Source organism: Cataglyphis hispanica, chromosome 4 (genome assembly GCF_021464435.1).
Source record: "Cataglyphis hispanica isolate Lineage 1 chromosome 4, ULB_Chis1_1.0, whole genome shotgun sequence".
In the NCBI taxonomy this organism is placed as follows: Eukaryota; Metazoa; Arthropoda; class Insecta; order Hymenoptera; family Formicidae; genus Cataglyphis; species Cataglyphis hispanica.
This window is the reverse complement of record NC_065957.1, coordinates 3,791,512-3,863,600: the sequence shown is the minus strand read 5'-3', so window position 1 is coordinate 3,863,600 and position 72,089 is coordinate 3,791,512. Positions and strand designations below refer to the sequence as shown.

General features: G+C 40.7%; 1 protein-coding gene across 1 annotated transcript; it reads right to left on the bottom strand.

Annotated features, from left to right (window-relative positions):
• Nucleotides 1-38,970: 38,970 nt before the first annotated feature.
• On the bottom strand, nucleotides 38,971-71,838 carry LOC126849318 (RNA-binding protein MEX3B). The gene is made up of 2 exons (XM_050591039.1): nucleotides 70,462-71,838; nucleotides 38,971-41,134 (listed from the first exon to the last, which is right to left on the bottom strand). The coding sequence occupies exons 1-2, from the start codon at nucleotides 70,754-70,756 to the stop codon at nucleotides 40,146-40,148; spliced, it is 1,284 nt and encodes a 427-aa protein (XP_050446996.1). The 5' UTR covers nucleotides 70,757-71,838; the 3' UTR covers nucleotides 38,971-40,145.
• Nucleotides 71,839-72,089: the final 251 nt, after the last annotated feature.

Below are 72,089 nucleotides of genomic sequence, written 5' to 3'. Positions count from 1 at the left end.
TCTGGCGGGAACCGCCTCGCTCGAGAAATTACGCCATCCGTCTTTGTGGGACCGCGATAAGAGAAAGAGAAAAAGGAAAGAGAGAAAATAGACGCGGTATTGCCGGAAAGGAATTACCGCCGATTATCGCCGTCGACGCGAGAGAAATCGGCTAGAAATATCGTCGACTTCCCTCCCGATGAAAAGATAATAAGCTGCGAAGAAGACCTCATCTCGTCGGCCGTAGATCCAATGCGACATTTCCGGATTCCGGGCCGCCAATTAGAAGCCAAGCATTTACATTAGATTTACGATAGATAATGAAATTAACATGTAGCGCCATGAGATTTCATCTTCATGACATGTTAAAGAGATTTTTCTATATTTCGAGATGTTTTTAAAATTAATATCAAAATATGTTTTCAAGACAATCTTTCTCGGGAAGACAATCTTTAATGGGATTTATTTTTCAACCGTTCATTTTAATATTCCGGTTTGTCAGAATTCGGACATCTTCATCATCTAAATGGGTCGAGCAATTTTCTTTATAATTTAGATATTTCAGACTTGTATTTCAGTTCTAGTAAATCTCTCGTCACAAATTCCTACATGAATTATAAAATATGACTTTTGTCATAAGAAATTCGCGAAAAATGTCAGCTTACAAGACAAATAATATTTCTTTTCAAAGAACAAAAACAATTCTTAAAATAATTTAAACAGATTAGCAAAAATCAGTCAATTCAATCAATTAATAAAATGTTCGGTCAATCGCAACTTAAATCGCAAACACGAACAAAATTTTATTTTTCCCGACTTTGACAAATTCCGAAGATGATTGGTTCAGTAGCAAGCGTTCGTCTAAATATTTTCCAAGCACTATGCGGAAAAATAGGTGCACGGAAAAATTCCTCGTTCTTGGAGGAGAATCGCGACGGGTTCCGTTCGCAGGTACGATATCCCGTTGCGTTTTCCTCCACGTTCACAAGATATATCGGAACGTTTAAGGAGAGAAGAGGACGGAAATAACGAGAGAAGAAATGAAAAAGAGAGAAAGAGAATAGAAAGAGAGAGAGAGAGAGAAATACATTCGGAAACAAGAGAAAGAAGAAAAGATAGAAAGAGAAGGGGAGAAACAAGAGAAACAGGGGTGTACGTCGTTATTTCGCGGTGGATGCTGCGGGATCAATAGCGTGAAGAGCCGAAAGAGTGAGTGAGACGGAGAGAGATCGACGCGGAAGAGGGGAGTTCGGCTGAAAGGGAAGTGCAGTGGGGGAGGAAGAAGGAGAAAGGGAGAGAAAGGAAAACAGGAATAGCGACGAGGTGGCGGAAAAGGGATAGAACGGCTAAGGGAGGAAGAAAGATAGGGAATAAAGGGTGACTCCCTAGTTTCCAGCACCTTTATCGCTTTCTCTCTCGTTTTATCTCTTTTCGCTCCTCTCCCCCCCCCCTCCTCTCTCATTCTCTCTTTCTCTCACGCCGTGCTTCTCAACACTTCTTCTCATCGATTATACCTGTCTCCCTTGGTTTCTCTTGTCATCTCATTCTATTCGTCTACCCGCTACCCTTACCACCCTTACAACCCCAGGAGTCGATGCATCCAGGGTCGTTGCTACCGGCAGCGAACGATCCAATCTTCCAGGCATTCTCTCTTCGTCTCTTCTCCTTCCTCATTTATTCTACCTGTCTCTATTCTCTTTTCCTCTACCATTATTTTTCCCCTCTTTATATATATATATATATATATATATATATATATATATATATATGCACATATCTTTCTGTCCCCCTCTCTCTTTCACTCACATGCTCGATCTATGTTTTTGCCTGCACGCTCAATGTATACACGCATCGGCATCGATGCGCAGTTGGCGTATGTGGTATACAGGTGCAGTCATCGGACACGCCAGTATGAGTGAATGTACATTTTTTTCTCTCTCGTAAACACGACTATCTGTGCGCATATATGTTTACGTGCACGAGCGTATCGTTCGCCTGCATCGCCACGCCAAAAGAAACACGACCTGCGCCGGTGGACGTCTGACCATCTTGCAATCGCGTGCCCGCGTCGACTTTTCAAGGACGAGCCTTATTTTTTCGCGGCGCCTTATTTTTTTCGCGAGCCACGCCGATTTGACGCTGTCAATTTTCGCGTCAAAATCGACGCGTATCCTCATGTCGCATACGAACGCATTGACGAATTATTTCATTTATTCTCATTTCAAATAATTCTCCGTCCTTTTCAACTTATAGAGAAAATTCATTTTTTAAATAAATTCTTAATTAAGAGTAATAACAGAGATTGTGGGCAAAATTGTATTCTTTTCAGTGATAAAAAAAAATTGACTTCTATTTTGTTTTATAAAATAAATAAAGGAAAAAATGCTTGTTGATCTTCATCACTTTTTTCTTTACGCTTCATTAAGCCGCGCATAATCTATAAGCGGATATTATATACGAAAGTGAAGTTTTTAGAGACAGGATCGACTTCTCGAGAGATTCTCGAACTCGCTATCCACAAGACTCTATAGCCGGGGGGCCGATCGGAATTCCCGTAGCAGCGGCGAGTCCATATATCGCAAGCGCCAAACAACAAGAAGCCCACAATTTCGCTGCTGCGGGTACCGTTTTCCTCCCGTTCCCTTTGTATAATGATTCCATCCGAAGTGAAAAGAGTCCATCTCGCAAAATATGAAGTTTAAAATTTATTTCGCTCGCAGGGACGGGACGATGAACCGACCGACTACACTCGGATTCACTAACGTATCGTCAAGGCAGTAGATAGCAATTAGTGTAAACCTGATTTTAACTTCATATAAAAAAAAAATTTATTTTTTTACACACATATACATATATATACTGTAAAGTAAAGGAGAGATTTAACTCTTTAATTAATTCAGGATTCATTAGGTACCTCTAAAAGGTAGCACTTAAGTCATCTATTACACTTTAAACATCAAGTAAGTCGATGCACGCACTATGATTTACTCGCTCGCGGTGAAATAATTATTGCGACCACACCCGATCGCGCGCCGGCTAGTGTGATTTTCTCAACGTCAAGGCCCGAGCTTCCCGGCACTTTGCTCACTACACAAGTGATAATAATTATTATATTATTGCCGTTATAGAACGTTATCAAGCGTTCTCCCTCTTGTGACAGAACTGAGAGAAGCGCGGCGCCGCAATTCGCGGAATGCAATCCGAGGAGATGACGGAAAATGGATCCATGGCTGCGCATTTCTGCCGGGATGTACGTTTTTACTCACACACGTAGCACGCGAGCTGTCCTTCGACCATCACGTATTCTCGTAAATTGAGAATACGTGCTCGCCGCGGTTAAGTTATTAAGTATTGGAATTAGACGATAAATAATTGCATTTGTAAGATCGATAATAAAACATGGCTGAAAGACAAATAAGCTTTGCTTCGAGAGAATTTTTATCCGATCCGATTTAACAGTTAATGTTGGAAATTACGAGATCATAAAGAGAGGTAGTCTCCGATCAAATTTTCGCTAAGTGAAATTTCGATTGCGTACAAATAAATAATGGAGCACTATCTCGATATTATCCTGAATACGGCCCACGGTGGTGCGTTTAGATACACCTACGGTGGGCACGCGTGTCATGAATATTTAATTTCATTATACGCATCTACACGAAAGCCCCTGGCTCGGCGTACAGCCCACGGTGCGAAGAAATTACGCACGAGCAACGTTGCGTATCAGCAAAGGCGCATCTCCTTCTTCTCGGAGCGTATAACGAGAACGTTTGCTCCCATATATTTTCCTCCTCGGTATTTATCGTGAGAGTACATTAGATAGCAAAGAGTACATTTTTTTAGGCAAATTGTACTTAATCCTATCTATTTTTATTCTCAGCTATCAGTAGTTACGTGAGAAAAAGTTTATATAAAAATATTATATAAATTCCTTACATTCTAATTTTGAAAATCTCAATTGAATTTAATGTATAAATTAATATAATCACACATGAATAGTATAAATGTAATTTAATATACAGAATTTTTAAATAGCAGATTATATTTAGAGTAATAGTTTTCTCGAAACTTAATTAAATGGTATGTGGTTAAATTTTATTATACATATAAAAATTCTTATAAAATCTAAATCGCTCAATTAAGTAATATATATAAAATTTATTATTATTATTATTATAACAAGAGATATTTCATCAGTAGTAATTTCTGTTCAGAGATAGCAATTATATTACTAAAAAATGGCATACTCATGATTACAGTCGTAAAAATCAAATGTATTAACATAGCGATTTTATTTCCATCCTCATATTATAATATAAAATTTATATTTATAATGGTTTCAGCAAAAACGTTTTTATAATTTTTTTCTTTTCATTAATGTTACTATTTTATATAATATAGAAAAAGTTGTTATAAAAAAATATTAATATCAACGAAAATATTTTTTGTTTAAAATGTCATAAAAAATTATATAAATATAAAGCTTGAATATGTGGTCTTACATAGGTATCTAGATAGATAGTACGTATCCGATCAAAGCGCGCACGAAGAAGAGACGCTCCCTCGCGTGAGTTTTTTTTTTTTTTATTTCTCTTTCTCGGCAGAAAGTATAGGACGACGCAGTCCGGACGAGAGCAAGCCGGAGAAAAAACGAGGGGAATGCAACATCGGCCGGCAAAAATTTCCATCCGTCTAAGTGCATGCTTAATCGTGTACCGCGTTTCGATGAGCGCGCACAAGCATGCGTGACGTATGCATGAGAGATCCGTCGTCATATTCGCTCTGCAAAAGGATAACAAAAGTGCCGGACACTCATCTCGTCCGATGTCGGTGCAAGTGAATGCGCCAGCAGTGCAGTGGCGATAGAAGGATGCACTCTTGAAAACCGGCGGGCGTACTGCGACGTTAATAACGCGTGAGCGTAAAAAGTGCCCGAGATATTCGATTTATTTCATGGCAAAGTATAGATTTCCTTAAACATGCCTATCTGCATTCTACTCCGTATCGAATAAAAAATATGATATAGTTATGTTATAAAAAAAATTAAATAATATTTATCAGTGTTACTTATATACATAACCGATCATGATTTAAGGAATGACTTCGTAGAAATACTGATGAAAGATGAGAGGAAATTAATACGAGATCATGCTCCCGACAATCGTCAAATATTTTTACTGACGAAAAATAAAAAGAAGCGGAAAAACATAAATTAGCATTCATTAAAAAATGAAGAGCCGTACCTCGACGCTCGGCAGTGGCTCGTCGAATCCGCCAATACGCGCGTCTGGATTCGCGTATCGATTTCATCCCCTTGAAAACGGAGGCAGGCGACATGACGCGTTATGTACGCGTACATATTTAGCATGCACAACTATTGTGTACTGACGTGCGTGCGCGCGCGTACGTGTATAAATCAATGAACTTTGTACGGACAATTCAAAGAAGGAACGATCAAAATGGAAATGCACACGCGCACGCATCGGTGATCATCGTGAATTCGCGAGATCGATAAAAACTTGGCGTTCGTAAAGCCGCCGTAGAGGCCCGGGGGACTGTAAATTAAAAAGTTTCCAGTTTTCGGGACAAAATTGAAAATTCTAAAAGCGTCGAAGCTAAAAGGAGAGAGGAGAGAGAGGATGCTTTTCGACAGTGATTCGAAACGATTGGTTTTGCGGTCCGCGCATATTCAACAGATCTAACGGAATAGAAAATTTGGTCAATCGATCGGAACCCTATGGCGGATTATATTGAAAAGCAGAAGGGCTGTCTCAATGCCTATTACATTGATGTCGGTCTCGAATTCATCGCGTTCCTGATGAACTCCATGTCGCGTGATATCGACCGAAATTAATGCCGCGACGTGGTCAGCGCATAATCGAGAGAAAGAGGTAGACAGAAGAGAGAGAGAGAGAGAGAAGAAATTAATTAAAACGTTTTAATCGACTAATGAGACTAGTTATTGGTGTAATATTTAATTGGATTTGATCGTTAATTCATGCATTTTTGCATTTTCTATTAATAACCCCAGTCGGCATTGCGTCGCTTACGCAGAAAAAAAAAATCGCGAGCCATATTTTAACCGCGATATTAAGTCACTTCGCATACATCTCGTATACAGCCTAATGAAATATTCCGCCTTTCGTTTTACCAACATGCGCTATAACTAATAAATTATATGTAACTTTAGAACCTCCGACAACAAAATTACGATTATCATCATCCGGGGCGGTAAGTACACGTGCATTATTTCGTTCGACGGAACTCGGCCGTGTTTACGAGGCAGCTTGCCATCTCCTTCTCTTCCTGCTTCTTCTTCCCCTTATTATTTTTCGATCCGTGTTCGTCTTTCTCTTCGCGACCGATTCATGCAGCGTAAACTCAAGAAACTCGTGCGTGAGAGAGGATTAAGAGGGGATCGACCAGCGACGTCAGCCAGGTGGTGCACCCGAATTATACCACCCGCCCGCTCGCTCACGTACCTGCCGTCGAAATGCATCGTGACACTACGTACATATACGTGCAGAGTGCATTCGTACTCGTATGCTCGTAATGTGCGAGTGAGAAACAGCAACAACAGCTCGCCTGCCCGACCCGTCGTCCCAGGTGGGAGGCAGCTGTTAGACGGCAAGACACCTGCCCTGCCCTTCCTCGTTGATCGTTCGGTCGACCCGTTTCGAGAGGAGTTTACCGCCATCGCCGCCTATCTCTTTCTCCTCTTCGCCCTACGTTGAAGATGGAAGACGCGTCATGCGCGTTATTGCGATGGTCATCGTCTTCTATGCGGGCGCCCATCTACGCCCAACTACGCAAATGCGGTATTTCTCTCCTGTACCATCCATCTTTCATTATTAATGCGTTAGTTCGGACGCGATATCGTATGCAATTACACGTGGCTGGTCAACGTGGCAGCCACCAGTGTTTCTGCAGGATCGAGCGTTCTGACAATAGCAATATTTGTCTGTTTTGTGTATATGTACAAGATATTTTAATCGTACATACACAAAAAAACAATTATGCTACGTATATTACAAATGTTCAAGCGCAGTTATTATCAGTAGCATTTCATTTCGAAATATTATTTAAAAAAGGAATAAATTTCTGAAAAATTATTAAAAAGAGATAACAGAATTCATTGGCATGAAATTGTTTTCATTGCGCAAGTATCATTGCATCATTGAAAAAGTAATCTATGTATACAGGAAATATAATAATTAAGATAATATATAATTTATCCCTTTATGGCGATAATTCGATTTTTTAACTTAAATTAAACAATACAATAAAGAAAATAATTACCTGCTCTTCTCTCTGTCCGTTCGCTTGAAAAAAATAGCGATTTCGTGAAAGGGAGAAAGCGCAGAAAGCCACGCTCTGCTACGTTCTCTTCCTGCGCGAGACTCAATTTTACCGGGTCGCGATAAAAAAATTCATTACGCGACGCGGATATGTCGTTTCGTATGACATATCCTTTGGTCACTGTTCCCCCTTTTTCCCGCTCCCCCTCCCTCCCTACTGCGACGTGTACCATCTCTTTCAGTTCCACCAGCGATTCCACGTGTCACGGATGCCGGACTATATGAACGAGCACGCGCCACCACCTGCTCCTTATTATCCCTACCGCGCGCGCTGCACAAGAGACACCCCACAACCCTCGATGGTGCGCTCGCTTGCTCGGCTGGCCGACCTATGTTATTTTCTTCGGCGCCTTTGCTGTCGCTGCGGGATAAAAGAGGCGCCGAGTGAAATCCTTCACGGAATTTTCTCGCTCTCCACAAGCTTATATATCTCAGACAGAAAGAAAAATTATTGTGAATGATTTATGTATACATACGCGCAAAGCATTCCGAGTTCTCTGAATAAGTCTGAGAGAGAGAGAGAGAGAGAGAAAGTAACAGTTAAAATAAAACTTAGTTAAAGAGATAATTATATGCATATCAGTATATGTAAATATGCATACGCATATTTATAAAAGTCTACTTAAAGTATAAAATATATTTCCATTTTTTTTCCTTCTTCTAATAATTTATTTCTTACAGCTATGTCCTCTTATATATATATATATATATATATATATATATATATATATATATATATATATATATATATATATATCTTTCTACCCAAGCGCATTGTCGCAAAGGGGTTAAGCGCACGGTATTATATGCGACATCTATTAATTTTCACTGTCCTTGTCGACCGGCACATTTGTATCTGGGAGCCGGCATTGCTGCCTGAAATATTTAACAGTCTAGTCTTGGACGAGAACGAGAAGGGCGTTGCGATGGCCGAGGGTTAGAAATATATAAGGGGTAGTGCCGATACGTGTTTCACGAACGGTGAGAGACCTTGGAAGAATGACAGTGTTTGAAGGAAACTCGGCGTATATTCTCCTTCCCTCTCGCGCTCTTCCTCACAATTTCTTACATGCAGCCTTTAATTTGCATACACAAATAGTCATGGCATTGTTAATTAATTTAACTATTCGCAAATGCGAACAATGAAAATGAAAAGAAAAGAAGTAATAATATACGTAGCGCATAGTGTAATATCGTTTCATAATTAAATATTTTAAATATCAAATATATAATGTAATGTGTGCAAAGAGAAAATGTTGCTACGAGAGTTTCTATCAGTTTAGCTCTGATGATGAAAGGAAAAAAGTCGCCGGTCGACGGCGGATAATATTACGGAAAAAGGGCGGCGATCCCCAGGATGCGGGGGAAGCAAGTACAAGGGATGCTAGCGAATGCCTGGATGCTGATACCGAGACCCATGATGGCACCCTGTTTCATCTAGCAACATCTCTTTTCTTTCCTCGTTTCTCTCTCTCTCTTGTCTTTTTCTATCCTTTGTCTCTCATTCCGACGCATAATATCGACGACTTCTACACCGCGAATTTCCGTCTCGCATACGACGATCGTATACTATTTGTGTTACATGATATTTGCGAGTAGCGTAGATTTTCGAAAAAGAAAAATTCAAACATATAATTAAAACAATCAGTAAATGACGCAAATTATTATAATACTGACAGGGATAAATATTACGGATCTAAACTATGAGAAATTTGTTTAAAAGGTCGAAAATAAAAATCTAGAAAATTTCCTTTCTCAATGAATTTAGAATAAATCGTGTAACTATCGATCTTCTCCTAAACTTCTTAATGAAACGAATCGTGGCAACCAAAACTAAAGTGGAAGTTTCTATTTTATGACTAATATTTATATTACGAAAAGTAAAAGGCACTTCTGCGTATTCAGCATCCTTAAAAGAAGATGCCGATCCAGCCCTTAAGCTCAGCGGCGAATCCTTAACGAAGGCAACCGAAAGAAAAGAGGGAAAAGATTTCGTCGCGTGTACGCAATTAATTATGAAAACGAGGCGAAGAGTGACGATTATCCCGGACGGAAGTCCGCGTTAAAAAAGTCGTATCTGCAATTAGCATTCCCTTCAGCGCCCGTCTCTCGCCAATCAGATCCCGCGTGTGCGTGTACGCGTTAATTAATCCCAAATACACCTGAACTGCCAACGTCGAAGAGGAAGGGAATAAAGGGAGGAGGGAATGGGCGAAATAATTCACGAGGCCCCGCTGCAGAGGGTCGAAACGACGTCGCGTCCTCTCTCTCCTCTCGGCCTCTCCACGCTCTCTATTACCACCCCTCGCCATCCGTTCTCTTCGTATCTCGTTGGTGCTCCCTCTCCGTGGACGGCCGTGATATTTACGAGCAAATCGTCCGGTCGTTCGCATAGAAATTACTAGTAATTCACTAATCGATATTGCAAGTTGATACAAAGTAAGAGAAGGCCCTGAAAGAATTCGCTGCAAATGGTAACGATCAGATGGAGATAATCAAAACTTTATTTATTATTTTATTCATTTACAATTGAATGTAATCAGTTTCTGCGAAATAGTTTCAAATTATTGTACGCCGCCTTCAATTCTTGATATTTTAATCTTGCTTTAGATCTACAATTTCGAGAAAATTCAAAATAAAAATCTATTTATAATTTGATGCGCCATATTCTAATGTATGTACGCATTCTGATATGTATTTTGCACATATGTGTTTATATTTTACATCTTCACCCGTAGAAATATTTTCTGACGACGACAAAATTAAAAATAAAGCTCTGTCCTAAATTTTATTTCGCCAATTATGTATCATCTAAAGTCAACTTTGGTGTCCGTATTTTAATATTTCAAATTTCTACTATATATACAATTTTATATTTTATATTCTTTATGTTTATTATCTAGATTTATTTTATGTTAATTAGATATATTTCACATAAAAATGCCTCTATTATTATCTAATCGAATTTTCAGAATATAGATAGCAAAAAACACGTTATTCCGGAGAGCGTCCCTTAAAAGGCCTCTCCCCATTTACGAATCAAAATTGCCACTCTCGCGTAATCAACTCTGTACCTGAGCAATTTTAGCCCCGCAGGGCCCATGGCGTAGAGCGAGGCACCTCAGCCACCCTTTCCCCATATCCCGCCGGAACGACTGCGGTTCTCAGTGCGGATCCGCAAAATGGAGCGGCCACCCTCTTTTCAACGTGTGCCGCGCCGGAGGGAAAGAGACGCGAAAAATAGAGAGGGCTAAAACGGATGCTAGAGGTAGTAGGCGAATGAATCGTCGCCGAATGAATGAGAGAAAGAGGCGGAAGAAGAGAAAGACAGTTATAAGCCAAAGTTTTTCGAGATAAACAAGACAAAATCGAAAATGGCGGCGTCATCGCCTTCAAGAAAATCTGTACATAAATAGATTGTTGAATTTGAATGATGCCTTGGACAAAATGATCTCTACTAATCCCAGAAACAATCAAATCTGGATTATGGTATAGGTCATATTTTCCTCGTTTTTTTTTTCTGTAATAGAGAGAAGGAAAGAAAAGAAGGGAAATGAAACAAGGGTGTTGTACGAAAATTTGCGCGCTTCAAGGGTCCTCTTACTCGACGTGTATTGCTTGCACGAGTGCACGTACAAGCTGCGATCGATCGACGTAGATTCTTTAAGGGACAAGTGGAATTAATCGGTAGATTACACGAGGGAATAAACTTTTTTCGCAAGATGGCACATCTTCATTTCCCTGCTTTGTGTCCTCGATTTTCTCAAAATTGTCGAGTCGAGTTCTCTCTTCCTCGTTTCCGGAATTCTCCGGCCGGCATGGGGATCGCGCTTAGCGTAAAACCGGGACCTCCACCCTTGTAGACGGGGCACGGCAGTGTGCAGTGCCAGGGACAGAACCGAAGAGGTGGATGAACCGGGCGGCAGAGTCTGCAGAGTCGCGCATACATATACGCGGCGTGCATGCGGTAGATGTGTGGGGCGCGTAGAAGCCGCAGGCGGGAATTGGCGTGGTTGCAGAATTAAGAGATAGAGAGAGAGAGAGAGAAAGGAGAGAAAGAGAAAAAATGAAAAGCGAGAAAGAATGTTTCTGCAAAAGGGTAAGAGAAAGAATCGCCAATGTGCAGATGAACGAGGATAGAATTAAATATATGTACATGGATATGTGTAAGAGAAAAAGAGAGAGAGAGAGAGAGAGAGAGAGGGAGGGAGAGAAGAGCGAATGGAAAGAGAATTGCGAGAGAGCCAAAGGGGGTGTGAGAGAACGGCTGGGTTTCCTGGGTTCGTCGTCATGACGACGAAACCTCTGCTGCCAGACCAGACAGAGATTCGCGCCGACGGGAACGCATACACAACCGCACACCGGGAGAGGGAGAGACGGAAAGATGCAGAAGGAAGGAAAAAGTCGGGGGGTACGAACGCGCGCAGACGGAGAGAGAGACGGCGCGGCGGAGAGAACGAAACGCAGATCCGTCTCCCTCTCGAAAGCTACCCCCACAGTTCCTTCAATCGTCCCGTCCTTCCTCCCTTCCTCTCTCTCTCTCCATCACCCCAAATCGTTCCGCAACCCCCGCTGTCTGGCCGTCGTTTGTTGCACCGAGCAAGCCGGGCCAGCGATTCTCAACCCAGCTGGGAAATGAACCGGCGTATCGAGTGCTTCGACCCCTTGTCAACTGAGTTTGTTGCACCCCTGTCAGTGATTCTCCACCGCGAGTCGCTCGTAGAATCGCGTGCTTTTAGCACTTCGTGAAATGTAACTGTCTGATTTTACTGAATCAACATTCTCATAGTAATACTTGGATCAAAACAAGCACATTTCTAAACACTAATTTTCATAAGATAAAAATAAAATTGTCTAAAAAATTAAAATGTTGCATTAGATAAATGTCATAACAAGAAATATTTAATATATATAAAAGATACTTAATATATACATAAGATACTTAAACGTAAAAGGCAGACTTCTCTTGGGGAAAGATGTAGAAGATCAATAATGAAAGACAAACACGTTAAATGTGATATTATTTATTAATATAATGTATTTTATATATAATATATATACATATATAGGTGTAAGTGTATGTATGTATATATATATTTTCATATTTATTTTTATATATATATATATTTCATATATTTATATATATATATATATATATATATATATATATATATATATATATGTATAATTCATCCATTTTTATTTAATTTATCCTCTTTCATATCATTAAATATATATATGTGAAACCCTGATAGATTGGGATTAACCGCGTTATTTCCCTTTCTCTCTTCCTTTCTCTCCCTTATCATTCGCATATGTATAGCATATCTGATGTTCGTTAGGATGCACACAATACACATATCGAGTGCCGAATATTTTGCGTACGTATTATGCTTAAGCTCATCGCGCATCCCTGCTGCCCATTCGGTATCATATACATATCTCTATTTCTCTCTCTCTCTCTCTCTTTTACATGCATACGTACAATCACGCACACGTACTTTTGCTTAAATAACAATTTTTCTTTAGCGACGGTATACGGTCCAACGACTAACCGTCTCCTGGAACACGTTTGACTCGACGTATCGTCTCTCGAGAATGCGATGCCGATGCAAATCCGATGCGAATAGCGCGAGTTACGAGGCAGGGATGTAATCTCGAGTAAGCGGGGAAGCGAAAAAAAGAAGCAAACGCGCATAGCATGCACGATGACGTGTTTCCTATGCGCCTGGCTGGCGGAATCGAAAGTCGAGAAAGGTAAGCGTTTCAAATCGGCTCGACGCGGCCGACGATGACGCGTCGATATAACGCGAGATAATTATTCAGATTAATTCAAGCGTACTTTTTCTCGGCGCATAATCCCGGCTTTGATCATCCTTTTCTATAGGCGTAGAGGGAGACCACCACCAACCACCCTTTGACGGAAGAGGGGGATGGTCGCCTCTAACGAGTACGAGAGGACTCCCGCGGAAGTGATCGATAGAAGGGCACTGACGCTTTTACCGGTCCTGACCTGCCCCTACACTCGCACGATTCGCGCAGCACGTCATTCTCTGCGGACAGGCCCGGATTAAGAAAATCCGCGGCGTCGGATCTTTCGCGCATTTCCTATCGCGTTTGAGCGATTTGCTTCCTTCTTTCTTTTCCTTTTTTCCTTGAACGCCGAGAAAGAAACGGCCGTCATCGCGTACTTATCGCGCAATGATTGGCACAAATCTTTTTTCTCTCTCTCTCTCATTTTACAAAAGATGAAGATCTAAACGTTTTGCTAAGAATGCGTGCTAGAAAATAAAACCGCTCTCTTACTGCCAATTCCAACTTGCATTCATCGCGGTGTAAATTTTCCTATCGGTTCTCTACTTCCGGCTCTCAATCGCGATTCAAGAAAGACACTAATCTAGGCCTGTCGCAAACTCACACACACGTTTGAACCGCTCGAGGTCATGATAAAAAAAAATCGTGCGGCGCGTACGCTCGCGTGAGTGGATCACGGATTGCTCCCTCCAGTCGAGATGTCTTATACAATGGTGATAATATTGCAAAAATAGATTTCTCGTGAATATAAACTCGCGATGTGAAAACCGGCCCGATTCTTGTTCAGTTCACCGTGTCCATTCTCCTCCCTTCCCTCGAGCGGCGAGATACTTGTGTGCGGAGACGCACGTTTATGTTCGAGGACGAAACTCTTATAGCCCTTACTAAGAAAACACGTTTAACCGCCTAAAACACATTTGCGGTACAGTCTTTAACAGCTTTACAGACAAACAGACAGACAGACAGGCAGACGAACAAACAGACAGATATATAAAACACCGAAGGAATACGAGAATGCGATCCGGACCGAGAGGAGATGTTCGGCTGATAGTCGAAGATACGCGTCATGAGAGAATACATTCATTTTATTCAACGGCTATCTTATTCGTCGAACGCGATGAAAGATCATCGTCACAAAAAGAAAATATTTTTGAGCATTTTTTTTTTTATTCAAACCGAACACGAGTCACGATGGATATCCGAGAGCAGAGCGATCGGGTTGAACGTCCGGACGAACACGTATATTCGACGTAGGCAATCTCTCCTCTCGATTCGACGATCCGCTAACGCTCGTTACGCATATGCATTATTGACAATGACGACGACACAACAACGACGACGCTGACGAAATCCTGACCCGCGCAATGCGCGCTCGTACTCGACAGGATAGATGCATTGAAGGACTCGCGGTAAAGTGCACTCGCATCTGGACGAGACGTGCATCGTTGGCTGCTCGTTGGCTGCCACGTGTCGGCGGCGTTCAAAGGTCACGGCACGTGCCCATCGGATAGTCAATATTATCATCATCGCTCCGCAGCCGTCGCAATCGCAGTCGCAGTCGCGTCGCCGGTACATCGATACACTTCGGGATGAGAAATTCGGATGAGCGCTTAAGATTGATTTAAAAAAAAAAAAAAAAAAAGAAAAAGGAACGGAACGTACCCGAACGGAACCAAATGTATATAATAAGGGATTCTCATATTCGAGCATCCCCGAGAAGAGAGAAAATTTTTCTCTCTTCTCGGCTTTCTCTTTTTTTCTCCAAAAACATTTTAGCAGGACGTCAAGTCTGTCAAATTTTACAGGATCAAATTGATTTGAAGAGGGAAACGAGACGTACGAGATAGTCTCGAAATTAAAAGGAATCCTCCTTTTACGCGCTCTTTTAGACTCTTTATAAATTTTATACAACGTATTATTTATATACAACATTTATAAAATGGCTATAAAGACAGGCATTTGTTTTATATATCTATTATTAATTTTATGAGATTTTTCAACATTTTGTACGAAAGAGATTTAGTTATTTTTTTTTTTTTCCTTTTTTATAATACTGTATATTTGCATTTGGACTTGTTTTCTTGTACCGACAGTAGTCTCGTTTCTCTCTCTAAGTCAAAGATTTTATTGCACGGTAATAAACACGCTCGTAGAAATTCGCGAAGCGAATCGATTTTCGCGTTAAATGCGATCATAACGCAGTCCAGATACTAACTCGGTACCGAGGGTACGTCCGTTCGCCGCGATTCGTACGATTAGCCGCACGCGCCGAAGTATGTATATCAGTCGATCGCAGAACTGAGAGAAACAGATTATCGCTGAGAGCGATATATACGAGCGATCTCGTCGAAAATATTCGCACGCTACGATACAAATGCGCGATAAAACATCGATACGCAAATATCGAGGATTTTCCAAGATGAGGATAGAGAATGCGAGGGCGGAGAGAGGATATTGCTGAATTCACGATACAGCATTCTTCCTAATTATTGAGTATCAGAGATGAGAAGCATTCGCGTTAATAAGGATCGAGGAGGATCGTTTGAGTGAATGAATTAGATGCAATCATTCGAGAAGGGATAGAATTTGGAAGAACCATGTTCTTCTCTCGTGACGTGTTCATATTTCTCTCTCTCTTTCTCTCTCTCTCTCTCACTCTCTTATTACGATATCAAAATTTGATAAAAATATCCAGTCATCGGTGACATTTTCTCCTTTTTTTTTTTTTAGTAATTTAATCTCGTTGCCCTTAAAACACGAACATCAATTTAGTTCGTGAGAATGATTATCAGTCTACATTTTGGCTGCGTGCCTTCGCTAAAAGCCGGGGAAGCGCTCTCTTTTTTCTCCAAGCTCTTTATTACACACATATGGCGCAAAGATATTTGTCGGCAAAACGATATCCTTCGTTCCTTCCCATGCAGTGCGAAAACAGCAGACTTTACGCACGTTCTCTCTCTCTCTCTCTCTCTTTCTCTCTCTCCACACTTATCCCTCTACATAGAGATTAATATATTAGCTTATTGGGATATTTATAATTATCATTTATGCACACACATCGAATACACTTGTGTATTTTTTTTTTTTTTTTTTTTTTTTTTTTTTTTTTTTTTTTTTTTTTTTTTTTTTTTTTTTAACTTATAAATCCATTTCTCTCACACGTACGATTAACATCCTGAGCGTGTGCGTCTTCGGTCTTTCTTCCCTCGTTTTTGAGCATGACAAATCGCGCGTTGCGTGATTTAGGATACATTTTTTTTTTTCAGTTGCCTCTCGTTAACATTAAAAAGAGTTTGGCACCGATTTTTCTGTGATGTTTATTCTTCTCCAATCTTTTTCTCGATTCTCCCACGCGGCTCTTTCATCTCTTCCTGTATCTTTCTTTCTTTCGATCATCGCCAATTCTTATTCAGCGCGCTTTTCATTATCCTTTAAACTCCTTCGCTCTTCCCTTGAATTCCTGATTGAAAGAGCCGGGAGAAACCGAAAGAGAATGAATCTGATATAAAAAGGAAGTGAAAACTCGCGATTGAGCACCCTCGGCTAATCGGGAGAGTTGGCGCTCGGCGGTGCTCAAGCTCGAATTAATCGATATAGGTCTGAGCAATAGTTTATAGACAATTCTTTTTCCAAAGTTTGTATCTCTTAAACTCCGTTTCGTCAACGCAATCCGAGGATCACGACGAGTCGCACGCACGTTTCGGCGAGTTTATCGTACCAAAAGGTAATACTTGAAATTGTATACTCAAAATTTGCCGATTTTAGATGAGCCCTTCCGCTTATGGAATGTCCGGCGCGCGTGTCGAGAATATCCCAACCGATACCAGGGATTCGATTAATATGCTCTTAAGTGATAGTGTCCCGATTAAAGTGATTAACGAATGAATGACGAATTGAAATATACGGGGGCGATTATAACGCGAGGATGGAAGGCGGGGAAACCGAAAAGGGAATTCGTCGACTAAGATCTACCTACTAGGCCAGCGGAGATCTCGATCTTCGGCCGTTCAGGAACTGACACTCAATTCAAAAAAATATATATATATGTATATATTAGATTATCGTGTATATATAACATATTTCTAGAGTCGCGTATATAATATGTATATGTATATATTTAACGGGGTGGAACGAACAAATTGGGGGGAGGGTCGGCGCGGGACCTCACGAGAGTGATTTCTCCATACAACTTTCTCATTGATTTTCGCGCATTCTCTCTCTCTCTCGCTTCCTCTACTCTGCTCTAGTTCTATCTGTCGTCGCGCTCGCCGAGTTATTTCCGCTGTCGTCGCGACGCCGAGAAATCGGATTTTCCACGACGTGCGTCGCATTTCGCGTGTGTATATTTTCAAAATGCGCATCGATACTCCATTCTCAGATCTCTCTCATAACTTGCGAGAACTCGCTCTCGTCTTATCGCGGACCCGCTAAGAAATATCATCGAAAACTAGATATATAATCTGTTCCTCTTTTTTTCTTTTCTTTTTTCTTTTAAATATCATTAATTTCATAAAGTCTCTCTCTCTTATATCATTTCCCTTCCTCCTTTTGTCCGTACTCACATTACGTAGATAGTCTTTTGCGTTAACATTCTATTATTAATCTTTAGAGAAATATACGTATATAATATTTTTTAATTGCGCGTGTCGTCGTTCGGTATTTCGCAATATTCTTTCTCTTAATTTTTTTTTTTTTTACGTACTAGAGTTTCTCGCTCTCTTCCCGATCTCGCATTTCACGCATTAGGAAAATTGACTCAAACACTTGGAAAAGATCTTTCAATGAGATTTCCGTATAATATGCGTATGCTGATATATAAGGATTGGACAATACATGAAAGACCGAAAACGAATAATGATAAAACAAACGCTGCGAAATGATATTAAAATGAATATGCCAATGAAAAAGTTGTAAAGTATTATACCATTATAAAGTTCAAATTGATTTAATTGATATATAAAATATACATAAATCAAACGAAAAAGTATGAATTTATGGCAATCGATTGAGAGAAATAGATTGCGTCGATTAATCAGCGTAATAAACAAAAAGAAAATAATTTCACACACCGTATTGTAGAAGATAATATATATTTTCTTTTCAATATATATATATATATATATATATATATATATATATATGTATGTATATATCCTACATATACATAAAGCAATATATAAATATATCATCGATATATGACACAATTGTTCAAATTATAACACACATATGTTATTACAGGCAGGATATGCAACTTTATGCAATTCTTTAATTCTGAAGTACCTCTATTAAAGACTCTTAAATCTCTTGCAAATCTCTCGACCACTAAGAAATTTTACAAAATATCCATTGCCATGTTCGCCCTATGGCATATCTCATAAATATATATGTATGTAATATATATATAATATACATATATACGTTACATATTCTCTTTAATATACAATTTCCGACAAATTATAAAAATATTGCAACGATATATCATAGTTTTTACTCCAGTCTATATATCGCATTATACATGCAAAGGAGGAAGCTTGAAACGATGTTGTGTAAAAAATGGATTTCGCCAAATAATGGGCAATCTATTTTTCCGTCTCTCTCTCTCTCTCCCCCTCTCTCTCTTTCAGATGCGACTTTTTCGTATCATAAGCGCTGCGTTTGACTTTTTATCACCAAAACGTTTGAAGAAATGAAATGTCTCCAGAAGAAAAGTATTAAAGTAGGTATTAAAATTGAATTTATATAAACGCAGCAAATGAACACGGTAGCAAAAGCGATTTGATATCCTTATCTGATTCAGAATCACGGTTGAACTTTGATCTCTGTGAGAGGATTTTAAATAATCCTTCTCCGCACTATGTGCAGAGAGGGAAATCAAACGCACAATATTTATAATGTTTCGAAAAATTGATGATTAAGACAATGAATTTATTGCGTGAAATTTTTAACAATTCAAAGAATGAGAATTAAAAAAGAATATTTAAAGACTCTCAATCTGTTACATTGATCATTGTTGCCTACAAAAAGCGTAAAAAAGGAAGAAGCGACGAATGCAGAAAATAGGAGAAACGCTCGATAAAAGAGATTAAATTTTTCGCTGATGCGAGGAAAAGGGAGAGAGTAAGAGAAAGAAAAAAGGATGTGAAGGGATAGCGAGAAAGAAGAAGATACGAGAAATTCCACGCGCTATCGCCATCGAGCGAGCGATAATTACGTACGTATCACTCACTCTCATAAAAGGGATCAATTTTCTTCTTTTTGTCCTTCTCATTCACACGCCTCGCGTACCTCTTAAATAGCTTCATTTACTTTATTGCTTTGTAATTCCGTATTGAAGACGCACCGGCTTTATCTAGGAGAGCCGAGAGAAAACATAGTACAGATTATGACGGGGTATCTTCAGGACGGGTAATTGGGAGAATCGGGGAAGTAATGATTACGGACGTCTGGGACATTGAGGGATATTCACACGGGGAAGATATCGTTAGATAATAACTAGTAGACAATGACATCACATAACATACGTAAAAATTATATAGATTATTAGTGTATTAAATATTATTATAGTATATATTTGTTTATATTATATATATATTTATTTATTTTTGCCATACGTGTTATAGCTATATTTCTGTATGCTAATATAAATGTATGTATGTAGTAACTCCGTGTGTATATGTCTGTGTGTAATACATATGTGTTGAATGCATGTGCTCGATGTACGTGAGTAGTGGGTCGCGTGAGTGTGCACGCACGCATTGTGTCTCTCTCTCTCTCCCTTTCTTTCTCTTTCAATCTTTTTTTTTTTTTTAGGCCTTAATCACTCATTGTGCAGAGTACGCGGAAACGCAAGTGGAGTGGTGTTCTCGTGATAAAATCCTCGAGAGATTGTGCACCACATCCACTTGCGCGCGCGTCGAAACTCTAGCACTGGGAATATCTGCGGCGCGGCGAGATAGATAAGATGTATTGACCGAAACGTCGATTTTGCCATCGTCCACATTGCAACAATGACAAACGATGATCGAATCGTCGTGATGCCGAAAATTTCGCAAATACTTTCGCCGCGAGACGTTTCGCGAAAATTCCCGCCCGCTACCGTTAACACGTGCAACGCATACGTCAATAACGGTGCCCTCAGGCATTCATTAAATCATCGATACCTTAATTGGATCCGCTCCGAATCCACGCGCCGACTGGCTATCGGCAATCATGATTTTCCGTCCGTCTACTCGGTATTTGAGGATCAATGCTGCAAATGTAACTTCATCCCTTTCGCCTTTCAGTCTCTCCTCGCCTCTCATCCCTTTTTCTTTCCCTGCCCCTTTTGCATTTTCCTTCCGCGTTTCATTCTCCCAACAAATCACTGAACGAATCACCATTAACACTGAATTATTATTATTTATCCTTATATCGTCTGACGTTGTATTCTATAGTGTCTTTACAAAAATATATATATCATTATTTCAGCGCACTTTGGCTATTGAAAACCTATCGTTAAATAATACTTCTTCGACATTGGTCCGGACGCGTCAAATGATTCGAACGATGCCAACGAATTGTCCCGCTAGTGTGAGAACAGAGCTTTTCTTTTCTTTCATTTCTTTTCTTTTTTTTTTTTTTTCTCTTTGAGAGAGCACACGCAAAACTGTATTTAAGTTATTCTGCTTTTATAGGACGCGCTTCCTTACTGCCGATGGCGTGCCTTCGCGGATCGATGTTACGTTATACAGTTATACGCGACCTGGAAGGATCTTGGGATTCTGCGGCGCGAAATTTCGCAAATCCCGGTGACCGCGAGATGAACGGGAAGGGGCCGGGTATACACGCAATGTTATTTGGTTCGACACAACGCGGCGCGGAAACGGTGATTGCACCGTCAAATATATTTACGAAGTGTTGTCGCACTGTGTATGCAGACTAATAGTGTACCTACTTTCTGTTTGTGTTGTATCTCTCCTGCGGTCTTTTTTTCGTTTTCTTACATTACGGGTAATCAGTCAGAAAGCTATGCAGTATCGTAAAGTATGTTATTTTATATATATATATATTTATATATTTATATGCGTATAAATAAATATATATGTACAGGATAACGTTAAATATGTATACAAGATGCTCCGGTTTCTACCACTTGTTTTCGTTCTGAATACTTTGAGCAACTTGAAATAAATTTTCATTTAATAAAAATATCAGAGAATACTATGATTTTCATATAAATCTGAGTTTTTTTTTCACGAATTAAACGTTCAAAATATGGAAAAACAATAAAATTTATATTTCTGCTTAATTTTAGATAAATTTTATTTTATTTTTTCTTAAGAATGAACAAATTGAAAAAAAATAATAGAATATTATTAAAATAATTTGTGAAAAAATAATGTTCAGTGTAATTGTCGAAAAAAATTCAATTTCAAATTTGTCAAAGGATTCTCAAAAGAAAAAAAAGCGAGAAGCCTGGGACACGCATCTTGCATATGTATAATATATAATATATAGTATATGTGTGTATGTATGTATGAATATATATAATTTATCTGCATAAAATATTCCACTGCGTTTTTAGCCATTATTATTTTAGGCAATCTCAAACGCGAAATGAATGAGTGACTAAAAGATGATCAAGATTTATGAAGTTGGAATGTCGATTCTTATTATTTTACCTCGCGATTATCTTATTCCTGCTCTTTATTTTCGCGTCACTCTCTCCCTTTTTTCTCATCTTACACCCACCTGCACATACACACACATACATATACATGCACACATACATACACATTGCGATGAAGACAGTATACACAACACGATCGACAATGAGATATCTTCCAGTGGCTCTATAGTCGACTATGAAATATAATAGATTTATAGTTACATCCTTTTTTTTCTTCCTCTATACGAGGCTCTCGCCTCTGCGTGTGACTATTGTGTGTCGCATTCGATTCTTGCCAATTTAACATTCTCACACGCGTTCAGCCGCATTTAAGTAACTAGGCTATAGGAGCATTGGGCAGTATGTGATTTCTTTTTCTTCCATCGCGTATATTTCTTTAGTTATCGCTTAATGGTGCGTTTGAAGGACGCCGAAGTCGACCGTCGTAGCCGTATAGTTATCGTAGCATATCTCTCTCTCTCTCTCTCTCTCTCTCTCCCTCTCTTTACGTTTATATTTTCATCCTTTCTTATTCCTTTAAGATGTCGACGAAAACGTCAAATGAGATACGAAAAATTCAATTCGATCGTTTGGGAGGATATTTATTGCGCATTTGTTTGTACTCGGATATCTTCTCCCAGTCCGTACAAAGACGGTGATTATGCTCTCTCATGTTTGGATGATCGGCTTGTTTACAATGTGTGTTGTCGTTCCTGAAATGTTATCAGGTTCATCGATACTAATCATATCTTTTATAGTATTTTCTCAAAAAATTTTGTCAATGCTACGATGCCAGTCGACCATATTAGAGAAAGACGTCCCGCAATAGTATCGTATTAATTAAAAATCTATGGTGTCCCGTCTTACTTGTCGCCGTTAAAGGCTAACATACTACATTGATATAAATATATATGTATATATACGATGTTTATGGTACCTGTATTTTTTTACGCCAAAACTAGGATTTATTTAACTAGAGTACAGAGAGCTTATATACGTTAAGGATGTTATATACGAGCGAATCGATGTTTGTATAATTCGTATTTGGAGTCTTAAGGGGATCGGAAGGGGGAAGGGAGGTAATTAAATCGCGGTGGGCTTGTGGAGAGTCTTAAGTTTTACATGACATGGTTGTGGGGAAGGAGCCGAGGCGTGGATAATAATATCAATCTGTAATAGCATCGTAATACAACCTGCAAATACGATACGCCGATCTCATCGATACAATAATTATATATAATCATCCATTATTACAATATATATATATATATATATATTATTTTTATGTATCATACACAGAGCGCATAAGTATATAATATTTATCGTCATATATATATATTTAGATTTAAATATCATTTTAAACTTTTATAACGTTTCATAGATCGAAAAATAAATATAAAAATAAACCGGGCATTTAGGTATTAATATTTTGTATCAATAAATTTTTTTTTCTTTTCCAGTTTCTCCTCCACCGTCCTCTCATTCGTCGCACAATTCATATTTTTTTTCTTTCTTTTTATATTCTCTCTCGTCCTCCAGCGATCTCCGCTCCGTTCGTATTCTCGATCTTCGGCGTAAGAGCGAGACAATGGTCGGCGTGCTCCAGAAACTATCGTTAAAAAAAAATTCTCGAACAATTTCCAACATTTTGTCTCAAATATATGTACTATTTTGTGCGTTATCGCATTCATAAAACGTATCTCTGTAATATTGAGTAAAATAAAAATCCATTCTTATCTCTCTTTCTTTCTATTTGTGCTATTGTTCAGATTCCCATCTTGAGCTGCTTCTCACGAGCTTATTGCAATTAATTGTACGTATCGGATACTTCACAATTGTAACTCAAGCGATATCTCTCCCAAGATTGTAGAAAGTCTTGTCGAATTCGTGGCACGCCGGCCGTTTTCGAAATGATTGAACGCTAATCATGGCGCATAATCGCAATTTCATCACTCAGCAGCATTATCGTTCATCTTTATTTATCGAGACGTCTTAACGCCGAAAATCGTGTTCTTCATTGAGCCCCAACACGAATCGTGCATCCAAATATATATCAGCCATATGCGCACCAGTTTTATTTTAATTACGTTAGATAAGATATCTCTTCTTTTTTTTTTTTTTTGTTTGAGCATTTCGCAACGCGCACGAAAAAGTACAAAATTAATTATTCTTTATTATTATTCATCCAAGTGTTTCATCTTTCTCTTTCATTCTCTCTCCGATTTTTGTTTGGTTTAATAATATCGTTTTTCCTATTTTTGTGCTTCCGCGTGTGCTAGCCGTTATGCGGCTATTTTTTCTCTATACATTTCTCTCCGTTTCTTTCTTCTTCTCTCTCTCCTTTGCTAAATATTTTTATCAATACTCGTACACACCCCTGTACTCTTATTCATATATATTATTTTGAATTATCGCGTGATGCAATCGCAGTTTGCAAAACCGCGATCGCACTCCTTAAGACTTTACGTGACATTTCTTCAATGTCTAGTTTTATGCGTGAATATATATATATATATATATATATATATTTATATATATGCATATTTAATTATATATATATATATATATATATATATATATATATATATATACCATGTGTATACGCATGTGTACGAGTATGTATATATGTATGTATGCATGTACATTTTTATAGTCGACAGATACAGTTATAATATGCATAGATATATAAGGAATAAATTTTCATTTTTCGTCTTCTCATCGAAACGTGTCATATAGATAAAATGCTCTACCCCACCTAAGAATTGTTATCATAATAAAATAGAAAAAACCCCCATTCTTACCAGAGAGGTTATAGCTCTATATGCTATAATAATATATATAATATGTGTATCATATATATATTATATAATATATAAATATCTATACAATACGCGCCTTAGAATGCACATACATCATATGTGTGTATATATATAAATTATATATATTATAATTTATATATATATATATGTATATATAATCGTCCTTATAGTCCTAATTTTTTCGCACCTTTCAGATATTTCTGGCCGCACTGCCATTTTTTCTATTCGTCTTTTATCTTTTATTTTTTTTTGGCTCTAAAATCACGCGCGATTGTTCTACACGAATGAAATGAATTGTGTATTCGGGAAAACTAAGATATATTTTATGTAATAATGTTCGTAAATATATGTATATATCGTCCATTTACAACTAAACGAGGGAAGCCTCTATTCCATCTATCGCTTTCCACAATGTCCTTCTCTCGTGCAAAATAAATCAGTATAGTGACGCAATTGCTACTTCTAAACTCGATTAATTTAACAAAAGTCTTTTTCTTATTACATAATAAATTAACTTTCTAATTAGTATAGAATATCCATTTCATTTTTCGTTTTATAACAGTCTTAATTATAGAAAATACAGATTGATTGAGACGCAATATGTATTGCAATACGATGAGCATGGCATAAAAACGTTTGTACATATCATTATTGATAATCGCATTATTATGATACGCTTGCAAATACGTTACTTCCTATCATATCACACACATAACAACTGAGAATCACTGGCGACAAATATCTATTATCGAACGTCGTATACATACGACACGCCTCACCCTTAAAATGCATTCGAAATACATTATAGTATTCCCAGCCGTCTACGCAATCTATTAGTCTTGTGTCAAAGTAAAAAGGGATTTAAAATTCATGCAAATATAGAATAAGAAATATCGACAACTTGTCTAAAAAACTATCAAAGTCTATCCAACTAACTCCCGTACGTCATGAAAATAAAAAAAAACAAGAAAACAATCAACTGGCTGTTTATATTCACAATATAGATTCATGTTCACATAATATTGCCGTTTAAAACGTATTCATCGACATACAAAGACTTATTGTAAGAAATGCGACGATCGTAAAATTAAGTCGGAGAAGGAAACCGAAGAAACCGGAAGCGATAAAAGTATCCGGCATTGCACAATATCCGCCTTTTATGTTGATAAAATAATAGCGGGTTCGAAAGCATCAAGATCAGCAGAGCGGTGTCGTCGCGTGTTTATTCCGTATGAGTCGTCGAGATAATCAATAATATAAGCGAATAGCGGCGGTGCCGAGCCAGCTGCAACCGTCGTGCGACCGTTACGGCTGTCTCTCTCCGGCAATGAGATCACAAAATATTTTGATCAAGGTTGAGACCCCCTGATGGCAAGTCGTAAGGGGATGGACGGGCAGGGCGTCGCCGCGTCTCCGCGACCCCTACGAGCTATCGACCGAGAAAGGAGAGAGAAAGAGTGTCGGAGGGGCGACGCAGTGCAGACAGAGAGAGAGAGAGAGAGAGAGAGAGAGAGAGAGAAATAGACTAAAATAAGAAAATGGAAAGAGACAGAAGAACGGTGTGAAAGCACCATCAAATAAAAAAAAAAAATTGACAGATGCGTGAAACACTTCGAAAATTTTACGCACGAGATATGCTCGGAAGAAAGCAAAAGTTTCGTGTTATTCATTTTCTAGCTTTATCCAGCGGAACACTGGATTTTCTTTTCGCCCCATAAGTCCCTAAGCCACTGTTGTCAAAATGCTTTATTCATCCTTTTTCCATCCCAAAAAACTTTCAAAAGAAAAGTAAGGATATCGATCGACAAAGATCCCTCACAAGAGCATCATGGAATATTCAAAGTTGTTCTCGAATATCGCGTCCCGTCTCCGCGGAATCGAAGACAAGCTTTCTCCTCGGCGCAACTCTAATTGTTCGGGGACGAAACTGTCGTAATTAGGGAAATGTCAAGCGAGAGCACTGTTTCGCGGACGAGAAACACAGGTATCGATTCGGTTGGCAAGTTAAATTTGCTCGAGATACACGAAGGCTCTCCTTCGATATTCAAATGGACCTCGAGATTCGATTTTAATAAAATGCGAATTAATAATCGGATGCATCGAGTACGAATAACAAAAGGACTAGAGATTTCGCGCAATTTCTGCGATACTATATTGATAATGTGCATCTGCCTCAAGATCTATATATTAAGATGAGCCGTAGTTCCGCGTAATAGTTAAACGATTTTTCAATTTCGATGGAAATCAATGTGAAGGAACGTGGGCACAGACCTGAACAAGCTACGGGTCTGAAATCGGCCTCGAGGCGTTTTCCCTCTCCCTCTCTCTGTCTCTCATCTTCCTTCTTTCTGTCGTCTCACCCTCACGCTCTTTCAATCCTTTACGATAGAGCGTTTCACTCGACGCGATTTTCCAACGACGCGATGTATGCCGGCCTATACATCAGCGTGCGAGAGAGAGAGAGAGAGAGAGAGAGAGAGAGAGAGAGCACCGTTCTTCGCTATCGATCTACTGCGGAGCAATAGAGGCTGACGAGAGAGCGCGCCAAGTTGTGGGGGTTGAAACGGCAAAGATAGAAAGAGGAAGCGCGCCGGCTGATGCAGCGTAATACGATTCGCGATGATATAAATGCATGTAAGCTGCACGCTACCACGTTATCAATAGCATAAACTTGCTCAAAAATTTGTCGATTCTTTTCGATTAAAAATACAATCCCCGAAATATTATTTTCGACTAGTCATCGTGAAACTTTGAGAAAGAAATTGAAGAAATGGAGGAAGAAGAGAACACATTCTCACACATATAATTGGCAAAAGCGAGCCACGAAAAATCAGGAAAACAAAAAGACTGAAGGAATAATGAAGAAGATGAATTGAAAAAGCACTTTTAATAATAATCTCGATATCCATGGAATAGGAAAGAGAGAGAGAGAGAGCGTAGGGCCGTGAAGCGGTAACCTCGGCCACCATCATCAGAACGGCATCGACCGCAACCCCAACGCTGCAATGCGACGTTGCCATCCCAACGGGCAACAGCCCCTTGTGCGGCCGAGACGCCCAAGGGGCCGACGAGACAGATTTTCACGGCACGCTCCTGCGTACTGTATGCCGCCGCGGCGGTCGGTCGCGGTTCGACACGCGACCGTCAGTAGCGGGATCACGAAACATGGAACCAGGGTTATTTCCATCCCCAAAGCCCGCATTCATAACATTTCCATACAATCATGCACGCCCAAGTAACCAGTCAACGTCGAGAAGTTTATGGTATACTTCGAAATCACATTTTTCTTTTAGACAAGTTAATATACGAATATACATCATAAAGTAAATATAAATATATAAAAATAATTAGATACAGAAATATATAAATCTATAAAATAGTGAGGACCGAAGAGCGACAAGGAGGAGGGTAGAACAAAAGAGTGGATAACGCGAGACGCAGAAAAACAATGAGAAATTAAATATTAATGTATAAAAATCACGTAACATTTTATTAAATCTGTTTCCAGTAAATAGATATATGCAAGTGCATGCGTCGTTCCTCTCTAGAGACTCATATGTATCCTCCTTTTTAATAAAATATTTTTGGTACTGGTTTGTGTGTGTATGTGTATAAGAATCTTCTTACAGTTATATATTAAATGGCAATCTTTTTCATTTTGTTCGTCGTTCAAATAGTCGCGAATCACCAACTCGCATTCAAATATCGAAATAGAATGCAGTCTATGCGGTTCGTCGTTACAATGAATGAAGCGCGTGTAATTTGTGTATCGTATAAAAATAAACGTTTTGATGATAGAGCAATAGATGGATATATCGATAATGTGTGTGAAACGACATCCGGCATCATTGTTTCGGTGAGACGGCGAATATTATTAAAAAACGATGCAATATATCGCAATATTATATATATATATATCTATATATGCTATAAACATAAAATATAATTCGAAAAAATATATCAGATAAAAAATATGCATTATGATAAGTAATCGGATAAAGTTTCATTGTATAATTATTTCTCCCTCTTTCGTAAACGACTGGTCACATAAATGTACACAGACTGTCCCAGAACTACTTTTCTATTACTGTTAACTGCAAAATATCAGAGAAAACACAAGTATAAAGAAATTATGGATTAATAAATTGCAAAAAATAATGTCCGATAGTTTTCATTAAACAAGATTTCTGACTTTATGCATTGGTCTAAAATTTTGTGACAGAATAGTTATGGGACAGTCTATATAGTGCATTGATAATAAGAATACATCGTAAAAGGACAATAATAAATATAATAATTGTAATAATAAAACATTATATATGTATATATATATATATATATATATATATATATATATATATATATATATATAAGTGATTAATATAGGATAGTCGGTTGCGTGGCGTGTTTGATTTTGTGTTTCAGTATTACCATATTATTCAATCCTCTCAACGGAGAATCAGTAATCAAGTACCTCGAAAAATAACAACTGATTAACCAAACACAAAGTTTCAAACAACCAAACAAGAACACAGGAAAAAAAAAACATAAGTACACATTGTATATAAAAATCATATTATATATTAAAATATTCATAATAATAATAATATAATATAATAATAATAATAATAATAATATTAATAATAATAGTGTAATATATTATCGCGTGTCCACAAAATTACATAAAAAAATATAGAAAATAATAAACTTGCTGCTTCTATAATTTGTATCGCTCATTTTTTTTCTTTCGCTCGCTATTTCTCTCGCTTTCATTCTCTCTCTCTCTCTCTCTCTCTCTCTCTCTCTCTCTCTCTTATATTGATTTGAATATAGTACTCTAAAAAATAATTCTCGCGTGTTTCTGCCGCTTTTATCCTCGCGCTCGTGGCTTCTAGGATTCTAATTATCCGAAATAATAATAGTAATAGTCTCATAATAATTAGTATACATACATATCGTATTTTGCTGCGATGTATACGGGCGTGTGTGTGTTTCGTTTCGTTCACAACGGAGCCGAGATGTGGAATAAAAGTGTAAAATTACGGAATTTATTTAATTAATATCATCGTTTCGCGCATATATATCGTACAATATACATACGCGACGCGAAAGAGAAATATCGCTAAATTTCGCGCATTCTATGTATCTTATCCATTTAATTGGATTGGAGATAATCAGGGACATCGGACAACAAAGCGTCGTCCTATCTTATGTACGCTATATGTACGACCGCGGGGGAGTAGAACATATGGGACATCAGTGACAAAATATGGAGAAACCGGTACGTCGCTCTAATACCGTCACAGTGCTCCTGACGCTGCGGTTAATTATTGCTGCTTTAGTTAATATTATTATAAAGAAGGATTGTAATTATAGCTATCATCGGAGCGAATGGCAACGTCTTTGGACACTGTAAGGTCGCGACAAAATCTGGTCTCTCCCTATGAAACGCGGCTCGCGCGTTCTCTCTCTCTCTCTCTCTCTCTCTCTCTCTTTCTCTTTTTCTCGATAACCCCAACGAAGAAGAAAAGAAAAGCGATACGTCTTAGTTCCGCGATTTGCGATTAATGCCCAGACGATTTGCGATAGTGCGTTTCTCTCCCTTCTGTGATCTAGCCGCGATGAATCGATCGACGATATTTAATCAACGATCGATGTCGCGATTCTCCATCGCCAGGGAAATTCGAGAAGAAAAGGAAAATAGAGAATCATGATATCGCAGAACAAGACAAGAGTAAGCGAAAAGAGAGAGAGAGAGAGAGGAGAGTAGCAACGAAAAAGCACAGGGCGGAAAGCGAAATGGGGATACTAGCACATTAATAGTTATGTATAAATGATAAATATAATGAAATTAATAAAAAAAAAAACATCGAACATAAAATATCTTCGTTACATATATTAAGAATCTCTCTCTGATAAAGATCTTCATTCTCTCTCCCTCCCGTCGAACCCCGCATCGTCACATTGCAGGGGCCGCGAAAAAAACACTGAGCACAACATTCAATATATATGGTATATATGATATATAATAATATAATAATCATATCGTAATCATAATAATGCGATAACTACAATAATGCGTTTATATATATTTCATGCACGATATATAATTAAAGATAATTAAAAAGCGCCACAAGATATTCTCCATTATTCTCTATATATAACTAAAATTATATTTTCTATTTCAATTTTCTTCCCCTTTTTCTTTCTTTCTCAAGTGTTCGTCTTTTAAATTTTTCAGTCTAAAATACCGTAACATTTGCCCTTCATTTCTCACGATCCATTTCTCACTATATAATCAAATCTAATATCTCACTATAATAAAATCGACAATCTGATTTTGTTTCGCACGACTATTCCGTATAACATAATTTCTTCTCGTTTATGCTCACTTGTCGGAGGAGAACAAGGCTCAGACATCTTCAATCTTTAGTTGTATACGGCAATAAGAATATATCAATTATGTATATCAATAATGTTAATAATATATATATATATATATATATATATATATATATACATACATACACATATACATATATATGTATATATAAATCTTCTGAAATACTGATTCTCCTAGTCTCAGAGCGGTTGCCTGCCTCGGATCGCGTGTCACAAAATTCACTGGTTCCTACACAGCCTATTACCTTCGAAAACTCTTTACATCCGTAGAATCTTTGAGGAAAGAGTGCAACCCCCTGGTGGTCTCTTTTTCCTCGCAATAATTAACTTATTATATTTCTTTAAAGATGTAAAACAACAAAAAAAACGACAAATATTAATCTAAAATCGATGAGAAAGACGTGAAACGAATGAAGCATACGAACGAAGCGAGATGCAAGGAAAGGAATGAAGAGACGTCACACGAGACGCAAACGCCAAGAGAAAGTTACAGCCAATTAACGCGCACGCAAATCACATGACGGAAAAAGCAAGCAAACCGAGAAAGAGAGAGCTTTAAAAAAAAGTGAAAATACAATTCCTCTTCTTTTCTGAGATCGAGTTTGTGGGCTGAGAGCGCTAAACGTATATAGCTGCGTGACATCGATCCTCCGCGATCGCGAATCGTCATCCTTACCCTATTGTCGTTTGGATGACGATACGATGACGAGAACAATGAGTATCGGCGACGCGTGTCGCCCGAGGAACACACGCGTCCCGTACATACGCGGGTGATAAAATAACGTATGCAGTCTAAGAGAAGACAGACGCGCACGTGCGGTCCGGTCGCACAGCTACGGCTTCCTTCCTTCTTTAAGATAATTAAGTAGATATATGTTAAGTAATAAAAAAAAAAGAAAAAAGCTAGTTCTAAAATCTCCGACGAGTTATACAATCCGCTCCGTATTTTGGCTCGCGAGAATATACGAGTAGCAGCCTGGTAAGTCGCGACCACGCTCGTAATATAAAATGCAAGAATAACGTTATTAATTATAATCATAATAATAGTTCAAGCTGTGCTATACATTCATCTCAAACGGGCGGTCCCTTTTAGATGATAGCCGCGATGTAGAGATACATACGTGTGCCTACATATAATATTTTTATAATTACGTGTGTGTGTGTGTGTGTGTGTGTTTTACGTGTATGTGTATCTATATAGAATAATATATATTAGAGATATTGTGAAACGCGTTTTTCTCACTCATGTCCGATCACTATCCATCGTCATCGGCCGATAGCTCGCACAAGCCACGAAAACGATAAGACGAAAGAAGGATGGAGAGGAAAAACGATCGAAAGGGAAATAAGACGGGCACGAGATTAAGAGAAACGTTCATACTTTCCTTCGCGTCGAGAAACGGGCGAGATGGTGGTGTGAACGAAGCGAAAGGAAAACTAATGAGTAAAGCAATCACGTTGAAAGATCTTCGGTCGTTTTCCTTGAAGAGTGTCTCTCGCGAAATTCGATAGTGCCTGAGACGTAGTATGCACAAACAAGAGAACTGAATACATTAAAATATATATATACTATATATATATATAGACCAATATTATATATAATATAATAATACTATTAATCAATATTTATATAATAAAAGTATGACGCAATAAAAAAAAATATTAATAATAATAATATGATGTAATTATCCTCGGTTATATAGCTATTCAATAGAATATAATTAATAATATAGTAAATAGACTTAAATGAAGCAACAACGATCATATCTCTTTCTCTTCCTATTCTTTCCTCTCTCTCTCTCTCTCTCTCTCTCTCTCTCTCTCTCTATATATATATATATATATATATGTATATATATATATATATATATGTATATATATGTATATATATCTATATATCTATCTATCTGTCTATATATGTATATGCATCGATATATTTCCTCCTATAATTAAATTATCATCTCTTTTTTTAACTTCCCTTATTACTCTTTGCCGTCTATACTATAAGTTATATATATATATATATAATCTTTCTTACATTTAATTATTATACTTGGAGATATGTATCGTCGTGTATAGGTGTGTGTATGTTGTGCGCTCTCTCTCTCTCTCTCTCTCTCTCTCTTTATATCCTTAACAATACGTTCTTCTCTATTCCCTTACCCGCGTTTTTAAACGAACGAGCGGTTGCTGTAGATCGAAGCCGAGAGGGGTCGACAGACGATTTTTTTCGCGGCGCTTGCTCGTATATTCATTTCGATAAGATCGCGTAACCATCTTTTCTTTACTCCGTCGTCGATAAATATTGACCTTTTCGTTTCCACCATCGTCATCAGATCGTGCTCGATTCGCGTTTGCTCTTATTATCGTCCTGTTTTCGATATACTCGTCACTTGGCGAAGCGTTCCCCGCATCTCATCTCTCGCGAAGATTATACGCGCGAGGATATCATCTCGTGCTGTCGATATATCACGCATCCAAAATGTCGTTACTCCGTGTGTATATGTCCAAGTGTGTTGTGCATATGAATGTATACTAGTCATTTTTTCTCACGTTACGTATATGTATATATATATATATATATATATATATATATGTGCTTGTTGTGTTCATATAATGGTGTGTATGCGGTCCGCGTACGGTACCTCTTACTACTTCTTCTTCGCTCTATCGCGTTTATTATTCTTTTTCCTTTATTTCTCGATTAAGAAAATGGCAGTTATCGGTCACAGCCAATGGCTATATAATAATCATTAAAAGTTTACTTTATAATATTTTACAATTATTAAATCTTACGTCACGAGAGACATCTTATCAGTTATAAGTTACTCGTTATAGAATGCCTCTAAAACTAGACGCGCCACGTCTCTTTTATTTATTACATTAGCGGTGTGTTGGCGAGTGCGTGTTTTGATAGCATCATCCGCGAATGCCCCACGACGCGCGAGTATGAATGCATGAACGTACATAAATACACGAGAAGAGGAGAAAAAGCTTATCATGAAAGCGAGAGCGAATAGTCCGAACGATATCGTTCCAAGAATTCTCTCTCTCTCTCTATCTCTGTTTTACTATCGACGTTTGATTAGCCATGTAATTATAGCGATTTCCCCAGCTCGTGTTTTCGTTACCGCGCTAAACTACCGCTGTTTATTATCACTTATCAGCGGCACTACGCGCGCGCTCAACTTTTGATTTACGTATGGCACTATGTAAATTACGCGAACGTTTGTCCCACTTTTTCCTGTGTGCGGTCAATGGCGAACGGTGATGGGGGGCGACAGACAATCATAGATGCCTTATATCTCCGCGACGAAAGAACGGGATTTTAAACGAAATTTCGCGCCTTTTCTTTTCGTTCGAGTCTATCGAAATTCGGAACTTTGACATTCGCGAGGACGATTTTTATATTGTCGCTATTATCGATAAATCCCACATGGATGGGGAAAAAAGGGTACGCGTACACATACGAGCACGTGTTTATACGAAGATGACGATTGTGAGAAAACGACAAACGCCGACGACCCTGCGCGCGATGTCGGAACCTCGGCCAAAGTGAAGGCTGCCCAAGTGTCGTATTCGAGTGTGCGTGTGTGTTTCACGGTTAACGTGTTAATTATATAGCAGAATTGTCCCAAAGTCTAGCGGAGGTTCTCGACGAGCTTTTGTTCCGCGAGATATCCACCCAATTCACTCCCTTGACTTGCCCAATCATTTAATCCAAACTTTCCTTCCCCGTCATTTACCTCTGATACTCTCGAGAGTTGCCGAAACACGGTTCGAACGCGGTAGGGTCGAAACGCGAGATCGTAGAAGGAAGACTGAGTAACGACGAATCTCTTGAAGAGAATTTCAACTCTCCGTACAAAGATCGAAACGCGACAATCAAATGAGGATTTCCGATACCGATCGCATGTCGTCAGAAAGATTGTGTCCTATATATAATTATATATTATATCGATTTTCATAATACATTCAATATTCCCCTCACAATTTTCTCATATTCCACAATTCATTCCTAAAAGCACCATAAATGAATGATTATCAATGGGATGATTATTAGGGTGCAAGATGATATTTTGCACAGACTACTTACTCGCTAGAAAATTGGAACGCTTCGGATGCGTTGTACCGCGTCTCGAACTCTCGGACCTCACCATCGGTCATTTTGATGATCGTAAAAATGAAAAAGTGTCGAAACTTGATCTGTCTTGTTTCTTCTTTAACTCCCCTCCCCATCTACACACGCGTCGCTCATCCGTTTAAGTTTGACATCACGTTCCGAGTTCTGGCAACCACCCTATGCTTTTTCCTCTTAACCTATTATCGTTCCCTCTTGCTGCACATACATTCCCTCTATTTTTAAAAGCAAAACCTCTTCCGTCCTCTGGTTTCCGGAAGTTTTCACTCTCTCTTCGTCCCGCGTGTGTTTCTCTGTTCGCGCGCGCGTATTTTTCGCTGGAGTAATAGATAAGCATGATCTATCCATAGATAACATCGCGCGGCTTCTCATCGGGATCACTATTAATTTAAATATTTAATATATTATTGTAATATGTATAATATATAATCTTTCTCTCTGCACACATCTGCCTAATAATCCGATCGAAAGGTAATGTACAAACGCATGCATATATATGTGGAATCGCAATGAAATTTTCTCCTCGTTTTCTCTAAAAGTATTTCCTTTTAAAAATCCTTTTCTCGTAGCATCGTCCATCTCTCTCCCTTCTTTGTCCCTTTTTATCGGCTTCTTCTCCTCTCACAACCTCCAGAACCTCGCGGGAGACGCGCGCGTGCTCCGGAGATCCGGGATTAATTCTTATTATAGCAAAATTAAAATGAGAGATTACCTGACACGATCTACATTACATACGCACGTGCACATTAGCCGCTTGCATTTTTTGCGCTCGGCGACAGCGCTATGTCTTTCGGAACGTAAATACTAAAGAGATAAAATACCTATAAATATATTTTATATATATTATGTGTGTGTGTGCGTGCGTGTGTGTGTATGTGTGTGTGTATATATATATATATATATATATATATATATATATATATATATGTCACATCACCGTTTTTGTTTTAGCATCTTTTTTTTCTTTCTTTATACTTAATATAGAAAAAATATAGAATTTATTTTACTTTGAACTTAAATATAATAAACTTCTTTCTCTGCCTCTCTCTTTCTTTCGTCGATTATTATAATATATAAATATACGCTTTTGTTTTATGTGCATCCGTGTGTTGGTATGCTTTTCGTGTTTTTACACGTGTGTGTGTGTATATGTGTATGTATATGTTTCCTTCTCTCCGTGTTTATGAAGTGTTTGTATGTGACGTTTCTCAATATATAAGTAACAAATAATAATATACAAATATCGTTCGCTCATGTCTTCCGCGCACTCACCGAAACTCGTGCGTACGCGAATTTTTTTTTTCTTTTTAGCGTGCGTTTAGTGCGTGCAGAGTGAGTGCGTGTCTTCGTTCATGCGTTTAATCAAGAGTCCAGAACGAAGATTGTCGCGGTATATATGTACGGAAAGTATAGGAGGAACTGGAGCGGAGTAACGAAGCACACGGCGAACGGAGACATTTTCGCGCAATAAAAAATTAAAAAATAAAAAATAAACAAAAAGATCGAGTCTCTTGTTCGGAAAGATCGAAAAAATATTCTCTTTCATCTTCCAACGCCCATCACGAGATGAGCGCGATTTAGATATATATATAATATATATATATTTATATATATAATATATGTAATATGTATTATATATAATATATATCTCGATTTTACTCGGAGCTGCGACTTGAGCATATATTCGTTTAAAAAATGGCAACGATTGACAAGAATTTTTTTGATGATAAAAAAATAGAAATGCAGACAACGACGAAGAAGGTTTTAGGGTGGGGGAAGAAGGGCGGGCGAGATAGATATCAAGGGGATAATGACAAGAGTCGAAAAGGAAAATGTGGAACGTTGAATAAACTCGATATCGAAGCGAGGAAAAACGGAAGTACGCGGAAGAGTTTTTTATTTCTCTTCCGCGCGCGCTATTAAGCTTTGTTGTTCGAATAAAAATTTGGAGTATCATCTCCTGTCACGCGCGCATGTTTTAGTGAGATCCCGTTTGATTAGCTTCTTCCCCCTGTTTTGTCTTTCTTCGAAACGAGATTATACACGGAAACGAATAGGGGCACGTGGTACCCAACTCCTTCTCATACACGAAGGACGAACGTCGCGGTTTTACACCTTTAAATTTAATGGAGCCCTATGATAGCTCTTGTGCGCGAAAGCGCGATACTCGTCCACGAGAACGGAAGAGGAAGGACGTCGTCTTGCATCTTGTCTTCAAAAGTAATGAGAGATTTACACGTTCGTCCTTTCTCCCAGCGATCTCGGAGAAGAAGCGGTACATACTGATATTGTATATGTATATAGAATAAAATGGACGTATATGATGGATATGCGATCCCATATACATCCATACGTTACATACATATATATGTACATATATTAATGCAAGATAATATAGCGATAATGTGTGATTACGCCTCTCTAACGAAAACAAAAAAGACACTACATATGTATCGTCGATCCCTACGTGAAATGAGTATCGTTTAGTGTCGAGTTTAAGCAATCTACTCGATTATTACTAGTCGAAAAATACACTTGCGAGAGCCGCCGGCGCATCGACCGACCTCGTTTATGCGCTCGTTCTTCCTGTTTGAGAGCGGGCCCCTCGACTTACGCATTCCATGTTCTTTTTTTTGTCCGCATTTTTTTTTTTTTTTTTTTGCAATTTCCTCAATATATTCTTCAATAATTTTCTCTTTTTCCCTTTCTATAGTGTTACGATTCAAAACCACCCGTCGTCCCATCGACGAAATGCGCAAAAATACAAAATCTAAATCTTGTCGACAAAATATCATTCGTTATCTCATTCATTCACACTTACATTTTCTTCCATTCTCTTTCACTTTCGCGCTGTCAAATTTCCTGATTATATATATATAGTATATATTGTATATATTTATATTTATATAAATATAATATATAAAATATAAATATATAAATATATATAAATATATATATATGTATATATATATATATATATATGTATATATATATATATATATATTATTAGCTATTATTATTTCAATTATTATTTCATTTATATATAAAGACATTTTTAAGATAATACTCTAATATAACGAGGGGAAGCCGGGTGGAACGAACGCGCCTCCGCTATATATTCGCTACGTGATTTCATGGCGAATCGAGGGGCCCATGACCCTCTCTTCTTTTCTTTCTCTTTTTCACGTGTAGGATGTCAATGCGAGATCATTTATCGGTGTATATGCTTGTGTGTGTCTTATGATTCGTGTGGGTAATTCTCGGTAATCTTCACTGTCGCACTCGCGACCACAGCTCGCAGGTTCGTCGAGTTCGTAATTGTACACTTGGCAACGGAAAATCCCTTTTTTTCGAATCGACGATAAGAACTTAATGCTTTTTACGCGCATATCGAGTGAACGCTGAGATCAAAAACTATCATATGCCTTCTGTGTTTGAAAAGAATGAAAGAAAAATATGTGAGAGAATCGTAAAGTTGCCCAGTGCGCAATTATTGTGAAATTATCGAAGTAATTTTCTTTTTGTCTAGCCCTTTTGGCACAAAATTAAACATCGCAGGTTAGACAGATAAAAAATATTGAATATGTATCTTCATCATTAGAAAAATTGACAGCTGAAGATACGAACGTGTAAGCATGCTGATCAAATATTACACACACACACACACACACACACACACACACACACACACACACACACACACACACACACACACACACACACACACACACACATACATATAAATATATATACAAATATATATAAATATATATACAAGTACATATATAAACATGCTACGTATGTATGCATGTATATATGTATGTATGTATGTATGTATATATGTATATATGTATGTATGTATGTATGTATGTATGTATGTATAAGCTTAAAAGCGATCGAAAAATGAAAAGTTATATCTTTGGATATGATTTGAACGTGGTTCATTATTCAGTCATAGTTATAAAAAAAAAAAGAAATTGAGAAGCTCTAAGATCCATCATGCTAAGCAAGCAGCCTCCGTCCCCAGCAAACGTTCGACCCAAAGAGATTACAGGAACGAGCAGAGAATTTTTAAAAACAACAAAACACCGGCGATGTCAAGCATAGTCAAGAGGTCGGCGATAAAGCCGGTCGGTTTGCGACTCGATCGATCCATGTTCGGACCGTAGCCTCCGCGATGAAAAAAAAAATAAAAAAAAAAACAGAAAGTAGCGTCTCGGTAACCATCAGTCTCGCTACTAATAATATCAGTCGCAGAATATCGCAGCGTCGATCTTTTGCGGGCGATAGAGAGGCTCTTTCTCACACGTCAGTCCTGACGGTACAATGGTAATACTTATTCAATACTCTCGTACCGTCATCTTTCATATCTCGAGGTTTATTAGAGTACTCGACGAGCCGCGAGCCCAATCTATGCAAAAGACAAGGAACAGACAAATGACATATAGGAGGAGTGGGGGAACGATGACGGTGGGTGAGTGTATCCATCCCTGTCTCTGTCTCTTTCTCTCTCTCTCTCTCTCTCTCTCTCTCTCTTTAAATATATATCTCGTAGAACTTAAAAGCTGGCTTCGTTGTATCCGGTCAGCGAGAATTCGACAAACTCGACGACAATCGACCCAAATGAGCAATTCGTCGAGGCGAATTCCCGTCGCGTAAAAGAGATTATTGGCAGCCGTGGAATTGAGACATTGTGCGCGTTCGGTCTCCTGACGACGACGGCGTCACACACCAGCATAGTAGAACGATGACGACAGCGAAGATGAAAGGTTGACCCTGAAGACGCCAATAAAATCGTCGCGCAGACATCGGCGTTGTCGCCAACGTTGTTCTCCACTCTTGTCGTCGTGCGTACTGGAGCAGTTATCAGCCGACCGTGATGCTCGAGGAGCGGTAGAAGGTAAGTTGCTGATGCAGCCGCTGCGTGCACTAGCGGTGTCACATCATACGGGAGACTGATGGGCGGCGGCTCGATGGGGCCCCTCTTAGGAAAAGATACGGAGCGCCTGCAGGACGCGCCTATTACAGACCGGGCAGCTTGGATCCTGGCTGTCGCAGACCCGATTGCCGCAGTCCATGCAAAAGTGATTGTGTCCACAGGGCACCAATGCCGTGGTGACTTCCTTGTCACCGCAAACAACGCACTCACGCCGTGCGCCACCTAGAAGCGAATCTGTGGGCGACGCTGGGCTTGCCGTCGCCGGTGGCGAAGGCCTCGAGGGTAGCGTGACGCTCGGGAACGACCAGATCGACGTTGTCGAGGTTGGCTGCGACTCGAATGACGGCGACTCGCCCAGTCCCTCGTCTCTTTCCAGCCCGGCGCCCCAAATAGCAACAAGGTCGTTCAGCCCGATTGCTCCAGTGCTGCTGGACGAACTGCTGCAGCTGCCGCTGCTTGAAAACGCGCCGTTCGAACTGGTAGAGCTGTTAGATCCCTGTTGATCAATATTTTGAATACCGAGGACTGAGCTAAGACCGCCGCGACAGAGTACGCCCAACAGCTCGTTTTCGTCGCCAACGATGCCGGGCGCGGCGCCGGTTCGCAAAGTGATGTGCGCCTGGATCTCGCGTCTGGCTGCCTCTACGCTATCCGGCAGGCCTGTTACCTCGAATACTGGCTCCTTGTCGCGACTGGGCGTCACGATGTAAGTGTGCGTCTGATGCTGAATTCGTTTGATGGTCGCACCCTTTGGCCCGACAACCAGACCTACCACTCTGTAGGGCACTCGTACCTGAATCGTCACGTGACCGGGCACGGTAGCGGGTGGTCCGGGTGGCGCTCCGAGCAGTGCGCCCAACGAGCTTTTGCGCGAAGCGCGGATCTGCGAAAAGTGCTCCGCGGCCGAAAGAATCTCGCGCTTCGCACGGGCCACATCTTCCTTGCGTCCTGTCACCACGAATACAGGTTCTTCACCGCGCACGGGCGTCTTGATGTAGGTATTTGTCTTCGCTCGAAGCGCTTTGATCTTACAGCCTGCAATCAAACAATGAGAGAAACCTTACTTATACGAATATTATTTCACACCTTATCAATATTTATTTGAAAATTTAATATTCGAATGTCATATAATGTTTATCGTTTATTATTTTAATTTTTTTATAAACTTGATCATACAAATAAATGATTGATAAAACGTTATTGCATAACATAAGTAAAAATTGGAAATGTATCGTTCGTATACGTGTATATTATCATTTATTTTTCACATCCCCCGCGTTACATCCTGCAAAAAATCGCCCACGCACGTAATAAGCTTTGAAAAGTGGCAGCGCGCGTGCATAATGCAATTGTTTGCGTATCGCTGAAGTTTGCGGACGCAGGACGGAGAACGGAAAAGAAAAGAGAGACTCGTCAGATGCCGCGCGAAGCAAGAGAGCGGCAATAGCGCGGTGAGAGAGAGAGAGAGAGAGCAGGGCGCAGAAAACTGGAAGGAAGGAGGTCCCGCGACCCGGTCTGGTCCTCGGTCTCGCAGACTCTTTGGCCTTGAGCCAGCGCAATGCTAGCAATGCAGGTGAACCACTCCTCCCTCCTTCCTTCTTTCGCTCCTGGCGCTCATCTCTGTCGTTTCTTCCCCCTCGCTCTCGCATCTCCTTCTCGCGCTCGTCCTGGGAGAATCTCCCCCGTTCTCCTCTCTTTCTCCGTTTCCCTTTCTCATTCTCTCTCTCTCCCTCTCTCTTCCCTCCCGGACCTCCTTTTCATTCAGTTCACTCTCTCCTTCGTCGTGATGGAAGGAGAGAAGGCGACACGCGCGTTGTTGCATCGCATACCAGGCAGCTTTTTCGTCTCTCTCCCGATCCGCGCGCGCTGCATCGTCGTCTTTCCTCTCTCGTCATTCTCTCGCGATCAAATTTTGCATTTTCCGGACACGCGTCGCGATATAAGAAAGCGAAAGGACGCGGCGAGGCAGAATTCAGGGCGAAAGAGTGTGGAGACGAGAGCAAGGCCGCGAATAAATTCCAGAATTATTTTGTTTACGCGCGAAGAGAATTCGCGTCGACTGAACGTAGAGTACTCTTGCCTAAAGTATCCTTGCGTAACGATAAACGCAATGGTCACGGACATTTCTACTTTTTCAGGAATGCACGTTGCGACATACTGCTGAACAACGAGACAATAAACGATTAATGACTCGCGAATGGCAAAGAAATTAATCGTCTCATAAATAAGAAAATATTTAAAAAATGCCAAGAAATCATTTGGGAAGAATGCTATTAGAGACACAATTTCACTCAATTATGTATTAGAGATACGTTGCATTTTTGCAACCTACCGGAATAGAATGTTATCCTATACCTATAGATAAACATGTGATATTACATATTCATCCTGTTAGAAAAATAAAATAAAATAAATTTTGTTTAAAAATAATCGCTAGTTCCAAGCATTATAGAAGAAAATTTTCGTATTTCTATAAGTATAGAAAGGAATAAATCGAAGACTTTGCTCGCGTGCAAGTAAGCACACGTTTGCTTGTATCGCAGCGCGCGCGCATGTCCAGCCGAGTTTCCGTTTCTTCAAGATTCTCGCTCCCTTATTCCGGAAATTCGCCTAAGGCAAATCGGAGTGGCTTTGTTGCGGCTAAATAACTCCATGTGGAGAGGTAGGAGGAGCAGGTGGAAGAGATGGATCGGAGAATACCGTGCAAACGCGCGCAAGAGACGAATTTACGCACAGGTATACGAGGAGAGTGAAGACTCGCCGAGAATAAGAAGGTTCGCCGCGCTCGTAGAACCTCGAGAAAGGTGGCGACGATGGTTGTGTGACGATGATGCCGATGGTGGTGGAGAAAGAGGAGAAGGTGGGGCGTGGGTCATAGACAGTTGAAGGGCCGCGGCTAAGGTGAGGCGAGGTAGAGAAGAGAGAGAAAGAAAGAAGGCCCCGCTCGTCGGAGAACACGCTGCTGCTCGGGGGACCCCCCTTTGCTTTGTTCGCCTCATCTAAGGGACGAGAGAGAGGACGAAAGGAGAGGATCGAATGAAACGAGTCTTCCTCCGATCCACCGCGCTTCTTTCGTACTGCGGAAACGTGGATTAGCGAATCCAGGCATGGATCGAGTGCACGGAGTACGCGCGGTGCACAATGATTAAAGGGCCCTTCTGCCCCCTTTAATCAATTTAATCGCGATTGCGACGAGGATCTACGAGGACTTGAAAATTTGTCGCGGAATATGCAAAGCAATTATAAATTTACTCTCTTTCTGTCCATCAAAGACAGCTTGTCATTCATACTCTTGATTGATGTACACGAAGGCACGTGGTACGTTCTCCAAATGAGAGTACAATAATGAACGAAGGTTATTTCCAAAACTACTACGTCTCTCCATTCCCACGATATATCACATGCTAGAATGACGTTGCTAAAATCTACAGCAGCAGCAGCGGCGGCGGCTCCCCAAAGGCTGCAGGATCAATAGTTACAGGCTTCCACTGGCGGCCCATGGCTGCATTATAGACGCTCCGTGTAACTCGAATGCACATGGCGTCGAATATAAGCTATACCGACGTTTTTTAAATTTGTCACCGCGAAGAATCTTCGATATCATTTCTTGTTCTTTATTAAACTTTATTCGGATTATTTTAAAATTGTTCGTATCACGAAAAATTATTTAAATGAGATTATTTTAAATAGATATTTGCAGACGAATTTTTGGAATAAGTTTTTTTTAAACAAAAAGAAATGACGCTTTCAGCTACTATACTTCTTAAAAAGGTTGAAGTAGCATGTTTCGACGAAGAAAGGATGTAAAAAGAGACACTCGTGGGCCATCTGCTTATCTTTGCTTTAATTATGCCCAAAAATTCTCAGACGAAGAGACACTTTGCTACTTAAGACTTCATTGAAAAATTTTCAAAAAATTAGAAATTAGAGAAACGATGTTTTTATACGAAATTGATCACCAAAACATCAAGTGTTTTAAATTTACAAATTATTATATAAAATGAAATATATGTAATAAAGATATATATATATCATATAAATTTTATTTTATTTATCTTGAAATATTTTGATATTAGAAATTCTTTTTTTCAGAAAATTATTTTAAACTAAATTATCATAAAAATCTCAGCCTGTATCTGATTTTTTTTTTTTGAGAAAATTATGTTATCAGAAAATTCGTTAGCAACACCACTCGATTTTTCACGTGCGAGTCGTCGCGCATAGAGAGAAGCTACAAAGTTTAAGATTACAGATACGCTGTTTCCTCGGTCGGTCGGCGACGGGCTGGGTTTGTTTAGGGCCCGGTGGGCCCTTAAGTAGCGGTACCCTTCGGCGACGTGGATGCGTCCGTAGGTCCGCGCACAGAGCTGGTATCACGAGTTTCTCAGGCAGGTCAGTGAAACTGCGCCGTCAAGTTGAAGGCCAACAACACCCCCACAATGCAACGGCCGACGAGCACACCACCGTCGCTCTCTCTCCCCACCATATCGTTAGATCCTCCGCCTCTTCCTCCCGCGCGCCTACCATCCCTTTCCTCCTCGACCCCTTCTAAACGTAAACCCCACTCGACACGCGCGCGAACGATATAGTCGAGAAAACTCCAATAACTTGCCGATAACTCGTTTCTGCCGTCGACGCCACCTTTGTACAAATACTCCCTCACAAAGTAGACTTATCGCGCTGGAAACGATTAATCTTCCCCCCTCGTTTTGCTCATTTTTCGCAACGCACACCTGGAAGTTTCCCAAAACTCGGGACTATTCTTCACGAAGGCCGCAAAAGTAAAAATCTTATTATCGAGAAAATCATATATACATGATTTAAGAGACCGCGTTTCGACGTGAATATCTTCTAATTTATGAAACATGCATCAAAGAGTCAACGGTTAATATACTTGTAATTCTCCATCCAAAAACTAAGGAAGTACAAATTCCAACGGCGCTGTGTGAATGGAGTTATGCTCTCACATTATAAAGCATCGTGGCGAGCGATTCTCTCTCTCTCTCTCTCTCTTTTTCTTTATTTCGTCAGCTTGTCCAAAGAAGAGCGTAGAAACACGCGGTCATTCGTGCGTTGACCATCGGACAGTCCAGATCGACGAGTGCGCGCGCGCAGGTGTGGTAACGACCCGTTCGTCCATCGTCGTCTCCTTCTCTTTCCTCTTCTTCATTTTCTCTCTCTACACGCGAGAGATTTCCTCTCTCTCCCTCCTCTCATGCTTCGCCTCTTTCTTACTGTCTTTCTCTCTCTCTCTCTCTCTCTCTCTCTCTCTCTCTCTCTCTCTCTCTCTCTCTCTCTCTCTCTCTCTTTTACTGACCCCTCGCGAAGGCCAGAAATTCCAGCCTCCTCTCGAAATAGATCGATGACACTCTCTCGACGACTAAGCATACGCACGCACGCATGCACCATTTCTCTTTCTTTCTCTCTCTCTCTCTCTCTCTCTCTCTCCTCTTCTCTCTTACTCTCGCGAAGAAGCTGATGTCTCTGAAATAACCGAGGCAAGGCTCACTCATCGGACTGGGGAATAAGGTGCAACGCACGCATCTGTTCACCAACACTCCCTATCCTCCGTCGTCGTTACTGTTCGCGTATCTTCCTTTCCTCTCTCTTTCTCTCTAGCGCCCCTCCCGCTTCCCACCCTCCCCCCCCAGCTTCTTTTCGCGTCCTTATCCGTTCTTCTTCTTTAATCACTCTCGCTCTCTCGGTCGATTCTTGTTTCTCTCTTCCGTCTCTCTCGCACGCTCGTTCGCAGTTGCAACTGCCATCGCGTCCGACACTGTCTCGAATAGCAGTGGAGGTCATACTATATTAAGATTGAACTCCACTGACACTGCCGCCCGACAGCGTTCATTCTCCTCCTACTCTTTTCCTACTCTTTCGCTCTTTCTTTTCCTCTCTGTCTTCCGCTTCTCCTTCTGACCACACGCCTCGCACTCTTTAGCCCGGACTCCGGGCAATCCTCGTGATAATACCATTCGTTCGTACGTAGAAGGTTCTCGACGAGGTTCAATCGAGATCCCACGATGGAAAATGTAGATTATGCTAGGCCGTTAATCTTCTATGGAAATGCAGCGGAACGATGGTCCTTGAAAAGATAGTAAGAGCATCCCCGAGTCTTCGGCAATGATGGACGCGCGATCGTTGGTGTCTCCGGATATCGATCGATCGAAATACTTCTCTCTCTCTTTTAAAAATCTATATACTATATTATAAAATTAAATTTTTTCCTTTCCTTTTGAAATAAACATTTCACACGACGAAATTCGTTTTAAAATTACAAACTCGGTAATATTATGGAAGAACCGTTGCAACAACGAGACGCGTTCTCGCTCTCGTCGATGAGTCATTATTAGTTTACGAGAATCCCGTCGTTCAAGACTTATATGCAGTGCAACAGTATACTTATAATTACGCGATATTGGATGTCACGATATTAACGAGCCGCAGAGGATATAATGGGACGCGTTGCCCACCATCGAAGCCGCTCCACCCAGAGTCCCTTCGTCGCCCGGTCGAGAATCCATAGGGTGAGTCATTCGTTGATCGACCTACCTCAAACTCATCGAGCGAGGGAGCGGAGACAATGCCCGGGAAAAGCTTCGGCCATGAACGGCGAGGAAAGAAACTTCGGTCTTGTCGGTTACGCAGTTTTAGCGCCAGATGTGACCAATCGATCCAAAGATTAAGAGTGATGATATATATATATATATATATTCCTCTAGATTTGTCGCACCTGCTTTTTACTGCAAATTCTTTCGGTGAAAGAATAGTAAATTTTTTGAAATAAACAAGAAACATTGGATCGATTTTTCTTCTCCTCGAACAAATTTCATTGGAAGTCGTCGAACGCGTTTCTTTGTTCGATTCGATTCACGTCGCGATTCTCGTCCCTGTCGCGAGTTGTTCTCTCTCTCTCTCTCTCTCTCTCTCCCCCATTCTTCGCTATTTCTCTCAATATCTCCCCCTTGTTTTTCCTTACTCTCGTCTCTTTCTTCACCTTAGCGACCAACACGCCGCCAGATTATTACAGTCTCTCGTCCGCCTCTGGCGGCTCGCTTCGCACCGCGATAACCGCTGTATATACGTGGAATTTATATCTCCGTAGTGAAAACCGACCGATCGGACGAAAACGCGCATATCTACATGTGCTTGTGCGTACACGCGGGATCCCGGGCGGAAATTAGCAGGGCGTAAAGCGACAAAGAAACGACCCTCTCGCGAGTCGGCGCGAAAACGCACACGCAGAGGAGTGGGACCGACGGTTATACCGGACCCATAAATAATGCTTCTAAAAGAATAATTTAACGCCCTAAGCGGCCGCCGCGGCTTCTAGCGCGCGACTACTAGCATTTCCTGTTTTCGACCGCCACTCGGTAAAAAAACTCTTTGCTAATTTATATCCTTCTAATTTCCCTGTTTTCATGAACCGAGATGTGTGTGTATGTGTGTATATGGGCATCTGTCACGCTGGTTGCTCCGTCGAGTTTCCCCGTATATCTCGCTCTACTGCAATCTTAAACTTTCAAATCGATATAAGTATTCGGCGAATAATATTATAAAAATAATGACGAAATCACAATTGGCATGTTCGTATTTAAATGCGCGAAAAAAACTTTATATAAATGCCTGCCAGTATGCGTGCGGAGCGAATCACTTGACCCAAAGCGCGAATAATGCGCATGACACGAATCGATTGCGAAACTTTGGGAGCGATCTGTCTGCAGTGCGACCGTTAGTAAATTCGACTATTTTACTTTTACCGAGAAAAACATACAATCCTTGGAGAAATCGCGCGCGAGGTCGATCGAAAATCTCAAAGATATATTCTTAAATCCAACAATTAAACGGAGATTAAATGTATTTTAACTCTTCTTGATCGACCGCGACATTGACGTGTCGATCTCGCGACTGAATACGAGATTTATCTCGATGAAAGCGTGAAACGAAGGCAACCACGTGTCGGGTAATTATTTCATTAAAGGAACAGGGTTACGATACGCGATTATGCAACGCGCGAAATTGATTGATCTCTCGCGAAGGCAAGGAAAGAGAGATCGATGATAGAAAACTACGATGTCTTCGAGTGACAAAACTGTTGTGAAGGCATACAGGAAACCTATTACAAATTAAATTATTCGCGATTTTAATGCCTGCCTTAACGCAGTAAGACGATCAACGTGACACGTCAGCGAGTCACGACGAGTGGGAGAAAGAGAGACGGCAAGACGCTTACCGTCGAATCATTAGACACGAGAGAGAAGACAGAAGTGGAAGGAGAAGAAAAGAATAGCGAGAAAAGAAAGAGAAGTATCTGGATGAATTTACAATCCTATCAATCATAAACAAGTACTGTGGCACATCGTCAGTCGGCATATCGTTCATTTATTTTCGTTCAGCCGAAAAGACAACTGGCGCCTCAATACAACAAATCGGTCTCTCGAGAAACAGCACACGTCGAGAAATGTGATTTTTGGATAATCCAAGAAAAATTTCCAAATAATTGCCGAGAACAAAAACTCCTTCGACAATGTAATAAAATGTAAATCAATCAATCAATAAAAATCAAGTAATTTTTTATATAAAAATCAGCTGTGCAAAATGTAATTGATGATATTTATAAATAAAATTCGATAATTTATTGTAAAAGAGAATATTCTTCACACATTAAATGATATTATCTAACAGAGCATTGTAAAATTTTCGCAATTAGTTTGTATAGCGGGAGAAACGTTTGAAAGATACGTTTGAAAGAGGACACGTGACACGCACGATGGTAAAGCCGAAAAGAAGTTTAGCAAATTACACATTCGTGCAATCCACGTGATAAGATTTGCGAATTGGGAAACATCGCTACGTTAGAAAGTTACGCGTGGGTGAACCAATTTAATGTCAAAACGCGCGCCGGTCAACCCACGCCGTCGCGCCGCATGTCTCTCTTTCTCTGTCTCTCCCAGTCGTTCTCGACCCGCGCAAGCGTTACGCACACTGCACGGATACCTTACAAGCAAATAGTACGTCCATTCATCGAGCATCGGAAAACATCGAGCATCGACGAGAAACGACGAGAAAGAAGCTTGGGACGACAAAGATCGTCAATCTAACTGCGTCTCCTATTTCCAATTTTTTTTTCTAAAATCACTTCTTTTTCTATGCTAGCAAAAAATTACGATATCCGATATCGTCGAATTATCAATATTTGCTATAAATGATATTATTATTAATTAAAACTAACACTTTATCCAATAAAGTACATTCTCATAATACACACATTGATTGCTGCTATAATTAATTTTAATTCATTATCGAAAGAAAAACTTTTTGATTTATCATGTTTAATATTAGATGATGAAGAGAAATATAATCGTTCATTCAATACAGAATTCGTGGCATGAATAAAGATATCGATATCTAAATAAATATCTCTATTTATTCCTGCAATCCGCGATATAGTACATTTTTTTTTTATTTCACTTTGTTGAACGACGCTGTCGCCCGTGAAACGTTTTTTATTCTCGACCTTCCCACTTGCGGAGAGGATCGATATTGGGTTGAACTGCATTAATTAGCGTCTTTATACAACGAATCGTGGCGTATCGTTACCAGCGCAATATTAATAATACGCGACCGACTCGTCGAGTTTTACGTCACTGAAAATCCGAGCGAACGTGGCGCTTGTAGAACGCACATCTTGCAAAAGTGCAGTATATGGAGTGTCGAGAATACCTGCTGTTGATATATATATATATATATATATATATATATATATATATATATATATATATATATATATATATATATACACACATTGCTTCTGTAATTAATTTTAATTCATTATCAAAAGAAAAACTTTAATTTATAATTGATAAGTTCTTTAATAATCAGACGACGACGAGAAACATAATCATTTATTCAATACAGGATTCGTGGCATGAGTATATAAGTGTATAAATGCGTGTGTCTTTAATTTCATTACTCCATCCCCTTTTGCGAGCGTTATCATCATGACTCACGTAAAAAGACACGGGGAAGCCCTGAAGTTGGGAGTACGATTAGAAATAATATAATAGAAATGTGTCTCTCCCACATACGTTTCTTATACAAAAAAAAATCTAAATTATATTTCTGTGACTAAATTGTATCTTTTTCCAAAATAAACGAGTATATATATATATATATGGAACGAAGAAACGGGATATTGGAAAAATATTTTTATTCAACGCGATATGATAACGTAACATTGCGCTTATTTTCCACACATTTATAAAATTACTTATCATAAGGACAAGGATGTGATAATGCCAAATGCGATAACGTTAATGCATGGAGGAAAGAATTAACCGCATATGCGATTATTTCGAAAGAACTGTTGTGCACGTACGCGCTCAACAAATTATTCATCAATATCTTGTGAAAATAAATTTAAAATGATGTGAAATTTTCCGAGGTTTTTCATTTATCCTTTCCTTTTTGCCTCTAGATCAGTAAAAATGCATCGCTGTAAATATCACACCCGATGCCAATGTCCAGAAATTAAATTAATTATTCGTGTATACGGACTTATCTTCCCGTGTCGCCTAACCCTCTCTGTCGTCATCGTCCACCCTAACCGACGATCCCTCCGCGACGATACACACACGCACGCACATTCGCTGCCGACGAGACACGCATGGCTTATCGATCACTCGCAGAAACAGCCCTCGTGTAACGGGCCCGACCGTTTCCAGCCCGAGATATTGACCTAACAGTGAATCATCCATGCTACACCGCTCTGCGATCATTATGTAATATATATATATATATATATGTTCGATGGAACGCACGAGACTTGCTCGAGTGTTGGCGAATAACAATCGTTTCTCGCATTATTCGCCGTAGCAGTCGGCATTGCATTCCCGTCGTTTATTCGGACCTAAGTCGGCATGATTCAACGACCGATTAAATCAACCGGTCGTCTTCTCGTGGTCAATAATTCATTGATTATTCGCGACACAAAGCGAACGATTGACACGGCGTACGCAAGATGAGTCGCGACGTATCTCGCACGTGCGATAAGCGGCGCACTGTGTGACGCCGCACTGTTTTCATTGTCTTCTCATTCAATCATAGCATCAGTAGAAATCGCACGATCGTTCATCTGCTGAGAGAACGCGGCGTCCACCCTCCTCCTCCTCCTCCTCCTCCCTTCTCCTTCTTCTTCTCTTAGACTTAGAACAACGAGAAGAAAATATAATCGAATGCGTATAATCAAGTACATACGCACACGATTGCTTTCGCGAGATCTCGCAAAAGACTCGTCGATAATTTTGCGTCGAGAAATGTCCGCGATTATATGACCTCAACGTTTTCTAGTATGAGGGTAGATTTACCGTAGGGCTCTCTTTCTCTCACCCTCCGAACGCACGATCGATATACCTACGTGCGGTGCATGCTCGTGGTGTGCCGATGGCTCTAGAAAAAATTAGCGCCCGGCTACGCCAATGGTTTCCATGGGAACTTATTCAGGAACAGAGACCTGAGTCCGGACCAATCCGTGCCATTTACGTTTCCTAAAGAGAAAATCGCTCCGACAGAAGCAGGCTCCGGGCCATCCACCAAAGACGAGCGAAAGAAAGCGTCGCGCGCGCGTTTTGTAAATATCTCCAAGTTCTTTACCGTTAGACGAAAAGAGAAGAGAGAGGGACCCCGCGGAAGTTATATATATCTTCAAATATTTCTTCAAATTTTTTTTCCGCAAACCTCACCAAGACGGTTAAAAGAAAGGATAAGTAGTTGAATAAAAGAGAAAAAGAGACAGACTGAACGCGGTCGCTTGACCGAAATGAGCCGGATATCTCGGATTGCTCCTCAAATACAATTGAATTTCGATGCTACCTGAACGGAAATCGTTCGACCCACTCGACCTGACAATACGGCGATGTGGGAAATTCGCCGAAACTGTGTATCCATCGATATAACTCGCTTGATTTCACCGTTTCACGATGTGCCCCTCAGTCGTCGCTCGCCATAAACACGAACAAGAAAACAGCGGGAAATCTGTATTGACACTTCTATGGATATACTCGCGTTATCTCACTTTAAGGGGGGATACCAGTTAGAAAAATAAGTACATATTTTTGATTCTTTTACAAAGCATCGACTTGGTACAAATTTTTTATTTTTTTACAATATTATTGACTACTTAAATAAAAATTTTTAGCTTTTTTTTTAATTGTGCGAATATTTATAGAGTTCTTTCAATTTTACGGTGTGCATGAAAACGTTTGTTTATCATATCTAAAATTAAAAACACAAGTTTTTTTTTTTATTAAACGTATTAAAAGCTATCTGCTCCAAGCGTTTTTTCAAAATTTTGAAAAATAGAAAAATTGTCGTTGAAAAAAATTCTGTTCTTTTTCCATCTTTTTTTATTTATAACAAAAAATGGAGAATCAGATTAAAAGAAGGTTTCAACTGTTGCGAAATCTTATTAGGAACTCGCATGCAAAATTTGAAATCAACCCGTCGAACGTAGCAAAGATTTCATACACATCGCATGAAAATATAAATCTGCAAATATTCGCATAAATAAAAAAAAAATTCTTTAAATACTTCATAATATTGTATTAATATTGTAAAAAAATAAAAAATTTTTATCAAGTTGTTGCGCTGCAAAAAAATCTAGACAATTACTTATAGTAGACAATTACTTATTTTTTCGAGAGTTCAAACGGATATGCCTCCTTAAGAGATGTTTATAATCGCGATTACGCTGCGCGTCGACCGTAAACATAAATATAATATCTATGAAAAAATGGATGCGTTACGCGCATATAGAAATCTCGTGCAACGCGTGATGCTGTATCTTACATTATCTGTTCAAGAAAATTGCGAATTCGCACGATACCGAGATAAGCGCTCCTTATATCACAACCAACCAACACGCTTGCACGCTCATGGGAGCGAATTTTTTTCTCGACGAATCGAATTTCAATTCTTACAAAGTATAGCCTGTAATGCGATCCTAGGTGAGTGCATACTTTGGCAATGACGACATTTCCTTTATCTTACGGCAATATATGTATATACTACTGTGCTATTGCAAAGTTTTACAAGCGACAAGAATAATATGTTGATCAGATATACAACAGGCATAAATTTTGAGAGAAAGCATTAAAATTCATTAATGTCAAAAATGTTAAATAGTGTTAAAAAATCGCACAGTAAACATCGATATTAATTAAAATCTCAAGTGCATAATGTATCTTGTATTTGTATACATGACTACTGATAAATAAATTCCAACGTTTGCTTGAAATGTTTTTGCGATTTGTTTCGCGTTGCATGTAAACGCGATACATATTATCGCTTTATTGAAAATTGTCAACAGAGAAAAACCTCTGCGTATATGAATTATTTATACATTATTGTAATCACGTCAACATAATATAATTACTAAATCTCATTATTTTAAATATATGCTTTTAAGTAATCATGCTTTCTCGATTATTGTGGCTACGACATATAAATATCGTAAAAGGCATAGTGATAGTATACATCGCGCAGACGAAACCTTGAAGATTCGCGTATGTCCTAGAATTTATTGCGAAATCTACTGCGGCACACCATCAGTTGCGAATTGAGTGTAAACACAAGCCACGCAACTGTGTGGTTCTTTGCACTCACACGTCCATATCAGAGAAATCGATATCTCAAGTATAAAGAAGATTGCCACGAGCCATTTCTATAGCCGCATCTTTACAGAGTAAAAATAATTGTTACTACGTGGACTCTACTGCCCCGATATTTATATCACGTCTATCGATTGTCTCCTCGCGTCAGCGAGCGATGCAAGCTGACTCTATTCGCATAAAGGCGTTGATCGATACTTTATCTATGACGGATGAGAGAAAGAGAGATAGACGACTGCTGGCCGCGTGCAACAAAGTCGCAAATATTATCTGCAATATCGCGTTATTTGCAGGTGGAATGAAAAACTTTTATCGAGAGAATATAGCTAATCTCACGATTTATCATCATTACGATCGTGATATAAGTCAAATATTTAATGTTGCGCGAATATCAATCGCAAGATGAACAGAGAATTGTACGTTACCGAAATGTGATTAAAACCGAATGTAATGGTGTGTTGTTTCGATTTTAGATTTTTCACAAATTCTGTGTTCTAGTTCATAGTATCTAAAATTGTGTACTTAAAATTCGATCAATCGATAGAAACCCGCGTTCGATTTCCGTTCTCGTAAAGTTTTCTCGCCAACTTCTCCGGCGAGAACGCGCTCTCTCCGACAAAAGCTTGCAATGACTCCTGGAGCCTCGGTAAAGGACCAAATAGAAGGAAATAGATCGTCCAAGAATACCGAGCGGGAGACGAATCCGAAATATGACAACCTTCGCGCAAAATTTGTTTACGATAAATCTCTCACAGAGAGGGATCGCAAGAATTCTTCAACATTTCTGCTCAGCGAATACTGAGCGGAGGAGTGAGAGATAATGTCAATTTTAATTTCATTTATCCTGCATAAAAGCATTAGCTTATGTGTGACACAAGTCATCAAATGACACGAGTTGCACAATAAACTAAAGGTATTCATAGTAATAATACGCGTTGGTCAACGTAACGATTTCTAATTGCGTGCCTAACGTTCGTAATCGCTTTCGACTTAAATCAAATCGCTTTCAACTTGTCAACGCATAGATCTTCGGTCAATGTAATAAATGTGTGAGTCATGCGTATAAGTTTAAATTAAAATTAAAATTAATCATGACTGTTAAAATGCCAGGACATATAAATTTCCGCGTGATTATCGGGATCTACTAGGAAGACAGCCACGATAACGAGATATCCGCGCGGTCTCAAAAGTCAAGAATAAGTGCTAAACTGTTTTTCTTTTTTTTTTTTCCACGGCTAGAATATGTGAGAAAAAGATCTCGTATAAGAGAACGATATCGCGTGCAAATCTTGAGATCAATGAGCGAAATTCGATAACGTTCTTATCAAGATCTTGAGATTCCTGAGAAAAGTTATGATCATGCTTGCGCGTCGTCTTTAGAATTCCGCGAATTCTGCTCGTCGAAAGTGGTGCAATCAGGATGAACTTCATAATCTCGCAAATTTCAGTCCTAAAATGGATCTAGAATGTTCCAAGAAAGAGAAGATGAGAGAGAGAGAGAGATTGGTAAGAAAACCAAACGGACTGGATTCGACCAACACGCCAATGATGGCGCGCTTGTGTCGTTTTCTCGTAGCGAATACACAAGATGATATATATAAAGAAATGCGACTCACTGCAAATGAGTGAAATATAACCCGTACGATGTAACTTTCGAATGACTCGCCTCAATATACGCAATGAGAAACGCAAATCATGCCGGTCTCGTTACGTCTACCTGAACTCTAATCGCAACTCTAACAGAGTTCTTTTCACAGACAACTCTATTTATTATATAATGCTGTGTAATATACAATCTTCAATAAAGTAAATCGAGACATGCTTTTGACATTGAAGTAATGAAAATGACCAACATCCATTATCTAGACAGTATCACGCTATTCGAACATTCTTAATTAAAAAATGCAATACTTGGATAACAATACATCTTTCCAATAATTAGATTTGTCATTAAATATTACCCGGATAACTGAATGATGGATTAAACGGTATTTTCCAATAAAAGTTTCGCTATCGATGATATATACAGGGTGAGAGGTTTTCAATCGCGATCATGCCGTAAATATATCATTGACACGCGGGAAAGCGCGTTGCACTTTCAACGAACGGAGCACGTGTCGCCGCGAGCGATTCGAAAACAAAATGCCTATCGGGACGCCGGGCGTCGAGACGAAGCAACGATGGAGCAGCACGCGAGACATTTTTGTCGCCTATGAGAACCTCCTCCTTCCTCTTCCTTGTATCGTTGATTCCTTTGTCTTTGTCGTTGTCATGTTCGTCTTATTCTGCTTCTTCCTCGCGAGACCACGAAGACTGTGCGAATAAGCAGAGGTCGACGCGGAGGAAGGCGCGCTCCTCGAAGCTCATGCTATACAAGAGAGAGAGAGAGAGAAACGATTCCAGTCGAAGAAGGGCCATTCTGCCCCGCACATCCCACCCGTGGTTTCCGCCGGCCTTGAAGCCACTGAACCACTCCGTGGTTCAACGATTCGAGGCACCTCAGTGGTACTCAATGTACGAATCATGCGGAGAAAACCATGAAGAGTGAACGAACCGGTCGCGGAACGCGATACGTGAAGCCGGGAGACTTCTGATAACAGAATTGTTTGAACGAGATAAGATGGCACGGTTAAACCCGAGTGGTTGGTCGGCCGGTCAGGTCGGATTTTCGCTTTCTTTTCTTCCAACATCTCTCCATCCTTCTCGTACCACCCACGGCTAGACGTAAATGAAGAGGCTCGTAATCTGTTTTGTGTAACGACTTGTCTACCAGCTCGAAATGCAATGCATTCTCATTAGGCAAAAAGATGTGACATAAAGATATCTTCAGAAATTTGACAAGGGAACCTGCTGCTGCTGCTGCTGCTTCGCATAAAAGAGACCGCATTTCGATAAAAGCACCGCGAGACATCGGACTCCCCCTCTCTTCGCACCTTCGTATTTAACTTTGTTTTCGGGGAACTTGAAAATGCCTGATTGGACGTTATTAATTGGCGAATTAAGCAACCGGGCGGGCGAGTTAAGGCGCGCTCCTTGTAAATCAATCGACCCGTTCTCAGAAATAGTCATTCTCGATCGAGGAGCGAACGACGCACGAGCCAAGCGGAGCTTTTTGGATTCGAGGCACGATCCGGGCACCTTCCGTTCCTTCGTCCTGCCTCGTCTCGCACAGCCAATGGTCGTCGTCGTCGCCGCAGCGCGCTCGTCATGACGAATACACCATCCAACTCCCTCCGTACTTTCTAAGCCTCTTCGGTCATCGGCAGGAAGTAAGAGAGACCGCTGACAACGTCGCTTCACCTCGCCAAGAAGATTTTACCCCGCGATAAATTATGTTTGTATCTGCGTGTTCCGATAGCAACGTTCGCCGTTGACAGTGTCGTCATCGTCCCCCGCCGAATCCCGATCGTGTCCTTCAATTTCCACTTTCTCTTCTCAGAAATACATATTGTATCTCTCTTTTTTTCCCCTCCGCACTAAACTAATTCCAAAACTGTTAAATTCAATGAAAGATGTCGTAAAATATTAGCACGTAAGAAATTTTGAAAGATGCAGTGACGAGAGAATGAAGGCAACGCAGGAGAGAGGCCTGGAAAATTCCAAGTCAAAGTACTTTTTGCCTGCCTCGGCTGTTAGGCACAGGCCATTATCGTTCGACGTGAAACGTTCCGCACGAAGGGTATGCGAGAAGCTTCGTGAAACGCAGGTATATAGCTCTAACGTTGAAAGACAGGTATTATAACGTGCAATTCTGATGGAGAGAGAGAGAGAGAGAGAGAGAGAGATAGAGAGGACGAGGTCAGGTCCGGAAGGACACGGGCTATGGAATATATCCTCGGCTCGTACAATAGTACCGAAAATTGCCCTCCTGCCTTGACGAACGAAAGAACGCACCACCTCCAACGACTACCTGAGAAAAGGACGGATAGACGTGGCTAACCATTCTATATATTCATCGCTTTCTCTTTCGAGATAGAAACACGACGTGGACATAACGGTTTTTTACGACCGAAAGAACCTTGGCGAATTTAATTCTCATATAGTTTCGATATAAAAGAATTAATTTATTATTTTTTTATTGTCAAGATTAAAATAAACGTGAAAATTGTCGCCGCATGTTTACAGCATCGAAATCATACTGATTTTCGATGCGCGCGTTTAACAAAACTTCGATATTTTCGAAAAAAAATCTCAAAGAGAGCAGGTGCGTCGAGTCGCGGAGGAGCGGCGACGGCGCAGGACAAACCATCCAGCCAGGTCGTCGGCTTAATTACATCGGGCACCTGTCCGGCCACGTTGTCCGAAGGAAGCGGCGGCACGTGCGTTCGTACACCTTGTTTCTTAACGCAGCTGATTAACCGGCGCGCCGCTTTTCGGCGCGAATGACATTGACAAAAGATGGGCACGCGCGGGCGGGTGCGGCGATGCGCCGTTATCTCTCTCTCTCCCTCTCCTCTCCCCCCCCCTCCCTCTCTCTCTCTCTCTAGTTTGTTTGCTTGTTGAAGCAATGTTCGTGAGGAACGATGCACCTGCGGATTCGTGTGCGCGGGAGGACGCGACACGCGAGGCCGACGACTTCTGCTCGAAGAAGAAGGCGGAGAAAGGTAGGCGGGAGGGAAAAAAAACTCGAAAATCGGACGCGCGATGCAGACACAAATAAATCGCAAGAACATAATAATAGAGAAAGAGGAGACAGCCGAAGCGGGACGGACAGGAAAAGGAGGGAGAGAGATCCTGGACGGGGCACGCGAGAGACGGAGAGAGGATGGGTAAGGTAGAGCACACACCACACACGCGCTTCTGCGTCGGTAGGTGCATGCGCTTTGTCTCAAGGCGAGCTGCTCTCCTTCGCGGCGGCTCTTCAAAAGAGGACTGGACAAAGGAACGGGTATGCGAGAGGCGCGAGGCCCACCGGCGGGAACCACGACGTGTTTCATCGCGGCGGTCGTCGTACCGCTCCGGAGGTTGAGAACCTCTCGGATTCTTTGTTGTCTACGAGGATCTGTGCATCTCGAGAACTATTGGGGCGTTTTATCGTTCCCGTTCGCGCGATCTCCGGTAGATCTCTCGCGCAAAAGATCACCGCGAACAGCCGATCCTCATTTCGTGAAAAAGTATGGGTGGTCGTGAATTTCGACACACATTTCGACATACTTCTCTCGATTCTTTGCCGCGATCGAGTTTGAGATCACCGACGACGTCGACTCGCGAAATATCAAACAGATATTTGCTGAGAATGGAAAGATATTCGATATTGCCGTTTACGTAAATAATCTCTTTCTTTGAGTCGAGTTAAATCTCAAGCAGGTTTATATGAAAAAGAGATAAATTTCGTCTTTATTTAAAAATCGATCTTTCCTAAACAAAACAAAAAAAAAAAGTTTAATCACTACATTTTACTGATGCCTAAAATCATAATTTTTTACATGTATTACACAAACGCACGATTATTAACCTATTTCACGTCGTTACTTTTTATTAATCTAATTTTTATATGATCTTTTTATATATTATAAAAACGAACAACATTATCATTATCAAGCTCAAGAATTACGATTGTAATAAGTTTCGCGATTCTCATTGCGCTACATACATATACATATACATATACATATACATATACATATATATATATATATATATATATATATATATATATATATATATATTCACGTCGAGCTCATTCGAGTTTCGTTCATCGTCAGAAGAGGCATTAAAACTCGAATTTGAATAACGATCCCTCCTGACTTATAGAGGACCTAACTGCCGAGAATGACACGTGTGCTAAACCACGTGGCGCAACCATGAGCGCGACGCGTCGCTCTAACGTCGTTAGTGTCTCACTAACAATTAGCGATGAATCGGGGTTAGTTGCTTTTTTTCTGACCCGCGCCGCGCTTTATCTTCGCGTTAATGAACGATGATGTCGACAAGTTGTGTTGTTCGTTAGGAGTACTTAGCGATTTCAATAGAGATGCAAACCCACAAACGCGACCGATATTCGAGACCGATCGAACGGGACCTCGTTTTCGGTTATTACGACGATATTATATGTATATCGTCGACGAGTCTCGTGAAACGAGTCGCTCAGAATAATCGTATAAAGAATAGTCGTATAAAAAAAGAAATAAGAAGGGGTCATTTTTCGCGCTCGTCGAGAACAAAATGTTATGTCGGGCGTAAAGGCAACTTAATAACGATCGCGTTACATGTCCCAATAATATCGCGGGAGCGAAAGTTTCTCTCTGAATAATTGGAACACGAGGCACGGCTTTACAGCCGCGCTTATCGTCCACCGTATAATATATACATAATATATACATGTGCGTATGTACGCGGTGATTGTCGCGTAATCGAGTCGTCGTCAAAAAAACGAAAAGCGAAAAAAAAAAGCCGATTACGTATGGCCATCGCGCTCTTACATTGTCTACTAGCGTGAAAAAGCACAGGATATGCAACAACGTCGTCGACGACAAAAGGAATCGACGTGTCAAGAGAATTGTTCTAGTCTAATACCGATGTTGCGTCTTCTCTATTCTAGTCCAACTGTCACGCAATTATTTCTATCGAGAACGATTAATTAAGAATGCGCAGAAATTTCAATAAATATAATGACAAATTTATAGTTTATATATAGTCGTGTAACACGAATTATATGTTTATTTTATCATGATGTTTACAATAAGGCAAACAACAAGACCGGTTCGGATATTTGTCGACGAAGATAGCGCCGAGTAACTTAACTTCGTGCAAAGGCGCTATTAAGGGGCTCGTCTATTTGGAACGAATGAAAAATGAAGAGGATAGGGAAGGAGAGAGGGGGAAGGGGCGGAAATGGGTCAGTGCCGCGATTCGTCATCTTCTACATACAACATTCTCTCTCTCTCTCTCTCTCTCTCTTAGTCATATCTCTCTTTTTTTTCTCTGGTCGAGACCTGTACGTATCTCGTTGGAGCGACCAGAATGCCGTCGTCGTCGTCGTCGCTTTCCCTTTCCGCGGCTTTTGCGATTGCGTAACGGTGACAAAAGCCTTAAAACCTGCCTAACGCACTAGCTAATATATCGCAGCACGTGCCACGCACGCGAGCTATCGACGACAGCTTTCTTTTGCTTTATGTATTTGAGAACAAAGGAAATCTTTTCATCTCATATCTAATCTCATATGCGATACATACATTCTTATTTACTTTCGATAAATATAAATACATTTAAGATGGTGAGCCCATAATAGTCACAAATTGGAAAATTTTTGATATAGATAAAGAAATGTAATAAATGATAAAAAATAGAAAATAATATAAGATAAGCCTGACATGATTCTTTTTAGACAAAGCCCGCTTTCGCGTTGACCTTCGAAAACGAATTCGATTTCATGTCGGGACTCGCCGTATGATTTCATTAAACTAGGACGGGGGAAAAAAGGTTTGGGACAGCCAATCAGCCTCCTCTCGAGATCGAGAGTGAACGGATGACTGTGCGACAAGGACCGACCGAATCCATGAGTGGGAAGACGCCGAAGAAGAGAAGGAGGAGGACAGAGAACATCGCCGTGTAGAAGATGTAGAGCGAGAGAGAAATAGAACGAGTGTGTATGCGGGAGTCTCGCTACACGCACGTACGCACGCAGGCGCGCGCGAGGATGCGCGAGTGTACGATGCACACGCATACGTCGAGGATCGAATCAAGCTGAGTCGAGAAGCCAAGAGCGGCGAAAGGATGAAGCCAGCCAGTCAACCAGCCACAGCCAACCACCAACCTCGGCTAGAAAGAAGCGGCCGGCCAACAGTAGACAGTCTTGAATCTTGACCTAGGACACGCACCGCCGACTACGTCACAGTTCGACGTACTACGAAGGCTCTCTTACGTGCTTCGCTTGGTCGACATTCATACTCGATTCTCGACCAGGATGGAGAAAGGTCGACCGATGGCGTGCGAGGTCGAGGTTTTTCCTTGAGCCTCGGAAAAATGCGCTTCAACACGAAACGAATCGAAAATTCGCGCTTCCGTCCCCGTACGTTTAGTTCCATAAATCGACTTTAATGTAGATTAAAAGCAAAAATCAAAACGAACAATACTTTCGAACTAAACTTGTACACTTATATATTCCAGAAGATTGAAAAGAGAAGAGTGCACCTCACGTTGCTAAATAATTTCGTATAATCGTTAGATGAGAAAGTGTTATCTTTACTATGTACAAGTGATAATTTTTTCCGTAGCTGAGCGCAGCTATTTATGCATTAAACAGAGTCTCGAGAAACAAAGTACGCTCTAACAGGGGCTCTCGGCGCTTTTCCTCGTCCGGACGGAAGTGCCACGTCGAGCGCATTGTTGCGAGCAGAGTACACGGGACGCGGATTGGCCAAATGGAGCGAGAGAGACTCGCTCACCGCCTGCGCGTCCATGCCATAATACACATTCACGTCTTCATCGCGATATCGTGTGCGTACATGTGTACATACGTACGGGAGTGAGAAAGAGAAAGAGAGAGAGAGACAGAGGTGGGTGGACCATTTCCTCTTGGTACGCGCGGTCTTCGGAATAATCGGATACTCGTGCGTGCCGCGAAAAGGATGTGCACCGTTGTGAAAAGGAAAAGAATCACCTTAACGTTCGAATGACACTTTTTTCACACACGATGCGAGCCCATTCCCGTACAGATGCACGCGATGCACAAGGTGCAGCAGAAATAGACGACTTTGTTGCTGTTTTTGCGCGATGCAATGTTCAATTTTAGGCACATCATATTTTCGAAGAATCATATAAAAATCATCGTTCAATCCCGTGTTAGCAACATATCGGTTACCGCTGACTTTGACATAAAAATGCATGATAATTCTAATCCTTCTAAAGAAAAAACTTCTCTTTTTTTTCATTTTTTTATCCTAAAAAATATATGTAACATATATATTTGTATAAATAAATATTGATAATTTTATCTTTTTCTAGTTTTGAAATTTTATTTTACATATTCATGTCACATATATACTCGCCCGGCATTGTGTTATATCATGTGGAAGTTGCGCATTGATAATTCAGAATTATTTTATTGTAAGCCCTATGAATTGTAGAATCGCGCCCCGAGCGCCGAGAGAGCTCTCGCAGGTCGATATGCAACGCCCGCGGGTGCACCATCCTGGATGCAGGCTATATGTCGCCGCGTGCGATAAAGAGAGGAAAAGGAAACCGAGAGACCGGGATCGAGGTCTGACAAAGGGGAGCGGAGGAGACCGGCAGAGGAAGGACGAGGCGGCAACGAAGCTGAAAAGCGAGGAAGGTGCTTAGGCGAAGTGTTTCTCTCTCTCTCTCTCTCTCTCGGCCGGTCGGTCGTGTGTTCGTCGCTCTCTCGGATATTCGATATCCCCTCGTGTATCCTCGAATATCTCACACTACGTCTGGCAGCGTGCAACAAACAAAGACGTCGCCATCCACTTCCGATGAACGAGCCACTCTCGCACGTCTCGTGTGTGAAACGAAATTCTATATTACCCTGTCTTTCGCGAAAGAGACGTATATCGGTTCGATAAAAAATTGCCCGACAAACTTGGAGATTTAATATGTATATCGCGACAAATCGAAAAGCAATTCTTCGTGAATAATTAACGTTAACAACCGCTATTCATTGACAATATTCATTACGAGCGGTACATTCTTAATTGCATCTTTTATTTCGTTTTAGAAAGATGAACTTGCATTATTTGTCTATAATAATAAGAAGTTAGAAATTTTCAAGAACTCAGACCCGATCTTCATGCTTTTTTAAAGCATTGGTTAGGCATAGACAATTATTATTAAAGATCGAATTCTCTCCCACTTTCCGTCATTTTTTAATTACTAGAAATGATAAACGCGCATACAAGTCGCCTGACCTATGGCGCGCAGTTTAACGTCCGTATTAGCGGATGCCGTTTGAATGGGTATGTAATAAAAGTCGCGTGCAGCATAATTTTAATTCAAGGTCGGCGCGTTCGCTTTCATACAGATGCACAAGAACATGATTATTGCGCCGGTAACGTGCATATTTTATATGGTCATATATAATTTTTTCCTTCTCCCCTTTATCGAGAATAATAATATACATATATATTCAATGTGTCTCTCACGTGATGCCCTCGCATCGCGATCGAATTCTTAACGATGGCAATATTATATATACTAGAGACCTTCTAAAAAGACTCCCGAAATAACGTCTTATAAGTTAGATCGATGACGCCATGTTTTGTCAAACACATATCTGTTTATCATTTTCGTTTACAAACAACACTACCCTAGTGGTCGTATACAATCAAACTATACCTATTATATCTATATCAATTTGATAAAACATGGCGGCACCAATCGAAATCGGAGACGTCATTTCGAAGCTATTATTAGTAGAGGGTTTTTAATACGCAATTAACATAAACAACATTTCTTTTTACCTCGTCATTCCGCCTAAATTCGTTTTATTTTATTTTATTTTCTTTTTTCTTATTATTCTTAATATAATTTATATTATAATATATAATACTTATGTCATATTAATTGTCATTGATACACGTAATATTGCAATTGAATGGTCGATGCAATTGAATATTGCAATCGATGGATATCATGTTGCTCTATCACTCTAATTACTCGCTAGTCGCGCAATAATTTCCTCGCGAGAACGAGAAGTTATCGAAGACAGACTCCGGAGGGAAGTTGGACAGACAAGAGAGGACCTCCGGTCGGTAAAGTCCGGAGGGTAGTCCGCGCGCATATGGCAGACAAAATAAATAGAAAACGAGAAAAACCGCTCATTTCAGGCAACGCGCGCCATAAACATCTGCTAGACGGGGGCAACACGTCGAGCAGCAACCGCCCACAGCGGTTCTCAAATAATTTGCGCTCGTAGCACTGTCGGTGCTCCTCTCTCTTCTCTTTCCGCTATACTTTTATTCTCTCGAGCTTGATTCCGATCTTTCTCATCATCGTATGCGACCGGCGCATCCTCTCCTCGCCCTACCTACCATATTCCCCTTTCTCTCTCTCTCTCTCTCTCTCTCTCTTTCTTTCTTCGCTTGTTCCTGCGGGTCGAGTGTCGATCGAGTTTCGAGCATGAGAACGGAAAGGCCCGGTGTGGGTCGGCAGCTGCTTTGGAGACCAACAAAGGCATCAACAACCACCACCACCACCACCACCACCACCACCGTCGCAGCGGCACCAGCAGCACCGGCACACCACCATCACCCTGGCCATCGCTCCGCCGGGCAATTTCTCGTTTTTTCTTCCGAAGGACTTCCATTCTCGAAATGTGCTGCAGCGTTCGAGCGACCTTTTTGTGCGAGAGACGCGGAGAGACCGGGCCCGCGGTGAAAAAAAGAATTTCAGACCGCTGTTATGTGCGCCTCGAAATCTACCGTGCATGATTCCGAAAGCTGCTCACGACGCGATTTTCTATCACGCTATATACATCTGATTGCAATGCGTAATAATGCTAATGATTATCCTCAAATGATTAATTCTCGTTAATCGCAATTAAACGAAAAATTAAGCTTTATAGAAAATATTAAAAATTTACCGAATTCTACATTTTCAATTTCTAGCATGTTATTATTTTATCGATTATATGAAAGATATAGAATAATTCATGCCTCACAAGATTTATATATATATATATATATATATATATATAAACAGCAATGATTTTTGCACGATGGCATAGCAAATTCTTGGACGAATGGGACTTTTCGGATTGTCTTTGAAGAGAAGAAGCAGGTCGGAATAAGGTTCGGCGGAGAAAGTGCGGGAAGTTTCGACATCTTCGCCCGCAAATTAAACTGGAAAGAACGAAGCGATGAGAGGGCGAACGAACAAGACGGACGCGAACGAATATGACCGTGCCGTGTTCTCGTAAATAAAGCCACGCGAAAGAGAAAGACGGGGGGGGGTTTCGGACAATCGAGCCACGTAACAAAGTATCGATGTTCGCTCAGACGAAAGCAGCGGCATATAGCATTCGCGCTAATCCAGCTGTTACTCCCTGTACAAACTTTCTGCTTTCATGGCCGGAAACGCATCATTTCTGCCGGCTTTTCAGACTGGCTACGCAGTCATGTGTTGAGGTGCATTCGGTGCGTACATTTCTGCGTGTGTATGTATGTAGAAACGGTTTTACCCCCTCCCCCCTCCCTCCCTCCCATCTCTTCCCGCGCGAAACATCGTATCAAGAAATCATTAATCCCAATTAAATGAAGCCAATAATTAATTCAAATTAACGCAGACTTCTCCTACATCGTTCTCGATGGCATAGTAAAGAGGCTTTTTTTTATATAAAAATAAATCGAAGAAATCGACACATATACGAACATATACTCGCTATCGCTTTTCATTAATGCAAACGAGTTCTGTTATATTCTTGGCCGTTAGCGCGATTATGTAGAAAATGTAAGAAAGTTTCCTTTTCACTCGGTAATCAGCATCCATAATGATGATAGAGGAAAGAAAGAGAAAGAGAGACAGAGAAAAGAAGAGAGAAAAAGCCGAGGTCGGAATACATCTGCCGGCCAAATGCCAGGTAATTCAAGAGAATATTTTTGTAGTAATATTATTATAAAATCCTGTCTCGTTAATCATTCGATCGTCTGTAAACATTATCGTATGTGGTGAAAAAGTACGAAGACATTTACTTCAGGATATACGCGTTAACGAGGTAATATAATCCAGAAAAAAAAAAGTATGTCGACTATTAAGAGAATAGAGTAACCACATTGTTTGACAAATATTTTTCTATACATATCGTTCCGTTAATAATAATTGAGATGTTTCACCGAGAGAAAGTAAATTGTAATCGACAAACATGTCAAAATTTAAAACTCGCCAGCATGAGATAAAATCGTATATGTCCAAGTCTTCACCGACGCGTTCACAGCCGAGTCGTAAAAAGCGTATGAAAATTTTTTTTCTCTTTTTTCCGGCACTTCTTTTTTCTTGCCCTTTTCACGAGGACGCGTTAACGACGACGCGGGACCCATTAACACGATTTCATCGGTGACACAAATCTTATGTTTCTGTAGAAAATCCTGATGTGTGGCACAGGATCGCAAGACGACGCGTGGCACGTGCTCGCGGACAATACTGTGGTACCATACGTCTCTCTCTTTCTCTCTCTCTCTCTTAAGTTTTGTGCTTAAAATTCTACGACTTAAGAAAACATTATGCATAACTGTATATCGGGTGTAGCTACATTTCTCAATATGCTTTATCGCTTTAAAAATGATTTACAATTCTTAAATAATCTTTTAAACGCGTAATCTAAAATTCAAATTCCTACATAAGTGAAATGAAATCTGCATGAAAAATATACAGGGAATATTATGAATAAAAGCATCACAAAACATAGGAATATTTTTAAGAAGCTTAATTTTTCAACATCAATTTTCAATTGATACATGATTTTAATAATAAATTAAAAGAAGCATGTATATATATATATAATTTTAGAATTTTCTTTTTCAATTTATATTTTACAATTGGAGAAGCACACAAAGAGTTACAAGTCTTGAAAAACAAGGCAGGTAGCAATGTGAGAAAAAAAGGAAAAAAGAATAATCGTAGGTATAGATTCTACGTAGGGATAGCGCATGGTCATTCCTTGCGCTCTCACAATTCCTGGAAGCTGCAATTATATATATATATATTTTTTTCATTCCCCTCGCAAGTCGAGTTCCCTCTCGAAGTCACGCGGTGCACAAGCTAACGACCTGGATAACCGGCCGTGATATTTCCAAAGTAACGTCATCGTTGGCCACGATGCGACGCGAGGCGACGGGCCTGGCGACAGAAGCACTCATTACAACTTCCGGTCCAGGAGAGTCGCAAACGAGTGAGAAAGAGAGGCGATATATAATCGGCGATGTAGAGCGAGGAAGACCGAGAGAAAGAGAACCACCAACAACAACGCGGGGCGAATCGCGAGGGAAAGAGAAGCCGAGCGAGATAACACGGGAACGAGGAGAAGGGTAGAGAGTAGGGGGAAGGAGAAGAGAGGGGAGAGCAAGAGGCGACGAGAGAGGTACGAGAGGCGAGCGAAAATGCTCAACAAATAGCCACATCCTCATAATGGAACGGCGTATCAAACTCATTAGAAGTCATCATTGTGAATCGACACTATTACGTTCCGCAGAAAATCGCGATCTCGCGCGACGACAACCAACGAGAGAAAATCATCGTAGAATAGAATCGGCGGGCCAAACGAGTACGACGAGAGTTCTCGCATTACAACGGCAATGATTCATGCCAGGCATGTCAAACTGGTTTCGTGGCGGGCGGCTGGTCGAAAAGCTAATCGTAGCTCTATCTACGAGACACAATGCATCTCGTAATAGAGAAACCAGGATATGCACGAATACCATGATAGACTCCCAGTATTTAGATGTGAAAGTATCTCTGTATATATAAAATTTTCTAAAAAGAATTTAAGACATTCTTCAAGAGGGTATATATCATGTATTTTTATATAATTAAACGCATTAATGCCAATCAAACGTCGTATAAGATACACGATGCGATTACATCGCGTAAAAATAATCGGCACAAATATGTTTGAAATTTCATATCGATACAAAAATGCATGCCGCGCATTTCGTTCGCAATTTAGATACGAGTTAAATTAATATCAAATTAATATGTCGACAAAGCTAGACGTACACCATCGCTTTCGTAATGAATGACCACACGTTTACCATCGTGTTGCGGTTCTCATACGACGAGATACGAGTCGATTAAAAAGCACGCGCGAAAGCCAAACGGAAGGGAGAATGAGCACGTACTCGAGACGAGGTGCGGAATTTCAAATGCGAGTAACCGCGGTGCGACATCGTTCTAAGTGCTCGGAAAGTGCTAATGTTATATCGTCGCGGTCAGTATTAGCAGTTGCGGTCGTGACGACGACGGCGAAGCCGTACGGCTTCCTTCCTGAGTTTTCCTTCCTTCCTCCTTCATCATGTAAGGGGGAGGGAGATGCACTCTCCGATTACCGGTGCGTTTTGACGGCGCCAATTCGACGATCGATATTTCGCACCTCTTTGCGAATCTCCTCGCGCGATTTGAGTCTCGCGTAGATATAGGAACGATGTATGCATGAATGCGTATATAACGTTTGAGAATTCTCTCTCTGAACGATATTGATCGCCGCCGATTATTCAGCGGCGCACAATTGCCGTTGACAGACATTAAAATTTAAATGGCAAGGCCACGTGCCGTGCCGTTATTTGAATTTCTAAACATATTCCGCGAGACACGAGCGAAACGCACACAAACGCTGTAGCGTGTGACAATATATTGTTTGGCAATGTTACATTGGAAACCATTGTTTAATAAATGCAGCGATTCTTATCGTTGCCCGCTGCGCGATTAGAAAGATTGATAAGAATATATGTTTCCATCATGTGAAAAACCCTTGCTGTGTGTCGCGGTATACTTACTATTACCTTATGATTCAACTTTGACTACATTATGTAAACATGATGAGCGATAAACATTATGAAGCTAATGACATTTCGGAAGGAAATGGTCGACGATAACATATCGAAAATTCAAAGTGTTCGGTTCACGGGAAATTTAGGTAATATGTAATATGCTACTGAAACGAAAGTGACGTAAAGTCACTTAATAATTATATCATCTCTAATGATTGTATATTATTGGCCTTTCGCTTATCTAAAGTCGCATATCTAAATGGTACTAAAGACAATTACATATTTCGGGCATCTTACTCGGAAAGTTACATGAAACAAAAACGCGGGATATGATATCGTCGGATGAAAGAAGTGGCGTGACAAATTGCCTTTTCGTAGAACGATGACCAGTCTTCAAGGTTGAGAACGAGAGAGAGTCATCGGTCCCGGGCATGCAATGCAGAACGTAACGCGTCTTTATTTATGAACCGCGCGCGCGTTTATATCGTTTGTCGCATCATACGATGGAATCGTAAACACTTTTCCTTTGCCGCCGCTATTGAGACAGATAAGACAGAAACAAAACAAAAAAAAAGAAAAAAAAGAAAAAATCAGGAAGAGCCATAACGACCGCGACCTACGACAGGTTCGAAAAGGGAGGGAGAAATTCTCCCTCTCTTTCCCTCTCTCGCCTTCGTTTACGTCGCGCGCGCGCGCGAAACAAAATTCGAATGTAAATTGCTTTAATTGCTCCATCGCACCCGGTATCAAGTTTCCCGCGGCGTGCGTTAGCGTTTACAGCCGTGCCAATGAACTGTCAGTGACGTTATACTCGCGCGCGACTCCGCCAACCAGCCAATCAACGGGGATATATAAAAGCGGGGGAGAGAGAGAAAGAGAGAGAAAGAGAAACAACGCGACGCTATTTGGCATCGCAACGCGGTTTCAGAAAAGCACCCGGGACTGACGCCTGTCCCAGCGGCGACGACAAAGGCTCGTCTACTCACCGCGCGTTTATCTAGCATGTTAAAGATTAAAAAGATGACAAAAATCCGACATTATATTTTCGAGCGATACTCGAGAGCGCGATTTTATTTATTTTGCTATTATATACCAAAAGAATTTTTTTTTCTTCTCAGAGCTTTTAATGTTTGTTGTACACAACCGAACGAGTTAACAGTTGTAAAAACGACTCTCTCGATAGACGAGAATGCGAGGTAAAAAGACAATGATCGAGAAAGAGAGATGTATAAAATTTAAAAACCAACAAACAACTTACCCTGTCGGCCGACGATCTCTGCCACGTGTTCGCTGCTGGGCACCGGCACGCACTCGGTCATGTTCTGGCTCTTCTTAGAACGCGCCTCCTCGAAGACAGCCGGTGTGGTCTGCAACGGATCCGGATCGTTGGTAGTGCCGTTGCCGGTGCCGGCTCCGGGACATCCGGATGAACCCTCCAGACCGAGCATCGACAGCTCGAAGGCGAGCTGAAAGGCGCGCTGATCCTCGAAGGAGGCGCCGGCGCCGCCGGCATTCGAGCCACGGTCCATCTCGCTGAACAAACTCGTCGGCATTTCGCTCTATACTATGTGTAATTACTCGTATCTTCGTATAACACCGGTCAAGACGAGGTTGGACGATGCTCGTCGAAAACTCGTCGCACTAGAGTCCACGCTGCTGTTCACCGCGTATATAAAGCTGTCGTCGACCTCACTTCTCCTCCGTCGTCTCTTCTTTATCGAACAAACGAGGCGGAACGGTTCGTACCTTCTCGGTGGCAATGATCGAGGGACAACGATCGTGGTACGTATGCGGCGACGAAGAATGAGACAACTTCCACCGGTACGATGAATATAGCTGCGAATGTCACGACACGGCGACAACGTAATTCACGTTCGACGATTACGTATACACGTTTAAAAAAAAACGGATATTCGAACGACACCGCACCGCGTGGTGGTAATAATTCGTCGTCGGTTCGATTTCGACGATCGTTACCTCTTCCGCTCGTAGCGTATTCACCGATCTTCTCTCGTGAATGTTGATTCGCGACGATGACGCGATGTAGTAATGATCAGTCGCTCGTTCCTTCTCGCGCCGGAACACACGCCGGTCGTGTGGTTGTGATGTCTCGTACGTAACCCGCGAACCGGCGACGAATATGGCCTTCTCGATATCCCCACTGCTCTGTCTCTCTATCGTACCCGTACAGTTCGTCCGTTCCACGAGCGTTCGTATAACCGCTCCTCTCTCTCTCTCTCTCTCTCTCTGTCTGTCTCTGACGTTGCGTGTTTCGACCGATGCTTTCGTTCGTTCGTTTCTCTCGCTCCTCTCTCTCTCTCCACCCGAAGACCGAACGATGTAACGACAGTTCGTATCGCGTTGTTCGGCTGCCTCGTAACCGGCCGACTGACTTGACCGTACACGAGAGGTTGAGTCGTCGCGCGAGACCGAAACACTGAAAACCAAGGCAAGGGGCGCGCGCTCGCTCGCTCTGTTTCCGCTCCCTTCTTTCCCTTTCCCGCTCGTGATCCTCTCTTCTTTGCTCCCTCCGTCTGTCCCACGCTCTCTCACTCACCTCTCTTCACCGCGATCTTTCCTTTCGAAGGCAGGCGCGTGCAACTACCCTCTCGCTCGTGTTACCACTGCGACTGACTGCGACGTACTGCGACTGCGGCTGTCGAAGCCGGCGCGCCGCCATGTGCCGGACGCCGGCTATCCGCGCGTCTCATTGGTCGGCTGGGTCACGTGGTACGCGCCACCCCTCCCCACTCCCGCGCACGGCGCACAGGCGCTAGCGCACTTACCGGCGCAGCGAAGCGGCACCGCGACGCAACGCGTGCGAGCGAGCGAGCGAACGAAGGAAGGAGCGAGCGAGCCAGCTACATTGAGCGTTCGTTCCTCGGC

Coding starts and splice junctions, on each gene's coding strand:
- LOC126849318 (XM_050591039.1), bottom strand. CDS start 70,756: ATGCCGACGAGTTTGTTCAGCGAGATGGACCGTGGCTCGAATGCCGGC. Junction 41,135..70,461: donor AGAGATCGTCGGCCGACAGG/GTAAGTTGTTTG, acceptor GTTTGATTGCAG/GCTGTAAGATCAAAGCGCTT.